Genomic DNA, 72089 nt, shown 5'->3' with positions numbered 1-72089 from the left:
TGCAGAGAGACAGAGAGAGACAGAGAAAGACAGAGAGAGAGGGAGATACAGTGAGCGATACAGAGGGAGAGTGAGACAGACAGAAAGAGACAGAGACAGAGACAGAGGAGAGAGAGAGAGACAGAGAGGGAGAGCGAGACAGAGAGGGAGAGCGAGAGAGAGAGGGAGAGCGAGGGAGAGAGAGAGAGACAGAGAGAGAGAGATGGAGAGCGAGGGAGAGAGAGACAGAGAGACAGAGAGGGAGAGCGAGAGAGAGCGAGATGTACAGAGAGACAGAGAGAGAGAGAGATGGAGGGAAGCGTCTCTTATTAATTGAGGTCTGGTTGTAAAGATAGTAATAGTTGATAGTCTGGTTGTAAAGATAGTAATTGAGGTCTGGTTGTAAAGATAGTAATTGTTGATAGTCTGGTTGTAAAGATAGTAATTGAGGTCTGGTTGTAAAGATAGTAATTGTGGTCTGGTTGTAAAGATAGTAATTGGGGTCTGGTTGTAAAGATAGTAATTGTTGGTAGTCTGGTTGTAAAGATAGTAATTGGGGCCTGGTTGTAAAGATAGTAATTGGGGTCTGGTTGTAAAGATAGTAATTGTTGATAGTCTGGTTGTAAAGATAGTAATTGGGGTCTGGTTGTAAAGATAGTAATTGTTGATAGTCTGGTTGTAAAGATAGTAATTGGGGTCTGGTTGTAAAGATAGTAATTGTTGACAGTCTGGTTGTAAAGATAGTAATTGTTGATAGTCTGGTTGTAAAGATAGTAATTGTTGATAGTCTGGTTGTAAAGATAGTAATTGTTGACAGTCTGGTTGTAAAGATAGTAATTGTTGACAGTCTGGTTGTAAAGATAGTAATTGTTGACAGTCTGGTTGTAAAAATAGTAATTGGGGTCTGGTTGTAAAGATAGTAATTGGGGTCTGGTTGTAAAGATAGTAATTGTTGATAGTCTGGTTGTAAAGATAGTAATTGGGGTCTGGTTGTAAAGATAGTAATTGTTGACAGCATGGTTGTAAAGATAGTAATTGTTGATAGTCTGGTTGTAAAGATAGTAATTGTTGATAGTCTGGTTGTAAAGATAGTAATTGTTGACAGTCTGGTTGTAAAGATAGTAATTGTTGACAGTCTGGTTGTAAAGATAGTAATTGTTGACAGTCTGGTTGTAAAAATAGTAATTGGGGTCTGGTTGTAAAGATAGTAATTGGGGTCTGGTTGTAAAGATAGTAATTGTTGATAGTCTGGTTGTAAAGATAGTAATTGGGGTCTGGTTGTAAAGATAGTAATTGTTGACAGCATGGTTGTAAAGATAGTCATTGTTGACAGTCTGATTGTAAAGATAGTAATTGTTGATAGTCTGGTAGTAAAGATAGTAATTGGGGTCTGGTTGTAAATATAGTAATTGAGGTCTGGCTGTAAAGATAGTAATTGTTGATAGTCTGGTTGTAAAGATAGTAATTGGGGTCTGGTTGTAAAGAAAGTAATTGTTGATAGTCTGGTTGTAAAGATAGTAATTGGGGTCTGGTTGTAAAGATAGTAATTGAGGTCTGGTTGTAAAGATAGTAATTGTTGAGAGTCTGGTTGTAAAGATAGTAATTGGGGTCTGGTTGTAAAGATAGTAATTGTTGATAGTCTTGTTATAAAGATAGTAATTGGGGTCTGGTTGTAAAGATAGTAATTGTTGATAGTCTGGTTGTAAAGATAGTAATTGAGGTCTGGTTGTAAAGATAGTAATTGTGGTCTGGTTGTAAAGATAGTAATTGGGGTCTGGTTGTAAAGATAGTAATTGGGGTCTGGTTGTAAAGATAGTAATTGTTGATAGTCTTGTTATAAAGATAGTAATTGGGGTCTGGTTGTAAAGATAGTAATTGTTGATAGTCTGGTTATAAAGATAGTAATTGGGGGCGTTCCTTTTGTTCTGAAAGTCAAGAAGAAGAAACACCCTGCAATCGCCTGAGGTAGAACCACACCAGCAGTTCTCTAGTGTAGTACCGCTATCCTCAGCCAGGTAGAACCACACCAGCAGATCTCTATTGTAGTACCGCTATCCTCAGCCAGGTAGAACCACACCAGTAGATCTCTAGTGTAGTACCCCTATCCTCAGCCAGGTAGAACCACACCAGCAGATCTCTTCATCTTTTCCCTCTACCGGAGGTGGCCTACATTAGATGGGTCGCAATCTTTTCCCTCTATGTGGAGGTGGCCTACATTAGATGGTTCGCTGTCTTCTTCTTTTCCCTCTACCGGAGGTGGTCTACATTAGATGGGTCTTGGTCTTTTCCCTCTACGGGAGGTGGCCTACATTAGATGGGTCTTGGTCTTTTCCCTCTACCGGAGGTGGTCTACATTAGATGGGTCTTGGTCTTTTCCCTCTACGTGGGGGTGGCCTACATTAGATGGGTCACCGTCTTTTCCCTCTACCGGAGGTGGCCTACATTAGATGGGTCTTGGTCTTTTCCCTCTACGTGGAGGTGGCCTACATTAGATGGGTCTTGGTCTTTTCCCTCTACGTGGAGGTGGCCTACATTAGATGGGTCTTGGTCTTTTCCCTCTACGCGGAGGTGGCCTACATTAGATGGGTCTTGGTCTTTTCCCTCTACCGGAGGTGGCCTACATTAGATGGGTTTTGGTCTTTTCCCTCTACGCGGAGGTGGCCGACATTAGATGGGTCTTGGTCTTTTCCCTCTACCGGAGGTGGTCTACATTAGATGGGTCTTGGTCTTTTCCCTCTACGTGGAGGTGGCCTACATTAGATGGGTCTAGGTCTTTTCCCTCTACCGGAGGTGGTCTACATTAGATGGGTCTTGGTCTCTTCCCTCTACCGGAGGTGGCCTACATTAGATGGGTCTTGGTCTTTTCCCTCTACCGGAGGTGGCCTACATTAGATGGGTCTTGGTCGTTTCCCTCTACCGGAGGTGGTCTACATTAGATGGGTCTTGGTCTTTTCCCTCTACCGGAGGTGGCCTACATTAGATGGGTCTTGGTCTTTTCCCTCTACGCGGAGAAGGCCTACATTAGATGGGTCTTGGTCTTTTCCGTCTACCGGAGGTGGCCTACATTTCAAAGAGAAATATCACTGGAACACAGATATGTAATATGGCACAGGCAGGGGAATTCAGACAGAGCAGAACAGCCATGTGTGCTTTCACATTCAGCACTTGTAGTTCTGGTATGCCAGGGAACCTGAGAGTTCGTTCTCTCTCTGTGTCTGTCTCTCTCTCGCTCCCTCCCTCAGTTCAATTTAAGGGCATTATTGGCATGGGAAAGTGCGCACATAGCCTGTGTTCTCTTGTGTTCTCAGGTTTGCCTACGGTGGCCTTCCTCAATAGCAAGGCTATGCTCACTGAGTCTGTACATAGTCAAAGATTTCCTTATGTTTGGGTCAATCACAGTGGTCAGGTATTCTGCCACTGTGTACTCTCTGTTTAGGGCCAAATAGCATTCTAGTTTGCTCTGTTTTTTAGTTGATTCTTTCCAATGTGACAAGTAATTATCTTTTTGTTTTCTCATGGTTGGGTCTAGCTTGCTTAGGGGACTCTTCTCCAGGTTCATCTCTGTGAGAAGGTTTGGGATGAGTCGGACCGCAGAGTGAAGGAAAAGCAGCCAACAAATGCTCAGCATATGAGGGAACTACTTTAAGACCGCTGGAAAAGCTTTCCAGGTGAAGCTGGTTATGAGAATGCCAAAAGTGTGCAAAACTTTCATCAAGGCAAATGGTGGCTATTCGAAGAATCTCAAAATTATTTTGATTTGTTTAACACTTTTTCGGTTACCCCCTAAAATATTAAATCTGATCCACCCCCTAAAATATTAAATCTGATCCACCCCCTAAAATATTAAATCTGATCCACCCCCTAAAATGTTAAATCTGACCTACCCCCTAAAATATATCAAATACAATTAAAAACAATTAAGCGAGAGAGTAGTGGTGTGAAAAACCAACAAGGTATCTGCTACTACAGACCTACAAGAGAACATCTCTCTCTCCACCTGCCCCACCATTCATCATAGTCTCGTTACTCGATGTGTATCACTGCTCTCCCCCTGCAGCACATTAAAAACGCCAAGGCGTGTGTTATGTGATCCGAATCACGCATTCTACACCAAACAATGAGTGCTGAACACAAACTAACAGCGTTACCTGGCTGGGATGCTTTAAGGAAAGGCTGGTGTCTGGACTGATGAATTCATCAAGGACCACAGTCAGGCAACCAGTCAGAACTGGACTGATGAAACCAGTCAGTACCGGACTGATGAATTCACCAGGACTACAGTCAGGGAACCAGTCAGTACTGGACTGATGAAACCAGTCAGTACCGGACTGATGAATTCACCAGGACTACAGTCAGGGAACCAGTCAGAATTGGACTGATGAAACCAGTCAGAAATGGACTGATGAAACCAGTCAGAACTGGACTGATGAAACCAATCAGAACCGGACTGATGACACCAGTCAGAACCGGACTGATGAGGGGCTGTGGTAGTCTGTAGAGATTACAGGTCCAGAAGGCGGGCTGGTAGAGAGAGCAAAGGTGAAAGGTCAAACTATGATCATTCAACCAACAAGCCTGTGCTACGCTCCATCATAGTGACCTGGTCTTAGGGGTTTTAGGCTGGGGCTACGCTCCATCATTGTGACCTGGTCTTAGGGGTTTTAGACTGGGGCTACGCTCCATCATTGTGACCTGGTCCTAGGGGTTTTAGACTGGGGCTACGCTCCATCATTGTGACCTGGTCTTAGGGGTTTTAGACTGGGGCTACGCTCCATCATTGTGACCTGGTCTTAGGGGTTTTAGACTGGGGCTACGCTCCATCATTGTGACCTGGTCCTAGGGGTTTTAGACTGGGGCTACGCTCCATCATTGGTCCTAGGGGTTTTAGACTGGGGCTATGCTCCATCATTGTGACCTGGTCCTAGGGGTTTTAGACTGGGGCTTCGCTCCATCATAGTGACCTGGTCCTAGGGGTTTTAGACTGGGGCTACGCTCCATCATAGTCACCTGGTCTTAGGGGTTTTAGACTGGGGCTACGCTCCATCATTGTGACCTGGTCTTAGGGGTTTTAGACTGGGGCTACGCTCCATCATTGTGACCTGGTCTTAGGGGTTTTAGACTGGGGCTACGCTCCATCATTGTGACCTGGTCCTAGGGGTTTTAGACTGGGGCTACGCTCCATCATAGTGACCTGGTCTTAGGGGTTTTAGACTGGGGCTACGCTCCATCATTGTGACCTGGTCCTAGGGGTTTTAGACTGGGGCTCCGCTCCATCATTGTGACCTGGTCCTAGGGGTTTTAGACTGGGGCTCCGCTCCATCATTGTGACCTGGTCTTAGGGGTTTTAGACTGGGTCTTCGCTCCATCATAGTGACCTGGTCCTAGGGGTTTTAGACTGGGGCTACGCTCCATCATTGTGACCTGGTCCTAGGGGTTTTAGGCTGGGGCTACGCTCCATCATTGTGACCTGGTCTTAGGGGTTTTAGACTGGGGCTACGCTCCATCATTGTGACCTGGTCCTAGGGGTTTTAGACTGGGGCTTCGCTCCATCATTGTGACCTGGTCTTAGGGGTTTTAGAGTGGGGCTTCGCTCCATCATAGTGACCTGGTCTTAGGGGTTTTAGACTGGGGCTACGCTCCATCATTGTGACCTGGTCTTAGGGGTTTTAGGCTGGGGCTACGCTCCATCATTGTGACCTGGTCCTAGGGGTTTTAGACTGGGGCTACGCTCCATCATTGGTCCTAGGGGTTTTAGACTGGGGCTACGCTCCATCATTGTGACCTGGTCTTAGGGGTTTTAGACTGGGGCTACGCTCCATCATAGTGACCTGGTCTTAGGGGTTTTAGACTGGGGCTTCGCTCCATCATTGTGACCTGGTCTTAGGGGTTTTAGACTGGGGCTACGCTCCATCATAGTGACCTGGTCTTAGGGGTTTTAGACTGGGGCTACGCTCCATCATTGTGACCTGGTCTTAGGGGTTTTAGACTGGGGCTACGCTCCATCATTGTGACTTGGTCTTAGGGGTTTTAGACTGGGGCTTCGCTCCATCATTGTGACCTGGTCCTAGGGGTTTTAGACTGGGGCTACGCTCCATCATTGTGACTTGGTCTTAGGGGTTTTAGACTGGGGCTACGCTCCATCATTGTGACCTGGTCTTAGGGGTTTTAGACTGGGGCTACGCTCCATCATTGTGACCTGGTCCTAGGGGTTTTAGGCTGGGTTTCTGTTTCAGCACTTTGTTGCTGTCAACGACAGGTGGTGAGTAGCAGCAGGGTCAAAAGAGAGATATGAAGACCAATCTGTTACCCCGTTAATACAACCCACTGTCAGACCTGATACAACCCACCGTCAGACCTGCTACAACCCACCTGACACAACCCACCGTCAGACCTGATACAACCCACCTGATACAACCCACTGTCAGATCTGATACAACCCACCGTCAGACCTGATACAACCCACCTGACACAACCCACTGTCAGATCTGATACAACCCACCGTCAGACCTGATACAACCCACCTGATACAACCCACCGTCAGACCTGCTACAACCCACCTGATACAACCCACCGTCAGACCTGATACAACCCACCGTCAGACCTGATACAACCCACCTGATACAACCCACCTGATACAACCCACCGTCAGACCTGCTTACAACCCACCTGATACAACCCACCGTCAGACCTGATACAACCCACCGTCAGACCTTATACAACCCACCGTCAGATCTGATACAACCCACCGTCAGACCCGATACAACCCACCGTCAGACCTGATACAACCCACCTGATACAACCCACCGTCAGACCTGATACAACCCACCTGATACAACCCACCGTCAGACCTGCTACAACCCACCTGATACAACCCACCGTCAGACCTGATACAACCCACCGTCAGACCTGATACAACCCACCATCAGACCTGATACAACCCACCGTCAGACCTGCTACAACCCACCGTCAGACCTGATACAACCCACCTGATACAACCCACTGTCAGATCTGATACAACCCACCGTCAGACCTGATACAACCCACCTGACACAACCCACCGTCAGACCTGCTACAACCCACCGTCAGACCTGATACAACCCACCTGATACAACCCACTGTCAGATCTGATACAACCCACCTGATACAACCCACTGTCAGATCTGATACAACCCACCTGATACAACCCACTGTCAGATCTGATACAACCCACCGTCAGACCTGATACAACCCACCTGATACAACCCACCGTCAGACCTGCTACAACCCACCTGATACAACCCACCGTCAGACCTGATACAACCCACCGTCAGACCTGATACAACCCACCTGATACAACCCACCGTCAGACCTGCTTACAACCCACCTGATACAACCCACCGTCAGACCTGATACAACCCACCGTCAGACCTTATACAACCCACCGTCAGATCTGATACAACCCACCGTCAGACCCGATACAACCCACCGTCAGACCTGATACAACCCACCTGATACAACCCACCGTCAGACCTGCTACAACCCACCTGATACAACCCACCGTCAGACCTGATACAACCCACCTGATACAACCCACCGTCAGACCTGCTACAACCCACCTGATACAACCCACCGTCAGACCTGCTACAACCCACCGTCAGACCTGATACAACCCACCTGATACAACCCACCGTCAGACCTGATACAACCCACCGTCAGACCTGCTACAACCCACCGTCAGACCTGATACAACCCACCGTCAGACCTGATACAACCCACCTGATACAACCCACCGTCAGACCTGATACAACCCACCGTCAGATCTGATACAACCCACCGTCAGACCTGATACAACCCACCTGATACAACCCACCTGATACAACCCACCGTCAGACCTGCTACAACCCACCTGACACAACCCACCGTCAGACCTGCTACAACCCACCGTCAGACCTGCTACAACCCACCTGATACAACCCACCGTCAGACCTGCTACAACCCACCTGACACAACCCACCGTCAGACCTGCTACAACCCACCGTCAGACCTGCTACAACCCACCTGCTACAACCCACCGTCAGACCTGCTACAACCCACCTGATACAACCCACCTGCTACAACCCACCGTCAGACCTGCTACAACCCACCTGACACAACCCACCGTCAGACCTGCTACAACCCACCGTCAGACCTGCTACAACCCACCGTCAGACCTGCTACAACCCACCTGACACAACCCACCGTCAGACCTGCTACAACCCACCGTCAGACCTGCTACAACCCACCTGATACAACCCACCGTCAGACCTGCTACAACCCACCTGACACAACCCACCGTCAGACCTGCTACAACCCACCGTCAGACCTGCTACAACCCACCTGCTACAACCCACCGTCAGACCTGCTACAACCCACCTGACACAACCCACCGTCAGACCTGCTACAACCCACCTGATACAACCCACCGTCAGACCTGCTACAACCCACCTGATACAACCCACCTGCTACAACACACCGTCAGACCTGCTACAACCCACCGTCAGACCTGCTACAACCCACCTGCTACAACCCACCGTCAGACCTGCTACAACCCACCTGATACAACCCACCGTCAGACCTGCTACAACCCACCTGACACAACCCACCGTCAGACCTGCTACAACCCACCTGCTACAACCCACCGTCAGACCTGCTACAACCCACCTGCTACAACCCACCTGATACAACCCACCTGATACAACCCACCTGCTACAACCCACCTGCTACAACCCACCTGATACAACCCACCTGATACAACCCACCTGATACAACCCACCGTCAGACGCGATACAACCCACCGTCAGACGCGATACAACCCACCTAATACACTGACTGACTAAGTGCCAGCTCCCATCCTCCTCAGCCCTGCAGCCCTGGTTGACGGGTTGACTGGCTGGCTGGCTAGCTGACTGGCTGGTTGACTGGCAGGCTGTCTGGCCGTCTGACTGGCTGGCTAGCTGGCTGGCTGGCTGGTTGACTGGCAGGCTGGCTAGCTGACTGGCTGGTTGACTGGCTGGCTGGCTAGCTGACTGGCTGGTTGACTGGCAGGCTGTCTGGCCGTCTGACTGGCTGGCTAGCTGGATGGCTGGCTGGTTGACTGGCAGGCTGGCTGACTCCCTGAATGCCTGGCTGTCTGGCTGCTGGAGGAGAGGAGATTGCCTGACCTTATTGTTTGCCTTCGTCTTCTCTCTGTTCTTCAGAAACGAAGGTGTTTTAATAAACTGAACGGGCCCATAGAGAGATGAAAGGGGGCAGTGAGGTGTGCTACAATGTGGCAGGAAAAGCAGCCGCTCATCAGGAAATAACAAAGGTGCTGCTTGAAGATAAGGCCGCTGCCAGAGATTAATCCAGCTGCTCTGATTGTTTTCTTTAATAACAGTCTTGCTACGGCAAGCGATAAGTTTGCTGAGTAATTTGGTTTTCTGGGGAGGGAAGGGGGTGCTCAAGAAATATTCAGGTGTTCTCCGGTAATTTATTTCCTTTCCTGCAAATAAAAGAAAAAGGAAAACAGAAAAAACGCTGAAAATCTGAAGTGTTTTGACTTGATGTTCCTCTTTCTGCCTTTACTTTCCCCTGGATTCATAAAGTAGCTTTGTTCCAGACAATAAGGACAGGAGAGGGAGGTGCTTGAGAAAGCAATTTTGTCCTCTCTGCTCACTGGCCCATTGTAGAGGACTCTAGAAACAGGCAGACAGACAGGTGTCAGGCAGACAGACAGACAGACAGACAGACAGACAGACAGGCAGCAGTCAGACAGACAAGCAGGTGTCAGGCAGACAGACAGACAGGTGTCAGGCAGACAGACAGACAGACAGGTGTCAGGCAGACAGACAGACAGGTGTCAGGCAGACAGACATGTGTCAGACAGACAGACAGACAGACAGACCGACAGACAGGTGTCAGGCAGACAGACATGTGTCAGACAGACAGACAGGCAGACAGACAGGTGTCAGGCAGACAGACAGACAGACAGACAGACAGACAGACAGACAGACAGACAGGCAGGCAGCAGTCAGTCAGACAGACAGCAGTCAGACAGACAAGCAGGTGTCAGGCAGACAGACATGCGTCAGGCAGACAGAAAGACAGACAGGCAGCAGACAGAAAGACAGACAGGCAGCAGTCAGTCAGACAGACAGGCAGCAGACAGACAACAGACAGGCAGTAGACAGACAGACCACTGTGTGACATTTTGATGAGCTTGCAAATGAATGTAAAGAACAATAGATTAAAATCTATTAGTTCACTAATGAAAAGAGGGCATGCAGTCAGACACTGTTAATTTGGTTAGGCATAAATGAAATATGTAAATTAGGTTTAGAATGGGTGAAATGTTGCTTGCGGTCTATCCCTGAAGCCTTTACAGTTTCTTCCAACAGCATCGTTCTGACTCTCCTCTTGGGGAGCTCACTAGTATAGTAGTCAGTTTCTCTAACTACTAAACATATGGGATAACGTGAAGGAGCCTTGGTCTACCATTCAGAACAGAAGGAAAGCCTTGGTCTACCATTCAGAACAGATGGAAAGCCTTGGTCTACCATTCAGAACCGAAGGAAAGCCTTGGTCTACCATTCAGAACCGAAGGAAAGCCTTGGTCTACCATTCAGAACAGAAGGAAAGCCTTGGTCTACCATTCAGAACAGATGGAAAGCCTTGGTCTACCATTCAGAACAGAAGGAAAGCCTTGGTCTACCATTCAGAACAGATGGAAAGCCTTGGTCTACCATTCAGAACAGAAGGAAAGCCTTGGTCTACCATTCAGACCAGAAGGAAAGCCTTGGTCTACCATTCAGAACAGATGGAAAGCCTTGGTCTACCATTCAGAACCGAAGGAAAGCCTTGGTCTACCATTCAGAACAGATGGAAAACCTTGGTCTACCATTCAGAACAGAAGGAAAGCCTTGGTCTACCATTCAGAACAGAAGGAAAGCCTTGGTCTACCATTCAGAACAGATGGAAAGCCTTGGTCTACCATTCAGAACCGAAGGAAAGCCTTGGTCTACCATTCAGAACAGATGGAAAGCCTTGGTCTACCATTCAGGACAGAAGGAAAGCCTTGGTCTACCATTCAGAACAGATGGAAATTATTCCTGTAAAACAATGACGTCGCAATAATGTTTATCTCCTCCATATCTAGTGGAGAGTCCTGGTTCTCTCCTCCATATCTAGTGGAGAGTCCTGGTTCTCTCCTCCATATCTAGTGGAGAGTCCTGGTTCTCTCCTCCATATCTAGTGGAGAGTCCTGGTTCTCTCCTCCATATCTAGTGGAGAGTCCTGGTTCTCTCCTCCATATCTAGTGGAGAGTCCTGGTTCTCTCCTCCATATCTAGTGGAGAGTCCTGGTTCTCTCCTCCATATCTAGTGGAGAGTCCTGGTTCTCTCCTCCATATCTAGTGGAGAGTCCTGGTTCTCTCCTCCATATCTAGTGGAGAGTCCTGGTTCTCTCCTCCATATCTAGTGGAGAGTCCTGGTTCTCTCCTCCATATCTAGTGGAGAGTCCTGGTTCTCTCCTCCATATCTAGTGGAGAGTCCTGGTTCTCTCCTCCATATCTAGTGGAGAGTCCTGGTTCTCTCCTCCATATCTAGTGGAGAGTCCTGGTTCTCTCCTCCATATCTAGTGGAGAGTCCTGGTTCTCTCCTCCATATCTAGTGGAGAGTCCTGGTTATCTCCTCCATATCTAGTGGAGAGTCCTGGTTATCTCCTCCATATCTAGTGGAGAGTCCTGGTTATCTCCTCCATATCTAGTGGAGAGTACTGGTTATCTCCTCCATATCTAGTGGAGAGTACTGTGCATATTTGGCAACGAAACAAATAGCCTACTGAACTGATACACAAACTCACTCACACTCCCAAAAGAGGAATCATGTAGGTGACAGAACAGTTCCCAGTATGAATCATGTAGGTGACAGAACAGTTCACAGTATGAATCATGTAGGTGACAGAACAGTTTCCAGTATAAATCATGTAGGTGACAGAACAGTTCACAGTATGAATCATGTAGGTGACAGAACAGTTCCCAGTATGAGGAATCATGTAGGTGACAGAACAGTTCACACTATGAATCATGTAGGTGACAGAACAGTTCACACTATGAATCATGTAGGTGACAGAACATTTCACAGTATGAGTCATGTAGGTGACAGAACAGTTCACAGTATGAGTCATGTAGGTGACAGAACAGTTCCCAGTATGAATCATGTAGGTGACAGAACAGTTCCCAGTATGAATCATGTAGGTGACAGAACAGTTCCCAGTATGAATCATGTAGGTGACAGAACAGTTCCCAGTATGAATCATGTAGGTGACAGAACCGTTCCCAGTATGAATCATGTAGGTTACAGAACAGTTCCCAGTATGAATCATGTAGGTGACAGAACAGTTCCCAGTATGAATCATGTAGGTGACAGAACAGTTCCCAGTATGAATCATGTAGGTGACAGAACAGTTCCCAGTATGAATCATGTAGGTGACAGAACAGTTCACAGTATGAGGAATCATGTAGGTGACAGAACAGTTCACAGTATGAGGAATCATGTAGGTGACAGAACAGTTCACAGTATGAGGAATCATGTAGGTGACAGAACAGGGGTTTAGATTGGGTAGAACATCCTGTGTCCTGTCTGTATTAATGGGGGTTTAGATTGGGTAGAACATGCTGTGGCCTGTCTGTATTAATGGGGTTTTAGATTGGGTAGAACATGCTGTGGCCTGTCTGTATTAATGGGGTTTTAGATTGGGTAGAACATCCTGTGTCCTGTCTGTATTAATGGGGTTTTAGATTGGGTAGAACATCCTGTGTCCTGTCTGTATTAATGGGGTTTGAGATTGGGTAGAACATCCTGTGGCCTGTCTGTATTAATGGGGTTTTAGATTGGGTAGAACATCCTGTGTCCTGTCTGTATTAATGGGGTTTGAGATTGGGTAGAACATCCTGTGTCCTGTCTGTATTAATGGGGTTTCAGACTGGGTAGAACATCCTGTGTCCTGTCTGTATTAATGGGGTTTTAGATTGGGTAGAACATGCTGTGGCCTGTCTGTATTAATGGGGTTTCAGACTGGGTAGAACATCCTGTGTCCTGTCTGTATTAATGGGGTTTTAGATTGGGTAGAACATCCTGTGTCCTGTCTGTATTAATGGGGTTTTAGATTGGGTAGAACATCCTGTGTCCTGTCTGTATTAATGGGGTTTCAGACTGGGTAGAACATCCTGTGTCCTGTCTGTATTAATGGGGTTTTAGATTGGGTAGAACATGCTGTGGCCTGTCTGTATTAATGGGGTTTCAGACTGGGTAGAACATCCTGTGTCCTGTCTGTATTAATGGGGTTTTAGATTGGGTAGAACATCCTGTGTCCTGTCTGTATTAATGGGGTTTTAGATTGGGTAGAACATGCTGTGGCTGTGGCCTGTCTGTATTAATGGGGTTTCAGACTGGGTAGAACATCCTGTGTCCTGTCTGTATTAATGGGGTTTCAGACTGGGCATCTGTATACCACAACAGGAGCAGGATGTAACACGAGACGGTCGATGAGCTGCTCGGCTCACAGCAGACAGTGTAGGGACCAATCAGAACAATCCTCCTTCACAGCTCTGCAAAAAACACTAATTGGTTTGAAGTAAATCGATATGGGCTGGCAGCTACCCACAGTCCATCAGGCTCATTCTGCCGTTAGCTCATTGATTGGTCCGTACTAATTGAAGGTAAGGTTATTACAGGGTCCAGTCAGTCTCCACGATATCAATCAGAGGGAATGTTTATGCGGAGCGATCCACGGTCTCTTCAGAGATCAACTTTCATTCATGACAAATCAGATGTAATCAGCTGGATGACAGAACATCTACCTGGATGTCCATAAGAACCCAGAGAGCACAACAGGATGTATCTGTTGATGCTTTAATGTGATCATTAACTAAGAGAAAAACAAATGGTTCATTATGATTTTGGTAATAATAGCATATAACATTTATTTCAGTGATTATTAATCCATATTCTACATTAACGGGAAAATATCAGTCTATGTATTTTCCACTAGTCTTGATTCATTCATTGGTCCTTGACAGCCAAGTTAAACACCTGGCATTGAGCCACGGAACTGTCTTAGTTCCAACTTGTGACCACAGATAAAGGAGAGGAACCAGTTACCATCTGAGAGGAACCAGTTACCATCTGACGGAGAGGAACCAGTTACCATCTAACTGAGAGGAACCAGTTAGCATCTGAGAGGAACTAGTTACCATCTGACTGAGAGGAACCAGTTACCATCTGACGGAGAGGAACCAGTTACCATCTGAGAGGAACCAGTTACCATCTGAGAGGAACCAGTTACCATCTGAGAGGAACCAGTTACCATCTGACTGAGAGGAACCAGTTACCATCTGAGAGGAACCAGTTACCATCTGACTGAGGGGAACCAGTTACCATCTAACTGAGAGGAACCAGTTACCATCTGAGAGGAACCAGTTACCATCTGACTGAGAGGAACCAGTTACCATCTGAGAGGAACCAGTTACCATCTGACTGAGGGGAACCAGTTACCATCTAACTGAGAGGAACCAGTTACCATCTGAGAGGAACCAGTTACCATCTGAGAGGAACCAGTTACCATCTGAGAGGAACCAGTTACCATCTGACTGAGAGGAACCAGTTACCATCTGAGAGGAACCAGTTACCATCTGACTGAGGGGAACCAGTTACCATCTAACTGAGAGGAACCAGTTACCATCTGAGAGGAACCAGTTACCATCTGACTGAGAGGAACCAGTTACCATCTGAGAGGAACCAGTTACCATCTGACTGAGAGGAACCAGTTACCATCTAACTGAGAGGAACCAGTTACCATCTAACTGAGAGGAACCAGTTACCATCTAACTGAGAGGAACCAGTTACCATCTAACTGAGAGGAACCAGTTACCATCTGAGAGGAACCAGTTACCATCTAACTGAGAGGAACCAGTTACCATCTAACTGAGGGGAACCAGTTACCATCTAACTGAGAGGAACCAGTTACCATCTAACTGAGGGGAACCAGTTACCATCTAACTGAGAGGAACCAGTTACCATCTGAGAGGAACCAGTTACCATCTGAGAGGAACCAGTTACCATCTAACTGAGAGGAACCAGTTACCATCTATCTGAGAGGAACCAGTTACCATCTATCTGAGAGGAACCAGTTACCATCTAACTGAGAGGAACCAGGTACCATCTAACTGAGAGGAACCAGTTACCATCTGAGAGGAACCAGTTACCATCTAACTGAGAGGAACCAGTTACCATCTAACTGAGGGGAACCAGTTACCATCTAACTGAGAGGAACCAGTTACCATCTGAGAGGAACCAGTTACCATCTGAGAGGAACCAGTTACCATCTAACTGAGAGGAACCAGTTACCATCTATCTGAGAGGAACCAGTTACCATCTAACTGAGAGGAACCAGTTACCATCTAACTGAGAGGAACCAGGTACCATCTGAGAGGAACCAGTTACCATCTGAGAGGAACCAGTTACCATCTAACTGAGAGGAACCAGTTACCATCTATCTGAGAGGAACCAGTTACCATCTATCTGAGAGGAACCAGTTACCATCTGACTGAGAGGAACCAGTTACCATCTGACTGAGAGGAACCAGTTACCATCTAACTGAGAGGAACCAGTTACCATCTGAGAGGAACCAGTTACCATCTAACTGAGAGGAACCAGGTACCATCTAACTGAGAGGAACCAGTTACCATCTGAGAGGAACCAGTTACCATCTAACTGAGAGGAACCAGTTACCATCTATCTGAGAGGAACCAGTTACCATCTGACTGAGAGGAACCAGTTACCATCTGACTGAGGGGTACCAGCTACTGGGAAGGACAGTACCAGCTACTGGGAAGGACAACACCGGCTACTGGGAAGGACAACACCGGCTACTGGGAAGGACAACACCGGCTACTGGGAAGGACAACACCGGCTACTGGGAAGGACAGTACCGGCTACTGGGAAGGACAGTACCAGCTACTGGGAAGGACAACACCGGCTACTGGGAGGGACAACACCAGCTACTGGGAAGGACAGTACCGGCTACTGGGAAGGACAGTACCGGCTACTGGGAAGGACAGTACCAGCTACTGGGAAGGACAGTACCAGCTACTGGGAAGGACAACACCGGCTACTGGGAAGGACAGTACCAGCTACTGGGAAGGACAGTACCAGCTACTGGGAAGGACAGTACCAGCTACCGGGTAGGACAACAACAGCTACCGGGAAGGACAACACCAGCTACTGGGAAGGACAGTACCAGCTACCGGGAAGGACAGTACCAGCTACCGGGTAGGACAACAACAGCTACTGGGAAAGACAGTACCAGCTACTGGGAAGGACAACACCAGCTACTGGGAAGGACAGTACCAGCTACTGGGAAGGACAGTACCAGCTACTGGGAAGGACAGTACCAGCTACTGGGAAGGACAACACCAGCTACTGGGAAGGACAACACCAGCTACTGGGAAGGACAGTACCAGCTACTGGGAAGGACAACACCAGCTACTGGGAAGTACAGTACCAGCTACTGGGAAGTACAGCACCAGCTACTGGGAAGTACAGCACCAGCTACTGGGAAGTACAGCACCAGCTACTGGGAAGGACAGTACCAGCTACTGGGAAGGACAGTACCAGCTACTGGGAAGGACAGTACCAGCTACTGGGAAGGACAGTACCAGCTACTGGGAAGTACAGCACCAGCTACTGGGAAGGACAGTACCAGCTACTGGGAAGGACAGTACCAGCTCCTGGGAAGTACAGTACCAGCTACTGGGAAGGACAACACCAGCTACTGGGAAGTACAGTACCAGCTCCTGGGAAGTCTGGGAGATCTCTCACTTATTATCTGTGGTTTGAATCCTAAAGTGCTTTTTGCAAATACCATCAACTTAGTTGTAAAGTGTTTAACTGGTGTTTTATGAATCATTTTTTTTGTCAGTTCAGTAGATGTGGATGTGAGGAGGATGAGAGGGTCGGTATTCTCTAGACAGTGATTACACTGAACAACATCACTCCTGGAGGAATGGATGGAGCCTTGAGTTCAGTCAGTTCAATCTTCACCGTCTCTGTTGGTCTTCCCTCGTCATCTAGTGGTGGAACAATGTTATTACACATCTACTGTTTATTACCTTCATGGTGGGCTTAAACTCTAGTAAATAAACCTGTTTGACTAGATAACAGGAACAAGTTCTGATCAATCAAATTGAGTTAAATTACAAATCAAACTCACTCAATTTAAAAAAGTAAATCATTTATTTCAAAAAAATATATATGTAGCTATAAATACAAAGTATGTAATAAGACAGTAGAAAGACAAAACATTGTAGTGACAGGAGGGAATCAATAGTTACATATCAGGATATTACATGTTTGGGAATAACAATAAGATCACAGTATCGAATCGCAATACATGGTATCAGCCCTTCAGTATGGTGTTATTATGGGATGGGGAGGTCCCTGGTAATTCAATAGATATGGTATCAGCCCTTCAGTATGGTGTTATTATGGGATGGGGAGGTCCCTGGTAATTCAATACATGGTAACAGCCCTTCAGTATGGTGTTATTATGGGATGGGGAGGTCCCTGGTAATTCAATAGATATGGTATCAGCCCTTCAGTATGGTGTTATTATGGGATGTGGAGGTCCCTGGTAATTCAATACATGGTATCAGCCCTTCAGTATGGTGTTATTATGGGATGGGGAGGTCCCTGGTAATTCAATACATGGTATCAGCCCTTCAGTATGGTGTTATTATGGGATGGGGAGGTCCCTGGTAATTCAATACATATGGTATCAGCCCTTCAGTATGGTGTTATTATGGGATGGGGAGGTCCCTGGTAATTCAATACATGGTATCAGCCCTTCAGTATGGTGTTATTATGGGATGGGGAGGTCCCTGGTAATTCAATACATATGGTATCAGCCCTTCAGTATGGTGTTATTATGGGATGGGGAGGTCCCTGGTAATTCAATACATGGTATCAGCCCTTCAGTATGGTGTTATTATGGGATGGGGAGGTCCCTGGTAATTCAATACATATGGTAACAGCCCTTCAGTATGGTGTTATTATGGGATGGGGAGGTCCCTGGTAATTCAATAGATATGGTATCAGCCCTTCAGTATGGTGTTATTATGGGATGGGGAGGTCCCTGGTAATTGGTACTGTGACTTAAACTTGATGTTCCTCCAACAGTGGGGGCATGTCAAAGGTCAGGGGTCAGAGTACAGAACGATACTTGCAGGCGAACATCACCCAGACGGCACAGGCAGACTCGGGGTACGCAAACACCCGGACACGCACCGCCAGCCTCACGTGGTCCCCACGGCAACACACTATCTCATCACAGAACGGAGACCTGCCCAAACAACAAGTCACACATCACTTCAGTATCCACGACAACACACACTTCTCCTGTCCTTCTTTTACCTGATCAACTTATAAAATTGTGAGGTGTCTAAACGCTGGAAATATTCAGTGTTGCTATAGTTACCGGAGGCAAGTAGCGAAGGCTCGACGTGTGTAGCGGTGCGTTGCTATAGTTACCTGGGGCAAGTAGTGAAGGCTCGACATGTGTTGTGGTTCGTTGCTATAGTTACCGGAGGTAAGTAGCGAAGGCTCGGCGTGTGTTGCAGTGCGTTGCTATAGTTACCGGAGGCAAGTAGCGAAGGCTCGACATGTGTTGAGGAGCGTTGCTATAGTTACCGGAGACAAGTAGCGAATGATCACGTGTGTTTCAGTGCGTTGCTATAGGTACCGGAGGCAAGTAGCAAAGGCTCGACGTGTGTTGCAGTGCGTTGCTATTGTTACCGGAGGCAAGTAGCAAAGGCTCGGCGTGTGTTGCAGTGCGTTGCTATAGTTACCAGAGGAAAGTAGCGAAGGCTCGGCGTGTGTTCAGTGCGTTGCTATAGGTACCGGAGGCAAGTAGCGAAGGCTCGGCGTGTGTTGCAGTGCGTTGCTATAGTTACCGGAGGCAAGTAGCGAAGGCTCGGCGTGTGTTGCAGTGCGTTGCTATAGTTACCTGAGGCAGGTAGCGAAGGCTCGCCGTGCGTTGTGGTGCAGGAAGTGGATAGGGAAACCTTTGAAGGTGTGTCCGTCCGGCACCGCCCTCCGCACAGCATCCTGGAACTCCTCGTTACCGCAGGAAGTCCCCGTGCAGCGCTCCAGCTCGTACGCCGCCAGGGCGGAGGACAGGACGTAGGACAGGTGGTCATCCCACACTGTGGCCAGGCCAAGGTCCTGGAGGGAGACACAGAGCTCTACTATAATACAGACACAGAGCTCTACTATAATACAGACACAGAGCTCTACTATAATACAGACACAGAGCTCTACTATAATACAGACACAGAGCTCTACTATAATACAGACACAGAGCTCTACTATAATACAGACACAGAGCTCTACTATAATACAGACACAGAGCTCTACTACAATACAGACACGGAGCTCTACTACAATACAGACACGGAGCTCTACTACAATACAGACACAGAGCTCTACTATAATACAGACACAGAGCTCTACTATAATACAGACACAGAGCTCTACTATAATACAGACACAGAGCTCTACTTTAATACAGACCCTGGAGGGAGACACAGAGATCTACTATAATACAAGCCCAGACCCTGGAGGGAGACACAGAGATCTACTATAATACAGGCCCAGGTCCTGGAAGGAGACACAGAGATCTACTATAATACAAGCCCAGACCCTGGAGGGAGACACAGAGATCTACTATAATACAGGCCCAGGTCCTGGAAGGAGACACAGAGATCTACTATAATACAGGCCCAGGTCCTGGAAGGAGACACAGAGATCTAGTATAATACAGGCCCAGGTCCTGGAAGGAGACACAGAGATCTACTATAATACAGGCCCAGGCCCTGGAAGGAGACACAGAGATCTACTATAATACAGGCCCAGGTCCTGGAAGGAGACACAGAGATCTACTATAATACAAGCCCAGGTCCTGGAAGGAGACACAGAGATCTACTATAATACAGGCCCAGGTCCTGGAAGGAGACACAGAGATCTACTATAATACAGGCCCAGGTCCTGGAAGGAGACACAGAGATCTACTATAATACAGGCCCAGGTCCTGGAAGGAGACACAGAGATCTACTATAATACAGGCCCAGGTCCTGGAAGGAGACACAGAGATCTACTATAATACAGGCCCAGGTCCTGGAAGGAGACACAGAGATCTACTATAATACAGGCCCAGGTCCTGGAAGGAGACACAGAGATCTACTATAATACAAGCCCAGACCCTGGAGGGAGACACAGAGATCTCCTATAATACAGGCCCAGGTCCTGGAAGGAGACACAGAGAGCTACTATAATACAGGCCCAGGTCCTGGAAGGAGACACAGAGATCTACTATAATACAGGCCCAGGTCCTGGAAGGAGACACAGAGATCTACTATAATACAGGCCCAGGTCTTGGAAGGAGACACAGAGATCTACTATAATACAGGCCCAGGTCCTGGAAGGAGACACAGAGATCTACTATAATACAAGCCCAGGTCCTGGAAGGAGACACAGAGATCTACTAAAACATTGTCTCCGCTCTCAGGACGTGGTCGGTAAAAGGTTTTCTCGCAAGGGGGGGGAGGCAAAATGTCCTTTAGGGCCCCCAAAAAGGCTAGAGCCGGCCATGTTACTATCCTGTACTGTAGACACAACATGACTAGACACACAGAGACCATGTTACTATCCTGTACTGTAGACACAACATGACTAGACACACAGAGACCATGTTACTATCCTGTACTGTAGATATACATGACTAGACACACAGAGACCATGTTAACATCCTGTAGAGACACAACATGACTAGACACACAGAGACCATGTTAACATCCTATACTGTAGAGACAACATGACTAGACACACAGAGACCATGTTAACATCCTGTACTGTAGAGACACAACATGACTAGACACACAGAGACCATGTTAATATCCTATACTGTAGATATACATGACTAGACACACAGAGACCATGTTAACATCCTGTACTGTAGAGACACAACATGACTAGACACACAGAGACCATGTTAACATCCTATACTGTAGATATACATGACTAGACACACAGAGACCATGTTAATATCCTGTACTGTAGAGACACAACATGACTAGACACACAGAGACCATGTTAACATCCTATACTGTAGATATACATGACTAGACACACAGAGACCATGTTAACATCCTGTACTGTAGAGACACAACATGACTAGACACACAGAGACCATGTTAACATCCTATACTGTAGATATACATGACTAGACACACAGAGACCATGTTAATATCCTGTACTGTAGAGACACAACATGACTAGACACACAGAGACCATGTTAACATCCTGTACTGTAGATATACATGACTAGACACACAGAGACCATGTTAACATCCTATACTGTAGACACAACATGACTAGACACACAGAGACCATGTTAACATCCTGTAGTGTAGATATACATGACTAGACACACAGAGACCATGTTAATATCCTGTACTGTAGAGACACAACATGACTAGACACACAGAGACCATGTTAACATCCTATACTGTAGAGACACAACATGACTAGACACACAGAGACCATGTTAACATCCTGTAGTGTAGATATACATGACTAGACACACAGAGACCATGTTAATATCCTGTACTGTAGATATACATGACTAGACACACAGAGACCATGTTAACATCCTGTACTGTAGAGACACAACATGACTAGACACACAGAGACCATGTTAACATCCTGTACTGTAGATATACATGACTAGACACACAGAGACCATGTTAACATCCTATACTGTAGATATACATGACTAGACACACAGAGACCATGTTAACATCCTATACTGTAGATATACAACATGACTAGACACACAGAGACCATGTTAACATCCTGTACTGTAGAGACACAACATGACTAGACACACAGAGACCATGTTAACATCCTGTACTGTAGATATACATGACTAGACACACAGAGACCATGTTAACATCCTATACTGTAGACACAACATGACTAGACACACAGAGACCATGTTAACATCCTATACTGTAGATATACAACATGACTAGACACACAGAGACCATGTTAATATCCTGTACTGTAGATATACATGACTAGACACACAGAGACCATGTTAACATCCTATACTGTAGAGACACAACATGACTAGACACACAGAGACCATGTTAATATCCTGTACTGTAGATATACATGACTAGACACACAGAGACCATGTTAACATCCTGTACTGTAGAGACACAACATGACTAGACACACAGAGACCATGTTAACATCCTATACTGTAGATATACAACATGACTAGACACACAGAGACCATGTTAATATCCTGTACTGTAGAGACACAACATGACTAGACACACAGAGACCATGTTAACATCCTATACTGTAGATATACATGACTAGACACACAGAGACCATGTTAACATCCTGTACTGTAGATATACATGACTAGACACACAGAGACCATGTTAACATCCTGTACTGTAGAGACACAACATGACTAGACACACAGAGACCATGTTAACATCCTATACTGTAGATATACATGACTAGACACACAGAGACCATGTTAACATCCTGTAGTGTAGAGACACAACATGACTAGACACACAGAGACCATGTTAATATCCTGTACTGTAGAGACACAACATGACTAGACACACAGAGACCATGTTAACATCCTGTACTGTAGATATACATGACTAGACACACAGAGACCATGTTAACATCCTGTACTGTAGAGACACAACATGACTAGACACACAGAGACCATGTTAACATCCTGTACTGTAGAGACACAACATGACTAGACACACAGAGACCATGTTAACATCCTATACTGTAGAGACACAACATGACTAGACACACAGAGACCATGTTAACATCCTATACTGTAGATATACATGACTAGACACACAGAGACCATGTTAACATCCTGTACTGTAGATATACATGACTAGACACACAGAGACCATGTTAACATCCTATACTGTAGATATACATGACTAGACACACAGAGACCATGTTAACATCCTATACTGTAGATATACATGACTAGACACACAGAGACCATGTTAACATCCTATACTGTAGATATACATGACTAGACACACAGAGACCATGTTAATATCCTGTACTGTAGATATACATGACTAGACACACAGAGACCATGTTAACATCCTGTACTGTAGAGACAACATGACTAGACACACAGAGACCATGTTAACATCCTATACTGTAGATATACATGACTAGACACACAGAGACCATGTTAACATCCTGTACTGTAGATATACATGACTAGACACACAGAGACCATGTTAACATCCTATACTGTAGATATACATGACTAGACACACAGAGACCATGTTAATATCCTGTACTGTAGAGACACAACATGACTAGACACACAGAGACCATGTTAATATCCTGTACTGTAGAGACACAACATGACTAGACACACAGAGACCATGTTAACATCCTGTACTGTAGATATACATGACTAGACACACAGAGACCATGTTAACATCCTATACTGTAGAGACACAACATGACTAGACACACAGAGACCATGTTAACATCCTATACTGTAGATATACATGACTAGACACACAGAGACCATGTTAACATCCTGTACTGTAGATATACATGACTAGACACACAGAGACCATGTTAACATCCTATACTGTAGAGACACAACATGACTAGACACACAGAGACCATGTTAACATCCTATACTGTAGAGACACAACATGACTAGACACACAGAGACCATGTTAACATCCTATACTGTAGATATACATGACTAGACACACAGAGACCATGTTAACATCCTGTACTGTAGATATACATGACTAGACACACAGAGACCATGTTAACATCCTATACTGTAGATATACATGACTAGACACACAGAGACCATGTTAACATCCTGTACTGTAGATATACATGACTAGACACACAGAGACCATGTTAACATCCTGTACTGTAGAGACACAACATGACTAGACACACAGAGACCATGTTAACATCCTATACTGTAGATATACATGACTAGACACACAGAGACCATGTTAACATCCTGTAGTGTAGAGACACAACATGACTAGACACACAGAGACCATGTTAACATCCTGTACTGTAGATATACATGACTAGACACACAGAGACCATGTTAACATCCTATACTGTAGAGACACAACATGACTAGACACACAGAGACCATGTTAACATCCTATACTGTAGATATACATGACTAGACACACAGAGACCATGTTAACATCCTGTACTGTAGAGACACAACATGACTAGACACACAGAGACCATGTTAACATCCTATACTGTAGATATACATGACTAGACACACAGAGACCATGTTAACATCCAGTACTGTAGATATACATGACTAGACACACAGAGACCATGTTAACATCCTATACTGTAGATATACATGACTAGACACACAGAGACCATGTTAACATCCTGTACTGTAGATATACATGACTAGACACACAGAGACCATGTTAACATCCTGTACTGTAGATATACATGACTAGACACACAGAGACCATGTTAACATCCTATACTGTAGACACAACATGACTAGACACACAGAGACCATGTTAACATCCTGTAGTGTAGATATACATGACTAGACACACAGAGACCATGTTAACATCCTGTACTGTAGAGACACAACATGACTAGACACACAGAGACCATGTTAACATCCTGTACTGTAGAGACACAACATGACTAGACACACAGAGACCATGTTAACATCCTGTACTGTAGATATACATGACTAGACACACAGAGACCATGTTACTATCCTATACTGTAGATATACATGACTAGACACACAGAGACCATGTTAACATCCTGTACTGTAGATATACAACATGACTAGACACACAGAGACCATGTTAACATCCTGTACTGTAGATATACATGACTAGACACACAGAGACCATGTTAACATCCTGTACTGTAGAGACACAACATGACTAGACACACAGAGACCATGTTAACATCCTGTACTGTAGAGACACAACATGACTAGACACACAGAGACCATGTTAATATCCTGTACTGTAGAGACACAACATGACTAGACACACAGAGACCATGTTAACATCCTATACTGTAGAGACACAACATGACTAGACACACAGAGACCATGTTACTATCCTGTACTGTAGAGACACAACATGACTAGACACACAGAGACCATGTTAATATCCTGTACTGTAGATATACATGACTAGACACACAGAGACCATGTTAACATCCTATACTGTAGAGACACAACATGACTAGACACACAGAGACCATGTTAACATCCTATACTGTAGAGACACAACATGACTAGACACACAGAGACCATGTTAATATCCTGTACTGTAGATATACATGACTAGACACACAGAGACCATGTTACTATCCTATACTGTAGATATACATGACTAGACACACAGAGACCATGTTCACATCCTGTACTGTAGATATACATGACTAGACACACAGAGACCATGTTAACATCCTGTACTGTAGAGACACAACATGACTAGACACACAGAGACCATGTTAACATCCTATACTGTAGAGACACAACATGACTAGACACACAGAGACCATGTTACTATCCTGTACTGTAGAGACACAACATGACTAGACACACAGAGACCATGTTAATATCCTGTACTGTAGATATACATGACTAGACACACAGAGACCATGTTAACATCCTATACTGTAGAGACACAACATGACTAGACACACAGAGACCATGTTAATATCCTGTACTGTAGATATACATGACTAGACACACAGAGACCATGTTAACATCCTATACTGTAGATATACATGACTAGACACACAGAGACCATGTTACTATCCTATACTGTAGATATACATGACTAGACACACAGAGACCATGTTCACATCCTGTACTGTAGATATACATGACTAGACACACAGAGACCATGTTAACATCCTATACTGTAGAGACACAACATGACTAGACACACAGAGACCATGTTAACATCCTATACTGTAGATATACATGACTAGACACACAGAGACCATGTTAACATCCTGTACTGTAGAGACACAACATGACTAGACACACAGAGACCATGTTAACATCCTATACTGTAGAGACACAACATGACTAGACACACAGAGACCATGTTAACATCCTATACTGTAGATATACATGACTAGACACACAGAGACCATGTTAATATCCTGTACTGTAGAGACACAACATGACTAGACACACAGAGACCATGTTAACATCCTGTACTGTAGATATACATGACTAGACACACAGAGACCATGTTAACATCCTATACTGTAGACACAACATGACTAGACACACAGAGACCATGTTAACATCCTGTAGTGTAGATATACATGACTAGACACACAGAGACCATGTTAATATCCTGTACTGTAGAGACACAACATGACTAGACACACAGAGACCATGTTAACATCCTATACTGTAGAGACACAACATGACTAGACACACAGAGACCATGTTAACATCCTGTAGTGTAGATATACATGACTAGACACACAGAGACCATGTTAATATCCTGTACTGTAGATATACATGACTAGACACACAGAGACCATGTTAACATCCTGTACTGTAGAGACACAACATGACTAGACACACAGAGACCATGTTAACATCCTGTACTGTAGATATACATGACTAGACACACAGAGACCATGTTAACATCCTATACTGTAGATATACATGACTAGACACACAGAGACCATGTTAACATCCTATACTGTAGATATACAACATGACTAGACACACAGAGACCATGTTAACATCCTGTACTGTAGAGACACAACATGACTAGACACACAGAGACCATGTTAACATCCTGTACTGTAGATATACATGACTAGACACACAGAGACCATGTTAACATCCTATACTGTAGACACAACATGACTAGACACACAGAGACCATGTTAACATCCTATACTGTAGATATACAACATGACTAGACACACAGAGACCATGTTAATATCCTGTACTGTAGATATACATGACTAGACACACAGAGACCATGTTAACATCCTATACTGTAGAGACACAACATGACTAGACACACAGAGACCATGTTAATATCCTGTACTGTAGATATACATGACTAGACACACAGAGACCATGTTAACATCCTGTACTGTAGAGACACAACATGACTAGACACACAGAGACCATGTTAACATCCTATACTGTAGATATACAACATGACTAGACACACAGAGACCATGTTAATATCCTGTACTGTAGAGACACAACATGACTAGACACACAGAGACCATGTTAACATCCTATACTGTAGATATACATGACTAGACACACAGAGACCATGTTAACATCCTGTACTGTAGATATACATGACTAGACACACAGAGACCATGTTAACATCCTGTACTGTAGAGACACAACATGACTAGACACACAGAGACCATGTTAACATCCTATACTGTAGATATACATGACTAGACACACAGAGACCATGTTAACATCCTGTAGTGTAGAGACACAACATGACTAGACACACAGAGACCATGTTAATATCCTGTACTGTAGAGACACAACATGACTAGACACACAGAGACCATGTTAACATCCTGTACTGTAGATATACATGACTAGACACACAGAGACCATGTTAACATCCTGTACTGTAGAGACACAACATGACTAGACACACAGAGACCATGTTAACATCCTGTACTGTAGAGACACAACATGACTAGACACACAGAGACCATGTTAACATCCTATACTGTAGAGACACAACATGACTAGACACACAGAGACCATGTTAACATCCTATACTGTAGATATACATGACTAGACACACAGAGACCATGTTAACATCCTGTACTGTAGATATACATGACTAGACACACAGAGACCATGTTAACATCCTATACTGTAGATATACATGACTAGACACACAGAGACCATGTTAATATCCTGTACTGTAGAGACACAACATGACTAGACACACAGAGACCATGTTAATATCCTGTACTGTAGAGACACAACATGACTAGACACACAGAGACCATGTTAACATCCTGTACTGTAGATATACATGACTAGACACACAGAGACCATGTTAACATCCTATACTGTAGAGACACAACATGACTAGACACACAGAGACCATGTTAACATCCTATACTGTAGATATACATGACTAGACACACAGAGACCATGTTAACATCCTGTACTGTAGATATACATGACTAGACACACAGAGACCATGTTAACATCCTATACTGTAGAGACACAACATGACTAGACACACAGAGACCATGTTAACATCCTATACTGTAGAGACACAACATGACTAGACACACAGAGACCATGTTAACATCCTATACTGTAGATATACATGACTAGACACACAGAGACCATGTTAACATCCTATACTGTAGATATACATGACTAGACACACAGAGACCATGTTAACATCCTGTACTGTAGATATACATGACTAGACACACAGAGACCATGTTAACATCCTATACTGTAGATATACATGACTAGACACACAGAGACCATGTTAATATCCTGTACTGTAGAGACACAACATGACTAGACACACAGAGACCATGTTAATATCCTGTACTGTAGAGACACAACATGACTAGACACACAGAGACCATGTTAACATCCTGTACTGTAGATATACATGACTAGACACACAGAGACCATGTTAACATCCTATACTGTAGAGACACAACATGACTAGACACACAGAGACCATGTTAACATCCTATACTGTAGATATACATGACTAGACACACAGAGACCATGTTAACATCCTATACTGTAGATATACATGACTAGACACACAGAGACCATGTTAACATCCTGTACTGTAGATATACATGACTAGACACACAGAGACCATGTTAACATCCTATACTGTAGATATACATGACTAGACACACAGAGACCATGTTAATATCCTGTACTGTAGAGACACAACATGACTAGACACACAGAGACCATGTTAATATCCTGTACTGTAGAGACACAACATGACTAGACACACAGAGACCATGTTAACATCCTGTACTGTAGATATACATGACTAGACACACAGAGACCATGTTAACATCCTATACTGTAGAGACACAACATGACTAGACACACAGAGACCATGTTAACATCCTATACTGTAGATATACATGACTAGACACACAGAGACCATGTTAACATCCTGTACTGTAGATATACATGACTAGACACACAGAGACCATGTTAACATCCTATACTGTAGAGACACAACATGACTAGACACACAGAGACCATGTTAACATCCTATACTGTAGAGACACAACATGACTAGACACACAGAGACCATGTTAACATCCTATACTGTAGATATACATGACTAGACACACAGAGACCATGTTAACATCCTGTACTGTAGATATACATGACTAGACACACAGAGACCATGTTAACATCCTATACTGTAGATATACATGACTAGACACACAGAGACCATGTTAACATCCTGTACTGTAGATATACATGACTAGACACACAGAGACCATGTTAACATCCTGTACTGTAGAGACACAACATGACTAGACACACAGAGACCATGTTAACATCCTATACTGTAGATATACATGACTAGACACACAGAGACCATGTTAACATCCTGTAGTGTAGAGACACAACATGACTAGACACACAGAGACCATGTTAACATCCTGTACTGTAGATATACATGACTAGACACACAGAGACCATGTTAACATCCTATACTGTAGAGACACAACATGACTAGACACACAGAGACCATGTTAACATCCTATACTGTAGATATACATGACTAGACACACAGAGACCATGTTAACATCCTGTACTGTAGAGACACAACATGACTAGACACACAGAGACCATGTTAACATCCTATACTGTAGATATACATGACTAGACACACAGAGACCATGTTAACATCCAGTACTGTAGATATACATGACTAGACACACAGAGACCATGTTAACATCCTATACTGTAGATATACATGACTAGACACACAGAGACCATGTTAACATCCTGTACTGTAGATATACATGACTAGACACACAGAGACCATGTTAACATCCTGTACTGTAGATATACATGACTAGACACACAGAGACCATGTTAACATCCTATACTGTAGACACAACATGACTAGACACACAGAGACCATGTTAACATCCTGTAGTGTAGATATACATGACTAGACACACAGAGACCATGTTAACATCCTGTACTGTAGAGACACAACATGACTAGACACACAGAGACCATGTTAACATCCTGTACTGTAGAGACACAACATGACTAGACACACAGAGACCATGTTAACATCCTGTACTGTAGATATACATGACTAGACACACAGAGACCATGTTACTATCCTATACTGTAGATATACATGACTAGACACACAGAGACCATGTTAACATCCTGTACTGTAGATATACAACATGACTAGACACACAGAGACCATGTTAACATCCTGTACTGTAGATATACATGACTAGACACACAGAGACCATGTTAACATCCTGTACTGTAGAGACACAACATGACTAGACACACAGAGACCATGTTAACATCCTGTACTGTAGAGACACAACATGACTAGACACACAGAGACCATGTTAATATCCTGTACTGTAGAGACACAACATGACTAGACACACAGAGACCATGTTAACATCCTATACTGTAGAGACACAACATGACTAGACACACAGAGACCATGTTACTATCCTGTACTGTAGAGACACAACATGACTAGACACACAGAGACCATGTTAATATCCTGTACTGTAGATATACATGACTAGACACACAGAGACCATGTTAACATCCTATACTGTAGAGACACAACATGACTAGACACACAGAGACCATGTTAACATCCTATACTGTAGAGACACAACATGACTAGACACACAGAGACCATGTTAATATCCTGTACTGTAGATATACATGACTAGACACACAGAGACCATGTTACTATCCTATACTGTAGATATACATGACTAGACACACAGAGACCATGTTCACATCCTGTACTGTAGATATACATGACTAGACACACAGAGACCATGTTAACATCCTGTACTGTAGAGACACAACATGACTAGACACACAGAGACCATGTTAACATCCTATACTGTAGAGACACAACATGACTAGACACACAGAGACCATGTTACTATCCTGTACTGTAGAGACACAACATGACTAGACACACAGAGACCATGTTAATATCCTGTACTGTAGATATACATGACTAGACACACAGAGACCATGTTAACATCCTATACTGTAGAGACACAACATGACTAGACACACAGAGACCATGTTAATATCCTGTACTGTAGATATACATGACTAGACACACAGAGACCATGTTAACATCCTATACTGTAGATATACATGACTAGACACACAGAGACCATGTTACTATCCTATACTGTAGATATACATGACTAGACACACAGAGACCATGTTCACATCCTGTACTGTAGATATACATGACTAGACACACAGAGACCATGTTAACATCCTATACTGTAGAGACACAACATGACTAGACACACAGAGACCATGTTAACATCCTATACTGTAGATATACATGACTAGACACACAGAGACCATGTTAACATCCTGTACTGTAGAGACACAACATGACTAGACACACAGAGACCATGTTAACATCCTATACTGTAGAGACACAACATGACTAGACACACAGAGACCATGTTAACATCCTATACTGTAGATATACATGACTAGACACACAGAGACCATGTTAACATCCTATACTGTAGAGACACATGACTAGACACACAGAGACCATGTTAACATCCTGTACTGTAGAGACACATGACTAGACACACAGAGACCATGTTAACATCCTGTACTGTAGAGACACATGACTAGACACACAGAGACCATGTTAACATCCAGTACTGTAGATATACATGACTAGACACACAGAGACCATGTTAACATCCTGTACTGTAGATATACATGACTAGACACACAGAGACCATGTTAACATCCTGTACTGTAGACACAACATGACTAGACACACAGAGACCATGTTAACATCCTGTACTGTAGAGACACAACGTGACTAGACACACAGAGACCATGTTAACATCCTGTAGATATACAACATGACTAGACACACAGAGACCATGTTAATATCCTGTACTGTAGATATACATGACTAGACACACAGAGACCATGTTAACATCCTATACTGTAGATATACATGACTAGACACACAGAGACCATGTTAACATCCTGTACTGTAGAGACACAACATGACTAGACACACAGAGACCATGTTAACATCCTGTAGAGACACAACATGACTAGACACACAGAGACCATGTTAACATCCTGTACTGTAGAGACACAACATGACTAGACACACAGAGACCATGTTAACATCCTATACTGTAGAGACACAACATGACTAGACACACAGAGACCATGTTAACATCCTATACTGTAGATATACATGACTAGACACACAGAGACCATGTTAACATCCTATACTGTAGAGACACATGACTAGACACACAGAGACCATGTTAACATCCTATACTGTAGAGACACAACATGACTAGACACACAGAGACCATGTTAACATCCTATACTGTAGATATACATGACTAGACACACAGAGACCATGTTAACATCCTGTACTGTAGAGACACAACATGACTAGACACACAGAGACCATGTTAACATCCTGTACTGTAGATATACATGACTAGACACACAGAGACCATGTTAACATCCTATACTGTAGATATACATGACTAGACACACAGAGACCATGTTAACATCCTGTACTGTAGAGACACAACATGACTAGACACACAGAGACCATGTTAACATCCTGTACTGTAGAGACACAACATGACTAGACACACAGAGACCATGTTAACATCCTATACTGTAGATATACAACATGACTAGACACACAGAGACCATGTTAACATCCTGTACTGTAGAGACACAACATGACTAGACACACAGAGACCATGTTAACATCCTATACTGTAGATATACATGACTAGACACACAGAGACCATGTTAATATCCTGTACTGTAGAGACACAACATGACTAGACACACAGAGACCATGTTAACATCCTATACTGTAGAGACACAACATGACTAGACACACAGAGACCATGTTAACATCCTATACTGTAGAGACACAACATGACTAGACACACAGAGACCATGTTAACATCCTGTACTGTAGATATACATGACTAGACACACAGAGACCATGTTAACATCCTGTACTGTAGATATACATGACTAGACACACAGAGACCATGTTAACATCCTATACTGTAGATATACATGACTAGACACACAGAGACCATGTTACTATCCTATACTGTAGAGACACAACATGACTAGACACACAGAGACCATGTTAATATCCTATACTGTAGATATACATGACTAGACACACAGAGACCATGTTAATATCCTATACTGTAGATATACATGACTAGACACACAGAGACCATGTTAACATCCTGTACTGTAGATATACATGACTAGACACACAGAGACCATGTTAACATCCTGTACTGTAGAGACACAACATGACTAGACACACAGAGACCATGTTACTATCCTGTACTGTAGAGACACAACATGACTGACAGGTATGGGCTCTGACCGTTGTTACAGGTTAAACTGAGCCAACCTGTACGCCGTTGTTCGTACTCTCACCTTCCTGTGTTCCACCACCAGGTACCTCAGCTCCAGTTCCAGCTGGTTGGAGGCAGCGCTAGGCTCCAGGGAGGGGCCACAGAGAGGAGGTAGAGGGGGCAGAGAGGTGGTGCTGCCCGGGGAGCAGACTGAGCCAACAGCCTCCTCACTCATAGCCTTCCACTGGGACTGGTTGTGGAAGTCGAACGAGCAGAGTTCCACAGCGTCTGACGGTTGGCAGTTGGCCAGGAAGGCCCTGTGGTTGAACACACAGCCGATGGTCCTGTAGGGATAGGAGGGGCGTGGCTGGGGGGCCAGGGGAGGGGCGTCTGGGTCAATGGCCTGGTGGAGGTACCTGAAACAAAAAATGGTTGAATAGGTAGAAATATATTGTGTAGAACAGACATGCCACTGACGTACAGACTAGAGTGAGGGATCATCGCAGATCTATTCATAACCATGCTGCACCCTGGTGAAGGGGGCTCCGTTAACCTATCAGAAACTCTGCCAGAGAGACAGAGGACATCATTCATAACCATGCTGCACCCTGGTGAAGGGGGCTCCGTTAACCTGTCAGAAACTCTGCCAGAGAGACAGAGGACATCATTCATAACCATGCTGCACCCTGGTGAAGGGGGCTCCGTTAACCTATCAGAAACTCTGCCAGAGAGACAGAGGACATCATTCATAACCATGCTGCACCCTGGTGAAGGGGGCTCCGTTAACCTGTCAGAAACTCTGCCAGAGAGACAGAGGACATCATTCATAACCATGCTGCACCCTGGTGAAAGGGGCTCCGTTAACCTATCAGAAACTCTGCCAGAGAGACAGAGGACATCATTCATAACCATGCTGCACCCTGGTGAAGGGGGCTCCGTTAACCTATCAGAAACTCTGCCAGAGAGACAGAGGACATCATTCATAACCATGCTGCACCCTGGTGAAGGGGGCTCCGTTAACCTATCAGAAACTCTGCCAGAGAGACAGAGGACATCATTCATAACCATGCTGCACCCTGGTGAAGGGGGCTCCGTTAACCTATCAGAAACTCTGCCAGAGAGACAGAGGACATCATTCATAACCATGCTGCACCCTGGTGAAGGAGGCTCCGTTAACCTATCAGAAACTCTGCCAGAGAGACAGAGGACATCATTCATAACCATGCTGCACCCTGGTGAAGGGGGCTCCGTTAACCTATCAGAAACTCTGCCAGAGAGACAGAGGACATCATTCATAACCATGCTGCACCCTGGTGAAGGGGGCTCCGTTAACCTATCAGAAACTCTGCCAGAGAGACAGAGGACATCATTCATAACCATGCTGCACCCTGGTGAAGGAGGCTCCGTTAACCTATCAGAAACTCTGCCAGAGAGACAGAGGACATCATTCATAACCATGCTGCACCCTGGTGAAGGGGGCTCCGTTAACCTATCAGAAACTCTGCCAGAGAGACAGAGGACATCATTCATAACCATGCTGCACCCTGGTGAAGGGGGCTCCGTTAACCTATCAGAAACTCTGCCAGAGAGACAGAGGACATCATTCATAACCATGCTGCACCCTGGTGAAGGGGGCTCCGTTAACCTATCAGAAACTCTGCCAGAGAGACAGAGGACATCATTCATAACCATGCTGCACCCTGGTGAAGGGGGCTCCGTTAACCTATCAGAAACTCTGCCAGAGAGACAGAGGACATCATTCATAACCATGCTGCACCCTGGTGAAGGGGGCTCCGTTAACCTATCAGAAACTCTGCCAGAGAGACAGAGGACATCATTCATAACCATGCTGCACCCTGGTGAAGGGGGCTCCGTTAACCTATCAGAAACTCTGCCAGAGAGACAGAGGACATCATTCATAACCATGCTGCACCCTGGTGAAGGGGGCTCCGTTAACCTATCAGAAACTCTGCCAGAGAGACAGAGGACATCATTCATAACCATGCTGCACCCTGGTGAAGGGGGCTCCGTTAACCTATCAGAAACTCTGCCAGAGAGACAGAGGACATCATTCATAACCATGCTGCACCCTGGTGAAGGGGGCTCCGTTAACCTATCAGAAACTCTGCCAGAGAGACAGAGGACATCATTCATAACCATGCTGCACCCTGGTGAAGGGGGCTCCGTTAACCTGTCAGAAACTCTGCCAGAGAGACAGAGGACATCATTCATAACCATGCTGCACCCTGGTGAAGGGGGCTCCGTTAACCTATCAGAAACTCTGCCAGAGAGACAGAGGACATCATTCATAACCATGCTGCACCCTGGTGAAGGGGGCTCCGTTAACCTATCAGAAACTCTGCCAGAGAGACAGAGGACATCATTCATAACCATGCTGCACCCTGGTGAAGGGGGCTCCGTTAACCTATCAGAAACTCTGCCAGAGAGACAGAGGACATCATTCATAACCATGCTGCACCCTGGTGAAGGGGGCTCCGTTAACCTATCAGAAACTCTGCCAGAGAGACAGAGGACATCATTCATAACCATGCTGCACCCTGGTGAAGGGGGCTCCGTTAACCTATCAGAAACTCTGCCAGAGAGACAGAGGACATCATTCATAACCATGCTGCACCCTGGTGAAGGGGGCTCCGTTAACCTATCAGAAACTCTGCCAGAGAGACAGAGGACATCATTCATAACCATGCTGCACCCTGGTGAAGGGGGCTCCGTTAACCTATCAGAAACTCTGCCAGAGAGACAGAGGACATCATTCATAACCATGCTGCACCCTGGTGAAGGGGGCTCCGTTAACCTATCAGAAACTCTGCCAGAGAGACAGAGGACATCATTCATAACCATGCTGCACCCTGGTGAAGGGGGCTCCGTTAACCTATCAGAAACTCTGCCAGAGAGACAGAGGACATCATTCATAACCATGCTGCACCCTGGTGAAGGGGGCTCCGTTAACCTATCAGAAACTCTGCCAGAGAGACAGAGGACATCATTCATAACCATGCTGCACCCTGGTGAAGGGGGCTCCGTTAACCTATCAGAAACTCTGCCAGAGAGACAGAGGACATCATTCATAACCATGCTGCACCCTGGTGAAGGGGGCTCCGTTAACCTGTCAGAAACTCTGCCAGAGAGACAGAGGACATCATTCATAACCATGCTGCACCCTGGTGAAGGAGGCTCCGTTAACCTATCAGAAACTCTGCCAGAGAGACAGAGGACATCATTCATAACCATGCTGCACCCTGGTGAAGGGGGCTCCGTTAACCTGTCAGAAACTCTGCCAGAGAGACAGAGGACATCATTCATAACCATGCTGCACCCTGGTGAAGGGGGCTCCGTTAACCTATCAGAAACTCTGCCAGAGAGACAGAGGACATCATTCATAACCATGCTGCACCCTGGTGAAGGGGGCTCCGTTAACCTATCAGAAACTCTGCCAGAGAGACAGAGGACATCATTCATAACCATGCTGCACCCTGGTGAAGGGGGCTCCGTTAACCTGTCAGAAACTCTGCCAGAGAGACAGAGGACATCATTCATAACCATGCTGCACCCTGGTGAAGGGGGCTCCGTTAACCTATCAGAAACTCTGCCAGAGAGACAGAGGACATCATTCATAACCATGCTGCACCCTGGTGAAGGGGGCTCCGTTAACCTATCAGAAACTCTGCCAGAGAGACAGAGGACATCATTCATAACCATGCTGCACCCTGGTGAAGGGGGCTCCGTTAACCTATCAGAAACTCTGCCAGAGAGACAGAGGACATCATTCATAACCATGCTGCACCCTGGTGAAGGGGGCTCCGTTAACCTATCAGAAACTCTGCCAGAGAGACAGAGGACATCATTCATAACCATGCTGCACCCTGGTGAAGGAGGCTCCGTTAACCTATCAGAAACTCTGCCAGAGAGACAGAGGACATCATTCATAACCATGCTGCACCCTGGTGAAGGGGGCTCCGTTAACCTATCAGAAACTCTGCCAGAGAGACAGAGGACATCATTCATAACCATGCTGCACCCTGGTGAAGGGGGCTCCGTTAACCTATCAGAAACTCTGCCAGAGAGACAGAGGACATCATTCATAACCATGCTGCACCCTGGTGAAGGGGGCTCCGTTAACCTATCAGAAACTCTGCCAGAGAGACAGAGGACATCATTCATAACCATGCTGCACCCTGGTGAAGGGGGCTCCGTTAACCTATCAGAAACTCTGCCAGAGAGACAGAGGACATCATTCATAACCATGCTGCACCCTGGTGAAGGGGGCTCCGTTAACCTATCAGAAACTCTGCCAGAGAGACAGAGGACATCATTCATAACCATGCTGCACCCTGGTGAAGGGGGCTCCGTTAACCTATCAGAAACTCTGCCAGAGAGACAGAGGACATCATTCATAACCATGCTGCACCCTGGTGAAGGAGGCTCCGTTAACCTATCAGAAACTCTGCCAGAGAGACAGAGGACATCATTCATAACCATGCTGCACCCTGGTGAAGGGGGCTCCGTTAACCTATCAGAAACTCTGCCAGAGAGACAGAGGACATCATTCATAACCATGCTGCACCCTGGTGAAGGGGGCTCCATTAACCTATCAGAAACTCTGCCAGAGAGACAGAGGACATCATTCATAACCATGCTGCACCCTGGTGAAGGAGGCTCCGTTAACCTGTCAGAAACTCTGCCAGAGAGACAGAGGACTTCATTGTTGCAGTTGTTGTTAAGCCCAGTTCACATTTAAAACACCTCTGATGTGTTTTATGCAGTTGAAGAACAACGTTTGTTTGATCTGAAACAGTGTGGTTTTATGGTTTTAGGAACATCTCATGTTGGCTCGCTGGAGTTTCCAAAATTCAACATGTCAAATCTTAGCGAAAAACTTGCGACTCGCTTTGGTGAGAACAGTGCGCTGACTGTCTGTGTTCAGCCAAGCAGCTAACTAGTTAGCCAAGCAGACAGCTAGCTGTTTTGCTGCAGTAATAGCTCGTCTAGCTTGTTGATATTTCTCTGACGAGTCGCAAAGTGTGTAACATTTCTGGTGAATGTATTTCATGAAACTTGTTTGCTACAACACCTAGCTGCTACAACACCTAGCTGCTACAACACCTAGCGGCTACAACACCTAGAGGCTACAACACCTAGCGGCTACAACACCTAGCGGCTACAACACCTAGCGGCTACAACACCTAGCTGCTACAACACCTAGCGGCTACAACAGCTAGCGGCTACAACACCTAACGGCTACAACACCTAGCGGCTACAACACCTGGCTGCTACAACACCTAGCTGCTACAACACCTAGCTGCTACAACACCTAGCTGCTACAACACCTAACGGCTACAACACCTAGCGGCTACAACACCTAGCTGCTACAACACCTAGCTGCTACAACACCTAGCTGCTACAACACCTAGCTGCTACAACACCTAGCTGCTACAACACCTAGCTGCTACAACACCTAGCTGCTACAACACCTAGCGGCTGCAACACCTTGCTACAACAAGTGGCAACTTTGTTTCAAAGAAATCATGTTATTGTAAAGAGGCAGCATTACCATGGAAACGGTCTGAACTGTGTCTGGCATTTATTTTTTCTCCCCAATTCCCATCTTGTCTCATCGACTCCCCAACGGGCTCTGGAGACAAAGGTCCAGTCGTGCGTCCTCTGAAACGTGACCCGACAAACCGCGCTTCTGAACACCTGCCGGTTTAACCAGACAAGCCAGCCGCACCGATGTGTCGGAGGAAACACCACCGGTTTAACCAGGAAGCCAGCCGCACCACCGTATCAGAGGAAACACCGCCGGTTTAACCAGGAAGCCAGCCGCACCACCGTATCAGAGGAAACACCGCCGGTTTAACCAGGAAGCCAGCCGCACCACCGTAACAGAGGAAACACCGCCGGTTTAACCAGGAAGCCAGCCGCACCGATGTGTCGGAGGAAACACTGTTCAACTGACCATCGAGGTCAGCCTGCAGGCGCCCGGCCCGCCACATGGAGTCGCGAGAGTGCGATGAGCCAATTGTGCAACTTTTTATGGGACTCCCGGTCAAGGCCGGTTGTGACACAGCCTGTGACCAAACCCGGGTCTGTAGTGACGCCTCAAGTACTGCGATACAGTGCCTCAGACCGCTGGCCACTTGGGAGACCCTGGGCTGGTCTTTTTGATCTGAACGTCTCGTCTTCAGGTCAGCTACAACATTGTGAAACAGTCTGGTTGTCTTGTCCCAGGAGGGGCCGTTGTATCTGAACCAGGCTTCAGTCTCACCTGTGTGCGGTCAGGCTCTCCCAGAAGGTGATGGTGCTGTCAGTGCCCCTGGTCATCACCCAGGTGTGTGCCAGGCTCTTGGGCTTAGTGCCAACACACACGTAGGCATCCAGGCCGAACCCCAGCAACAGACTGCACAGCAGGGTGGCATGGTCCTCACAGTCGCCCTGGAAACACACAACCAATCAGATCAGAGAGATGTCACAGCCTCCCTGGAAATACCAAAAACATCATGTCTCAGATCCTAACTCCAACCCACAGGGCTGGTCATCATGTCTCAGTTCCTAACTCTAACCCACAGGGCTGGTCATCATGTCTCAGTTCCTAACTCCAACCCACAGGGCTGGTCATCATGTCTCAGTTCCTAACTCCAACCCACAGGGCTGGTCATCATGTCTCAGTTCCTAACTCCAACCCACAGGGCTGGTCATCATGTCTCAGTTCCTAACTCCAACCCACAGGGCTGGTCATCATGTCTCAGTTCCTAACTCTAACCCACAGGGCTGGTCATCATGTCTCAGTTCCTAACTCCAACCCACAGGGCTGGTCATCATGTCTCAGTTCCTAACTCCAACCCACAGGGCTGGTCATCATGTCTCAGTTCCTAACTCTAACCCACAGGGCTGGTCATCATGTCTCAGTTCCTAACTCCAACCCACAGGGCTGGTCATCATGTCTCAGTTCCTAACTCTAACCCACAGGGCTGGTCATCATGTCTCAGTTCCTAACTCCAACCCACAGGGCTGGTCATCATGTCTCAGTTCCTAACTCCAACCCACAGGGCTGGTCATCATGTCTCAGTTCCTAACTCCAACCCACAGGGCTGGTCATCATGTCTCAGTTCCTAACTCCAACCCACAGGGCTGGTCATCATGTCTCAGTTCCTAACTCCAACCCACAGGGCTGGTCATCATGTCTCAGTTCCTAACTCCAACCCACAGGGCTGGTCATCATGTCTCAGTTCCTAACTCCAACCCACAGGGCTGGTCATCATGTCTCAGTTCCTAACTCTAACCCACAGGGCTGGTCATCATGTCTCAGTTCCTAACTCCAACCCACAGGGCTGGTCATCATGTCTCAGTTCCTAACTCCAACCCACAGGGCTGGTCATCATGTCTCAGTTCCTAACTCCAACCCACAGGGCTGGTCATCATGTTTCAGTTCCTAACTCTAACCCACAGGGCTGGTCATCATGTCTCAGTTCCTAACTCCAACCCACAGGGCTGGTCATCATGTCTCAGTTCCTAACTCCAACCCACAGGGCTGGTCATCATGTCTCAGTTCCTAACTCTAACCCACAGGGCTGGTCATCATGTCTCAGTTCCTAACTCCAACCCACAGGGCTGGTCATCATGTCTCAGTTCCTAACTCCAACCCACAGGGCTGGTCATCATGTCTCAGTTCCTAACTCTAACCCACAGGGCTGGTCATCATGTCTCAGTTCCTAACTCTAACCCACAGGGCTGGTCATCATGTCTCAGTTCCTAACTCTAACCCACAGGGCTGGTCATCATGTCTCAGTTCCTAACTCCAACCCACAGGGCTGGTCATCATGTCTCAGTTCCTAACTCCAACCCACAGGGCTGGTCATCATGTCTCAGTTCCTAACTCTAACCCACAGGGCTGGTCATCATGTCTCAGTTCCTAACTCTAACCCACAGGGCTGGTCATCATGTCTCAGTTCCTAACTCTAACCCACAGGGCTGGTCATCATGTCTCAGTTCCTAACTCTAACCCACAGGGCTGGTCATCATGTCTCAGTTCCTAACTCCAACCCACAGGGCTGGTCATCATGTCTCAGATCCTAACTCTAACCCACAGGGCTGGTCAACATGTATCAGAGGATAGAGGAGGAGGAGAGGAGAGGAGGGGAGAGGATAGAAGAGGAGGGGAGAGGATAGAAGAGGAGAGGAGGGGATAGAAGAGGGGAGAGGATAGAAGAGGAGAGGGGAGGGGATAGAAGAGGAGAGGGGAGGGGAGAGGATAGAAGAGGAGAGGGGAGGGGATAGAAGAGGAGAGGGGAGGGGATAGAAGAGGAGAGGGGAGGGGAGATGATAGAAGGGGAGAGGGGAGGGGAGAGGATAGAAGAGGAGAGGGGAGGAGAGAGGATAGAAGAGGAGAGGGGAGGAGAGGAGAGAGGATAGAAGAGGAGAGGGAAGAGGATAGAAGAGGAGAGGATAGAAGAGGAGAGGGGAGGGGAGAGGATAGAAAAGGAGAGGGGAGGGGAGAGGATAGAAGGGGAGAGGGGAGGGGAGAGGATAGAAGAGGAGAGGGAGGAGAGAGGATAGAAGAGGAGAGGGGAGGAGAGAGGATAGAAGAGGAGAGGGGAGGAGAGGAGAGAGGATAGAAGAGGAGAGGGGAGAGGATAGAAGAGGAGAGGGGAGGGGATAGAAGAGGAGAGGGGAGGGGAGAGGATAGAAGAGGAGAGGGGAGGGGAGAGGATAGAAGAGGAGAGGGGAGGGGAGAGGATAGAAGAGGAGAGGGGAGGGGAGAGGATAGAAGAGGAGAGGGGAGGGGAGAGGATAGAAGAGGAGAGGGGAGAGGATAGAAGAGGAGAGGGGAGGGGAGAGGATAGAAGAGGAGAGGGGAGGGGAGAGGATAGAAGCGGAGAGGGGAGGGGAGAGGATAGAAGAGGAGAGGGGAGGGGAGGGGAGAGGACAGAAGAGGAGAGGGGAGGGGATAGAAGAGGAGAGGGGAGGGGAGAGGATAGAAGAGGAGAGGGGAGGGGAGAGGATAGAAGAGGAGAGGGGAGGGGAGAGGATAGAAGAGGAGAGGGGAGGGGAGAGGATAGAAGAGGAGAGGAGAGAGGATAGAAGAGGAGAGGGAGGGGAGAGGATAGAAGAGGAGAGGAGAGAGGATAGAAGAGGAGAGGGGAGGGGAGAGGATAGAAGAGGAGAGGGGAGGGGAGAGGATAGAAGAGGAGAGGGGAGGGGAGAGGATAGAAGAGGAGAGGGGAGGGGAGAGGATAGAAGAGGAGAGGGGAGGGGAGAGGATAGAAGAGGAGAGGGGAGGGGAGAGGATAGAAGAGGAGAGGGGAGAGGATAGAAGAGGAGAGAGGATAGAAGAGGAGAGGGGAGGGGAGGGGAGAGGATAGAAGAGGAGAGGGGAGGGGAGGGGAGAGGATAGAAGAGGAGAGGGGAGGGGAGGGGAGAGGATAGAAGGGGAGAGGGGAGGGGATAGAAGAGGAGAGGGGAGGGGAGGGGAGAGGAGAGGGGAGAGGATAGAAGAGGAGAGGGGAGGGGAGGGGGAGAGGATAGAAGGGGAGAGGGGGAGGGGATAGAAGAGGAGAGGGGAGGGGAGGGGAGAGGAGAGGGAGAGGATAGAAGAGGAGAGGGGAGGGGAGGGGGAGAGGATAGAAGAGGAGAGGGGAGGGGAGGGGAGAGGATAGAAGAGGAGAGGGGAGGGGGGGGGAGAGGATAGAAGGGGAGAGGGGAGGGGATAGAAGAGGAGAGGGGAGGGGAGGGGAGAGGAGAGGGGAGAGGATAGAAGAGGAGAGGGGAGGGGAGAGGATAGAAGAGGAGAGGGGAGGGGAGGGGATAGAAGAGGAGAGGGGAGAGGATAGAAGAGGAGAGGAGAGGGGAGAGGATAGAAGAGGAGAGGGGAGGGGAGGGGATAGAAGAGGAGAGGGGAGGGGAGGGGGAGAGGAGAGGGGAGAGGATAGAAGAGGAGAGGGGAGGGGAGAGGATAGAAGAGGAGAGGGGAGGGGAGAGGATAGAAGAGGAGAGGGGAGGGGAGGGGATAGAAGAGGAGAGGGGAGAGGATAGAAGAGGAGAGGAGAGGGGAGAGGATAGAAGAGGAGAGGGGAGGGGAGAGGATAGAAGAGGAGAGGGGAGTGGAGAGGACAGAAGAGGAGAGGGGAGAGGAGAGGATAGAAGAGGAGAGGGGAGGGGAGAGGATAGAAGAGGAGAGGAGAGGGGAGAGGATAGAAGCGGAGAGGGGAGGGGAGATCCACTGCACTGGGGAAAGAGAGGATAGAAAAGGGGAGGCATTTATTCATTCTGCTGCACTGGGGAAATCCCAGAACCGTCCATCAGGATATAAATAAATCTTCTCATAACAGACCGTTTAACCGTTTCATAAATCAATTATTTTACAATTCCACCACTGACGATTAGAACACAGAGAGATGAGTTCAGAGGTTAAAGACGTCATAGCATTACAGCTGTCTAAATGCTTACGGCTGTGTGTGTGTGTGTGGTTCAGAACAGAGCCAGTCCTCACCTTGTTTCTACAGAGGAAGGCGAGAAGGGAGCACCACTGCTCCTGTTTGCCCCCTCCTCCTCCCCCCACCACGGGGGCTTTCTCCAGGCCCAGCAGGCTAACGAAGCGGGCCGCCTGACGGGGACTCTCCAGGAGACGACCAGCACGCAGGACACGCACGTAGGAACACACCGGCCTGTTGACGCCGTTCTCATCCTGCAAGCAACACAGCAAAGTTCAAATACAGCCCGGATAACACCCAGCACGGCTAACACCCAGCACGGCTAACACCCTGCACGGCTAACACCCAGCCCGGCTAACACCCAGCACGGCTAACACCCAGCACGGCTAACACCCAGCACGGCTAACACCCAGCACGGCTAACACCCAGCACGGCACGGCTAACACCCAGCACGGCTAACACCCTGCACGGCTAACACCCTGCACGGCTAACACCCTGCACGGCTAACACCCAGCACGGCTAACACCCAGCACGGCACGGCTAACACCCAGCACGGCTAACACCCAGCACGGCTAACACCCAGCACGGCTAACACCCTGCACGGCTAACACCCTGCACGGCTAACACCCAGCACGGCTAACACCCAGCACGGCTAACACCCAGCACGGCACGGCTAACACCCTGCACGGCTAACACCCAGCCCGGCTAACACCCAGCACGGCTAACACCCAGCACGGCTAACACCCAGCACGGCTAACACCCAGCACGGCACGGCTAACACCCAGCACGGCTAACACCCTGCACGGCTAACACCCTGCACGGCTAACACCCTGCACGGCTAACACCCAGCACGGCTAACACCCAGCACGGCACGGCTAACACCCAGCACGGCTAACACCCAGCACGGCTAACACCCAGCACGGCTAACACCCTGCACGGCTAACACCCAGCACGGCTAACACCCAGCACGGCTAACACCCAGCACGGCACGGCTAACACCCAGCCCGGCTAACACACAGCACGGCTAACACCCTGCACGGCTAACACCCAGCACGGCTAACACACTGCACGGCTAACACCCAGCACGGCACGGCTAACACCCAGCCCCGCTAACACCCAGCCCGGCTAACACCCAGCCCGGCTAACACCCAGCCCGGCTAACACCCAGCCCGGCTAACACCCTGCACGGCTAACACCCTGCACGGATAACACCCAGCACGGATAACACCCAGCACGGCACGGCTAACACCCTGCACGGCTAACACCCAGCCCGGCTAACACCCAGCACGGCACGGCTAACACCCAGCACGACTAACACCCAGCCCGGCTAACACCGAGCCCGGCTAACACCCAGCACGGCACGGCTAACACCCAGCACGACTAACACCCAGCACGGCTAACACCCAGCACGGCACGGCTAACACCCAGCCCGGCTAACACACAGCACGGCTAACACCCAGCACGGCTAACACACTGCACGGCTAACCCCCAGCACGGCACGGCTAACACCCAGCCCCGCTAACACCCAGCCCGGCTAACACACTGCACGGCTAACACCCAGCACGGCACGGCTAACACCCAGCCCGCTAACACCCAGCCCGGCTAACACCCAGCCCGGCTAACACCCAGCCCGGCTAACACCCTGCACGGCTAACACCCTGCACGGCTAACACCCTGCACGGATAACACCCAGCACGGATAACACCCAGCACGGCTAACACCCAGCACGGCTAACACCCAGCACCGCACGGCTAACACCCAGCCCGGCTAACACCCAGCCCGGCTAACACCCAGCCCGGCTAACACCCAGCACGGCTAATACCCAGCACGGCTAACACCCAGCACGGCTAACACCCAGCACGGCTAACACCCAGCACGGCTAACACCCTGCACGGCTAACACCCTGCACGGCTAACACCCAGCACGGCTAACACCCAGCACGGCTAACACCCAGCACGGCTAACACTAAGCACGGCACGGCTAACACCCAGCCCGGCTAACACACAGCACGGCTAACACCCAGCACGGCTAACACACTGCACGGCTAACACACTGCACGGCTAACACCCAGCACGGCACGGCTAACACCCAGCCCCGCTAACACCCAGCCCGGCTAACACCCAGCCCGGCTAACACCCAGCCCGGCTAACACCCAGCCCGGCTAACACCCTGCACGGCTAACACCCTGCACGGATAACACCCAGCACGGCTAACACCCAGCCCCGCTAACACCCAGCCCGGCTAACACCCAGCACGGCTAACACCCAGCACGGCTAACACCCAGCACGGCTAACACCCAGCACGGCACGGCTAACACCCAGCCCGGCTAACACCCAGCCCGGCTAACACCCTGCACGGCTAACACCCTGCACGGATAACACCCAGCACGGCTAACACCCAGCCCCGCTAACACCCAGCCCGGCTAACACCCAGCACGGCTAACACCCAGCACGGCTAACACCCAGCACGGCTAACACCCAGCACGGCACGGCTAACACCCAGCACGGCTAACACCCTGCACGGCTAACACCCTGCACGGCTAACACCCAGCACGGCTAACACCCTGCACGGCTAACACCCAGCCCGGCTAACACCCAGCACGGCTAACACCCAGCACGGCTAACACCCAGCACGGCTAACACCCAGCACGGCTAACACCCAGCACGGCACGGCTAACACCCAGCACGGCTAACACCCTGCACGGCTAACACCCTGCACGGCTAACACCCTGCACGGCTAACACCCAGCCCGGCTAACACCCAGCACGGCTAACACCCAGCACGGCTAACACCCAGCACGGCTAACACCCAGCACGGCTAACACCCAGCACGGCACGGCTAACACCCAGCACGGCTAACACCCTGCACGGCTAACACCCTGCACGGCTAACACCCTGCACGGCTAACACCCAGCACGGCTAACACCCAGCACGGCACGGCTAACACCCAGCACGGCTAACACCCAGCACGGCTAACACCCAGCACGGCTAACACCCTGCACGGCTAACACCCAGCACGGCTAACACCCAGCACGGCTAACACCCAGCACGGCACGGCTAACACCCTGCACGGCTAACACCCAGCCCGGCTAACACCCAGCACGGCTAACACCCAGCACGGCTAACACCCAGCACGGCTAACACCCAGCACGGCACGGCTAACACCCAGCACGGCTAACACCCTGCACGGCTAACACCCTGCACGGCTAACACCCTGCACGGCTAACACCCAGCACGGCTAACACCCAGCACGGCACGGCTAACACCCAGCACGGCTAACACCCAGCACGGCTAACACCCAGCACGGCTAACACCCTGCACGGCTAACACCCAGCACGGCTAACACCCAGCACGGCTAACACCCAGCACGGCACGGCTAACACCCAGCCCGGCTAACACACAGCACGGCTAACACCCTGCACGGCTAACACCCAGCACGGCTAACACACTGCACGGCTAACACCCAGCACGGCACGGCTAACACCCAGCCCCGCTAACACCCAGCCCGGCTAACACCCAGCCCGGCTAACACCCAGCCCGGCTAACACCCAGCCCGGCTAACACCCTGCACGGCTAACACCCTGCACGGATAACACCCAGCACGGATAACACCCAGCACGGCACGGCTAACACCCTGCACGGCTAACACCCAGCCCGGCTAACACCCAGCACGGCACGGCTAACACCCAGCACGACTAACACCCAGCCCGGCTAACACCGAGCCCGGCTAACACCCAGCACGGCACGGCTAACACCCAGCACGACTAACACCCAGCACGGCTAACACCCAGCACGGCACGGCTAACACCCAGCCCGGCTAACACACAGCACGGCTAACACCCAGCACGGCTAACACACTGCACGGCTAACCCCCAGCACGGCACGGCTAACACCCAGCCCCGCTAACACCCAGCCCGGCTAACACACTGCACGGCTAACACCCAGCACGGCACGGCTAACACCCAGCCCCGCTAACACCCAGCCCGGCTAACACCCAGCCCGGCTAACACCCAGCCCGGCTAACACCCTGCACGGCTAACACCCTGCACGGCTAACACCCTGCACGGATAACACCCAGCACGGATAACACCCAGCACGGCTAACACCCAGCACGGCTAACACCCAGCACCGCACGGCTAACACCCAGCCCGGCTAACACCCAGCCCGGCTAACACCCAGCCCGGCTAACACCCAGCACGGCTAACACCCAGCACGGCTAACACCCAGCACGGCTAACACCCAGCACGGCTAACACCCAGCACGGCTAACACCCTGCACGGCTAACACCCTGCACGGCTAACACCCAGCACGGCTAACACCCAGCACGGCTAACACCCAGCACGGCTAACACTAAGCACGGCACGGCTAACACCCAGCCCGGCTAACACACAGCACGGCTAACACCCAGCACGGCTAACACACTGCACGGCTAACACACTGCACGGCTAACACCCAGCACGGCACGGCTAACACCCAGCCCCGCTAACACCCAGCCCGGCTAACACCCAGCCCGGCTAACACCCAGCCCGGCTAACACCCAGCCCGGCTAACACCCTGCACGGCTAACACCCTGCACGGATAACACCCAGCACGGCTAACACCCAGCCCCGCTAACACCCAGCCCGGCTAACACCCAGCCCGGCTAACACCCAGCCCGGCTAACACCCAGCCCGGCTAACACCCAGCCCGGCTAACACCCTGCACGGCTAACACCCTGCACGGCTAACACCCTGCACGGCTAACACCCTGCACGGATAACACCCAGCACGGATAACACCCAGCACGGCACGGATAACACCCAGCACGGCTAACACCCAGCACGGCACGGCTAACACCCAGCACGGCTAACACCCAGCACGGCTAACACCCAGCCCGGCTAACACCCAGCCCGGCTAACACCCAGCACGGCTAACACCCAGCACGGCACGGCTAACACCCAGCACGGCACGGCTAACACCCAGCACGGCTAACACCCAGCACGGCTAACACCCAGCACGGCTAACACCCAGCACGGCTAACACCCAGCACGGCTAACACCCAGCACGGCACGGCTAACACCCAGCCCGGATAACACCCAGCACGACTAACACCCTGCACGGCTAACACCCAGCACGGCTAACACCCAGCACGGCTAACACCCAGCACGGCTAACACCCAGCACGGCACGGCTAACACCCAGCACGGCTAACACCCTGCACGGCTAACACCCTGCACGGCTAACACCCAGCCCGGCTAACACCCAGCACGGCTAACACCCAGCACGGCTAACACCCAGCACGGCTAACACCCAGCACGGCACGGCTAACACCCAGCACGGCTAACACCCAGCACGGCTAACACCCAGCACGGCTAACACCCAGCACGGCTAACACCCTGCACGGCTAACACCCTGCACGGCTAACACCCTGCACGGCTAACACCCAGCACGGCTAACACCCAGCACGGCTAACACCCAGCACGGCTAACACCCTGCACGGCTAACACCCAGCACGACTAACACCCAGCACGGCTAACACCCAGCACGGCACGGCTAACACCCAGCACGGCTAACACCCAGCACGGCTAACACCCAGCACGGCTAACACCCAGCACGGCTAACACCCTGCACGGCTAACACCCTGCACGGCTAACACCCAGCACGGCTAACACCCAGCACGGCTAACACCCAGCACGGCTAACACCCAGCACGGCACGGCTAACACCCAGCCCGGCTAACACACAGCACGGCTAACACCCAGCACGGCTAACACACTGCACGGCTAACACCCAGCACGGCTAACACCCAGCACGGCTAACACCCAGCACGGCTAACACCCTGCACGGCTAACACCCTGCACGGCTAACACCCAGCACGGCTAACACCCAGCACGGCTAACACCCAGCACGGCTAACACCCAGCACGGCACGGCTAACACCCAGCCCGGCTAACACACAGCACGGCTAACACCCAGCACGGCTAACACACTGCACGGCTAACACCCAGCACGGCACGGCTAACACCCAGCCCCGCTAACACCCAGCCCGGCTAACACCCAGCCCGGCTAACACCCAGCCCGGCTAACACCCAGCCCGGCTAACACCCTGCACGGCTAACACCCTGCACGGATAACACCCAGCACGGATAACACCCAGCACGGCACGGCTAACACCCTGCACGGCTAACACCCAGCACGGCACGGCTAACACCCAGCACGACTAACACCCAGCCCGGCTAACACCGAGCCCGGCTAACACCCAGCACGGCACGGCTAACACCCAGCACGACTAACACCCAGCACGGCTAACACCCAGCACGGCACGGCTAACACCCAGCCCGGCTAACACACAGCACGGCTAACACCCAGCACGGCTAACACACTGCACGGCTAACACCCAGCACGGCACGGCTAACACCCAGCCCCGCTAACACCCAGCCCGGCTAACACCCAGCCCGGCTAACACCCAGCACGGCTAACACCCTGCACGGCTAACACCCTGCACGGCTAACACCCTGCACGGCTAACACCCAGCACGGCTAACACCCAGCACGGCACGGCTAACACCCAGCAGGCTAACACCCAGCACGGCTAACACCCAGCACGGCTAACACCCTGCACGGCTAACACCCAGCACGGCTAACACCCTGCACGGCTAACACCCTGCACGGATAACACCCAGCACGGATAACACCCAGCACGGATAACACCCAGCACGGCACGGCTAACACCCTGCACGGCTAACACCCAGCCCGGCTAACACCCAGCACGGCACGGCTAACACCCAGCACGACTAACACCCAGCCCGGCTAACACCGAGCCCGGCTAACACCCAGCACGGCACGGCTAACACCCAGCACGACTAACACCCAGCACGGCTAACACCCAGCACGGCACGGCTAACACCCAGCCCGGCTAACACACAGCACGGCTAACACCCAGCACGGCTAACACACTGCACGGCTAACACCCAGCACGGCACGGCTAACACCCAGCCCCGCTAACACCCAGCCCGGCTAACACACTGCACGGCTAACACCCAGCACGGCACGGCTAACACCCAGCCCCGCTAACACCCAGCCCGGCTAACACCCAGCCCGGCTAACACCCAGCCCGGCTAACACCCTGCACGGCTAACACCCTGCACGGCTAACACCCTGCACGGATAACACCCAGCACGGATAACACCCAGCACGGCTAACACCCAGCACGGCTAACACCCAGCACGGCACGGCTAACACCCAGCCCGGCTAACACCCAGCCCGGCTAACACCCAGCACGGCTAACACCCAGCACGGCTAACACCCAGCACGGCTAACACCCAGCACGGCTAACACCCAGCACGGCTAACACCCAGCACGGCTAACACCCTGCACGGCTAACACCCTGCACGGCTAACACCCAGCACGGCTAACACCCAGCACGGCTAACACCCAGCACGGCTAACACCACGGCACGGCTAACACCCAGCCCGGCTAACACACAGCACGGCTAACACCCAGCACGGCTAACACACTGCACGGCTAACACACTGCACGGCTAACACCCAGCACGGCACGGCTAACACCCAGCCCCGCTAACACCCAGCCCGGCTAACACCCAGCCCGGCTAACACCCAGCCGGCTAACACCCTGCACGGCTAACACCCTGCTAACACCCGGATAACACCCAGCACGGCTAACACCCAGCCCCGCTAACACCCAGCCCGGCTAACACCCAGCCCGGCTAACACCCAGCCCGGCTAACACCCAGCCCGGCTAAACACCCTGCACGGCTAACACCCTGCACGGCTAACACCCTGCACGGCTAACACCCTGCACGGATAACACCCAGCACGGATAACACCCAGCACGGCACGGATAACACCCAGCACGGCTAACACCCAGCACGGCACGGCTAACACCCAGCACGGCTAACACCCAGCACGGCAACACCCAGCCCGGCTAACACCCAGCCCGGCTAACACCCAGCACGGCTAACACCCAGCACGGCACGGCTAACACCCAGCACGGCACGGCTAACACCCAGCACGGCACGGCTAACACCCAGCACGGCTAACACCCAGCACGGCTAACACCCAGCACGGCTAACACCCAGCACGGCTAACACCCAGCACGGCACGGCTAACACCCAGCCCGGATAACACCCAGCACGACTAACACCCTGCACGGCTAACACCCAGCACGGCTAACACCCAGCACGGCTAACACCCAGCACGGCTAACACCCAGCACGGCACGGCTAACACCCAGCACGGCTAACACCCTGCACGGCTAACACCCAGCACGGCTAACACCCAGCACGGCTAACACCCAGCACGGCACGGCTAACACCCAGCACGGCTAACACCCAGCACGGCTAACACCCAGCACGGCTAACACCCAGCACGGCTAACACCCTGCACGGCTAACACCCTGCACGGCTAACACCCAGCACGGCTAACACCCCGCACGGCTAACACCCAGCACGGCTAACACCCAGCACGGCTAACACCCAGCACGGCACGGCTAACACCCAGCCCGGCTAACACACAGCACGGCTAACACCCAGCACGGCTAACACACTGCACGGCTAACACCCAGCACGGCACGGCTAACACCCAGCCCCGCTAACACCCAGCCCGGCTAACACCCAGCCCGGCTAACACCCAGCCCGGCTAACACCCAGCCCGGCTAACACCCTGCACGGCTAACACCCTGCACGGATAACACCCAGCACGGCACGGCTAACACCCTGCACGGCTAACACCCAGCCCGGCTAACACCCAGCACGGCACGGCTAACACCCAGCACGACTAACACCCAGCCCGGCTAACACCGAGCCCGGCTAACACCCAGCACGGCACGGCTAACACCCAGCACGACTAACACCCAGCACGGCTAACACCCAGCACGGCATGGCTAACACCCAGCCCGGCTAACACACAGCACGGCTAACACCCAGCACGGCTAACACACTGCACGGCTAACACCCAGCACGGCACGGCTAACACCCAGCCCCGCTAACACCCAGCCCGGCTAACACCCAGCCCGGCTAACACCCAGCCCGGCTAACACCCAGCACGGCTAACACCCAGCACGGCTAACACCCAGCACGGCACGGCTAACACCCAGCCCGGCTAACACACAGCACGGCTAACACCCAGCACGGCTAACACACTGCACGGCTAACACACTGCACGGCTAACACCCAGCACGGCACGGCTAACACCCAGCCCCGCTAACACCCAGCCCGGCTAACACCCAGCCCGGCTAACACCCAGCCCGGCTAACACCCTGCACGGCTAACACCCTGCACGGCTAACACCCTGCACGGATAACACCCAGCACGGATAACACCCAGCACGGCACGGCTAACACCCTGCACGGCTAACACCCAGCCCGGCTAACACCCAGCACGGCACGGCTAACACCCAGCACGACTAACACCCAGCCCGGCTAACACCGAGCCCGGCTAACACCCAGCACGGCACGGCTAACACCCAGCACGACTAACACCCAGCACGGCTAACACCCAGCACGGCACGGCTAACACCCAGCCCGGCTAACACACAGCACGGCTAACACCCAGCACGGCTAACACACTGCACGGCTAACACACTGCACGGCTAACACCCAGCACGGCACGGCTAACACCCAGCCCCGCTAACACCCAGCCCGGCTAACACCCAGCCCGGCTAACACCCAGCCCGGCTAACACCCTGCACGGCTAACACCCTGCACGGCTAACACCCTGCACGGATAACACCCAGCACGGATAACACCCAGCACGGCACGGATAACACCCTGCACGGCTAACACCCAGCCCGGCTAACACCCAGCACGGCACGGCTAACACCCAGCACGGCACGGCTAACACCCAGCACGACTAACACCCAGCCCGGCTAACACCGAGCCCGGCTAACACCCAGCACGGCACGGATAACACCCTGCACGGCTAACACCCAGCCCGGCTAACACCCAGCACGGCACGGCTAACACCCAGCACGGCTAACACCGAGCCCGGCTAACACCCAGCACGGCACGGCTAACACCCAGCACGACTAACACCCAGCACGACTAACACCCAGCACGGCACGGCTAACACCCAGCACGACTAACACCCAGCCCGGCTAACACCCAGCACGGCTAACACCCAGCACGGCTAACACCCAGCACGGCTAACACCCAGCACGGCTAACACCCAGCACGGCACGGCTAACACCCAGCACGACTAACACCCAGCACGGCTAACACCCAGCACGGCTAACACCCAGCACGGCTAACACCCAGCACGGCTAACACCCAGCACGGCTAACACCAGGCACGGCTAACACCCAGCACGGCTAACACCCTGCACGGCTAACACCCAGCACGGCTAACACCCAGCCCGGCTAACACCCAGCCCGGCTAACACCCAGCCCGGCTAACACCCAGCCCGGCTAACACCCAGCCCGGCTAACACCCAGCACGACTAACACCCAGCACGGCACGGCTAACACCCATCACGGCTAACACCCAGCACGGCACGGCTAACACCCAGCACGGCTAACACCCTGCACGGCTAACACCCTGCACGGCTAACACCCAGCACGGCACAGCTAACACCCAGCCCCGCTAACACCCAGCCCGGCTAACACCCAGCCCGGCTAACACCCAGCCCGGCTAACACCCTGCACGGCTAACACCCTGCACGGCTAACACCCTGCACGGCTAACACCCTGCACGGCTAACACCCGGCCCGGCTAACACCCGGCACGGCTAACACCCGGCACGGCTAACACCCGGCACGGCTAACACCCAGCACGGCACGGCTAACACCCAGCACGGCTAACACCCAGCACGGCTAACACCCAGCACGGCTAACACCCAGCCCGGCTAACACCCAGCACGGCACGGCTAACACCCAGCACGGCACGGCTAACACCCAGCACGGCTAACACCCAGCACGGCTAACACCCAGCCCGGCTAACACCCAGCACGGCTAACACCCAGCACGGCTAACACCCAGCACGGCTAACACCCAGCACGGCTAACACCCAGCACGGCTAACACACTGTCCGGTTGACACCATTCTCATCCTAAAAAACATATTATTGAACATGTGAGGACCTGAGCAAAGATCTTGACCAGTTTGGATTGGTTGGCCTGTCTGATCTCTAGAAACTCTCTCCACCACTGTTTCGCATAAACCAGAAACAGCCTCTCCTTCTCCGCCGTCTTCTGCCGCTCCAGGGACTGCTGCAGACAATAAACACCAGGAACAATCACTATCAACCCCTGCCTCTTAGGGAGGAACAATCACTATCAACCCCTGCCTCTTAGGGAGGAACAATCACTATCAACCCCTGCCTCTTAGGGAGGAACAATCACTATCAACCCCTGCCTCTTAGGGGGGAACAATCACTATCAACCCCTGCCTCTTAGGGAGGAACAATCACTATCAACCCCTGCCTCTTAGGGAGGAACAATCACTATCAACCCCTGCCTCTTAGGGAGGAACAATCACTATCAACCCCTGCCTCTTAGGGAGGAACAATCACTATCAACCCCTGCCTCTTAGGGAGGAACAATCACTATCAACCCCTGCCTCTTAGGGAGGAACAATCACTATCAACCCCTGCCTCTTAGGGAGGAACAATCACTATCAACCCCTGCCTCTTAGGGAGGAACAATCACTATCAACCCCTGCCTCTTAGGGAGGAACAATCACTATCAACCCCTGCCTCTTAGGGAGGAACAATCACTATCAACCCCTGCCTCTTAGGGAGGAACAATCACTATCAACCCCTGCCTCTTAGGGAGGAACAATCACTATCAACCCCTGCCTCTTAGGGAGGAACAATATAAAGGAACAATATAAATGTCTGCCTCTTAGGGAGGAACAATCACTATCAACCCCTGCCTCTTAGGGAGGAACAATCACTATCAACCCCTGCCTCTTAGGGAGGAACAATATAAAGGAACAATATAAATGTCTGCCTCTTAGGGAGGAACCATATAAATGTCTGCCTCTTAGGGAGGAACAATATAAATGTCTGCCTCTTAGGGAGGAACAATATAAATGTCTGCCTCTTAGGGAGGAACAATCACTATCAACCCCTGCCTCTTAGGGAGGAACAATATAAATGTCTGCCTCTTAGGGAGGAACAATATAAATGTCTGCCTCTTAGGGAGGAACAATATAAATGTCTGCCTCTTAGGGAGGAACAATATAAATGTCTGCCTCTTAGGGAGGAACCATATAAATGTCTGCCTCTTAGAAAGGAACGATATAAATGTCTGCCTCTTAGAAAGGAACAATCACTATCAACCCCTGCCTCTTAGGGAGGAACAATATAAATGTCTGCCTCTTAGGGAGGAACCATATAAATGTCTGCCTCCTAGGGAGGAACAATATAAATGTCTGCCTCTTAGGGAGGAACAATATAAATGTCTGCCTCTTAGGGAGGAACCATATCAATGTCTGCCTCTTAGGGAGGAACAATATAAATGTCTGCCTCTTAGGGAGGAACAATATAAATGTCTGCCTCTTAGGGAGGAACAATATAAATGTCTGCCTCTTAGGGAGGAACATATAAATGTCTGCCTCTTAGGAAGGAACAATATAAATGTCTGCCTCTTAGGGAGGAACCATATAAATGTCTGCCTCTTAGAAAGGAACGATATAAATGTCTGCCTCTTAGAAAGGAACGATATAAATGTCTGCCTCTTAGGGAGGAACAATATAAATGTCTGCCTCTTAGGGAGGAACATATAAATGTCTGCCTCTTAGGAAGGAACAATATAAATGTCTGCCTCTTAGGGAGGAACCATATAAATGTCTGCCTCTTAGAAAGGAACGATATAAATGTCTGCCTCTTAGAAAGGAACAATCACTATCAACCCCTGCCTCTTAGGGAGGAACAATATAAATGTCTGCCTCTTAGGGAGGAACCATATAAATGTCTGCCTCCTAGGGAGGAACAATATAAATGTCTGCCTCTTAGGGAGGAACAATATAAATGTCTGCCTCTTAGGGAGGAACCATATCAATGTCTGCCTCTTAGGGAGGAACAATATAAATGTCTGCCTCTTAGGGAGGAACAATATAAATGTCTGCCTCTTAGGGAGGAACCATATAAATGTCTGCCTCTTAGAAAGGAACGATATAAATGTCTGCCTCTTAGAAAGGAACAATATAAAGGAACAATATAAATGTCTGCCTCTTAGGGAGGAACCATATAAATGTCTGCCTCTTAGGGAGGAAGATGTCAGTGAATCATTGCGTGACAACATGACAGAGCATAGCAGCATTACAACCAGTCTCTGACCTGTGTGGTGATGATGTCAGGTGACAGGACCTCTGACAGAGGAGGGTAAAGGTCAAGACTCATGTTGAGTACACCAGCCGTCACCTTACATTCACTACCTGTTAGGATACAGAGGAGACATACTGAACACCTGTTAGGATACATCACATACTGAACACCTGTTAGGATACATCACCTACTGAACACCTGTTAGGATACATCACATACTGAACACCTGTTAGGATACATCACCTACTGAACACCTGTTAGGATACATCACATACTGAACACCTGTTAGGATACATCACCTACTGAACACCTGTTAGGATACATCACCTACTGAACACCTGGTAGGACACATCACATACTGAACACCTGGTAGGATACATCACATACTGAACACCTGTTAGGACACATCACATACTGAACACCTGGTAGGATACATCACCTACTGAACACCTGTTAGGACACATCACATACTGAACACCTGTTAGGATACATCACCTACTGAACACCTGTTAGGATACATCACCTACTGAACACCTGTTAGGACACATCACATACTGAACACCTGTTAGGATACATCACATACTGAACACCTGTTAGGATACATCACATACTGAACACCTGTTAGGATACATCACATACTGAACACCTGTTAGGACACATCACATACTGAACACCTGTTAGGATACATCACATACTGAACACCTGTTAGGATACATCACATACTGAACACCTGTTAGGATACATCACATACTGAACACCTGTTAGGACACATCACATACTGAACACCTGTTAGGATACATCACATACTGAACACCTGTTAGGATACATCACATACTGAACACCTGGTAGGATACATCACATACTGAACACCTGTTAGGATACATCACATACTGAACACCTGTTAGGATACATCACATACTGAACACCTGTTAGGATACATCACATACTGAACACCTGGTAGGATACATCACATACTGAACACCTGTTAGGACACATCACATACTGAACACCTGTTAGGACACATCACATACTGAACACCTGTTAGGATACATCACATACTGAACACCTGTTAGGATACATCACATACTGAACACCTGTTAGAGGACAGAACAGAAACACCTTACACTCACTACCTGTTAGAGGACAGAACAGAAACACCTTACACTCACTACCTGTTAGAGGACAGAACAGAAACACCTTACACTCACTACCTGTTAGAGGACAGAACAGAAACACCTTACACTCACTACCTGTTAGAGGACAGAACAGAAACACCTTACACTCACTACCTGTTAGAGGACAGAACAGAAACACCTTACACTCACTACCTGTTAGAGGACAGAACAGAAACACCTTACACTCACTACCTGTTAGAGGACAGAACAGAAACACCTTACACTCACTACCTGTTAGAGGACAGAACAGAAACACCTTACAATCACTACCTGTTAGAGGACAGAACAGAAACACCTTACAATCACTACCTGTTAGAGGACAGAACAGAAACACCTTACAATCACTACCTGTTAGAGGACAGAACAGAAACACCTTACACTCACTACCTGTTAGAGGACAGAACAGAAACACCTTACACTCACTACCTGTTAGAGGACAGAACAGAAACACCTTACACTCACTACCTGTTAGAGGACAGAACAGAAACACCTTACAATCACTACCTGTTAGAGGACAGAACAGAAACACCATACAATCACTACCTGTTAGGACAGAACAGAAACACCTTACACTCACTACCTGTTAGAGGACAGAACAGAAACACCTTACACTCACTACCTGTTAGAGGACAGAACAGAAACACCTTACACTCACTACCTGTTAGAGGACAGAACAGAAACACCTTACACTCACTACCTGTTAGAGGACAGAACAGCAACACCTTACACTCACTACCTGTTAGAGGACAGAACAGAAGCACCTTACAATCACTACCTGTTAGAGGACAGAACAGAAACACCTTACACTCACTACCCGTTAGGACAGAACAGAAACACCTTACACTCACTACCTGTTAGAGGACAGAACAGAAACACCTTACACTCACTACCTGTTAGAGGACAGAACAGAAACACCTTACAATCACTACCTGTTAGAGGACAGAACAGAAACACCTTACACTCACTACCTGTTAGAGGACAGAACAGAAACACCTTACACTCACTACCTGTTAGAGGACAGAACAGAAACACCTTACAATCACTACCTGTTAGAGGACAGAACAGAAACACCATACAATCACTACCTGTTAGGACAGAACAGAAACACCTTACACTCACTACCTGTTAGAGGACAGAACAGAAACACCTTACACTCACTACCTGTTAGAGGACAGAACAGAAACACCTTACACTCACTACCTGTTAGAGGACAGAACAGAAACACCTTACACTCACTACCTGTTAGAGGACAGAACAGCAACACCTTACACTCACTACCTGTTAGAGGACAGAACAGAAGCACCTTACAATCACTACCTGTTAGAGGACAGAACAGCAACACCTTACACTCACTACCTGTTAGAGGACAGAACAGAAGCACCTTACAATCACTACCTGTTAGAGGACAGAACAGAAACACCTTACACTCACTACCTGTTAGAGGACAGAACAGCAACACCTTACACTCACTACCTGTTAGAGGACAGAACAGAAGCACCTTACACTCACTACCTGTTAGAGGACAGAACAGAAACACCTTACAATCACTACCTGTTAGAGGACAGAACAGAAACACCTTACAATCACTACCTGTTAGAGGACAGAACAGAAACACCTTACACTCACTACCGACAGTTGGAACAGAACAGAAACCCAGAACAGCAGAGAGGATGTTTTCCCTCTCTTTTGTCTTTAATTTCTATGTATTTAACTGGGTGAAAATCAGGCTAATTAATAGAAAATGCAAACCTCAAATAGTTTAACCCGAGTGTCCTTACCGACTCCAAGCAGCTCGACGGCAACGCTGGTCTTCCCAGAGGGAGAGGAGAGAACGGTCCTCCAGTCCAGGAAGTAAGAGGAGACCAGGGTGGTCTCGCTGGACGCGTCTCTCTTTATCAACACCAGGTGGACCGGGTCACAGATAGACAACATCGTGGTGGCATCTGCCATCTTACTGCCATCGCCTGTTAGACACAGAGACAAAGGAAGGTCGCGGACAATAAGCCTGTTCAGAGATGATCAATTATTACGTTGTTGTTGTTGTTGTTGTTGTTGGTATCCCCTTTTCCTCCCCAATTCCCATCTCATCGCTGCGACTCCCCTACGGGCTCTGGAGACGAAGGTCCAGTCGTGCGTCCTCTGAAACGTGACCCGACAAACCGCGCTTCTTAACACCCGCCGGTTTAACCAGGAAGCCAGCCGCACCACAGTGTCAGAGGAAACACTGTTCAACTGACCATCGAGGTCAGCCTGCAGGCGCCCGGCCCGCCACAGGGAGTCGCTAAACCAAGTAAAGACTAACTACAGTAAAACAGGTCAACTAGTAAACAGGTTTACAAGTAAACAGGACTACTAGTAAACAGGTCTACAAGTAAACAGGACTACTAGTAAACAGGTCAACTATAATAAACAGGTCAACTATAGTAAACAGGACTACTAGTAAACAGGTCAACAATAGTAAACAGGTCAACTATAGTAAACAGGTCAACTATAGTAAACAGGTCAACTATAGTAAACAGGTCAACTATAGTAAACAGGTCAACTAGTAAACAGGACTACTAGTAAACAGGACTACTAGTAAACAGGTCAACTATAGTAAAGAGGACTACTAGTAAACAGGACTACTAGTAAACAGGTCAACTATAGTAAACAGGTCAACTAGTAAACAGGACTACTAGTAAACAGGTCTACTAGTAAACAGGTCAATTATAGTAAACAGGACTACTAGTAAACAGGTCAACTATAGTAAACAGGTCAACTAGTAAACAGGACTACTAGTAAACAGGTCTACTATAGTAAACAGGTCAACTAGTAAACAGGACTACTAGTAAACAGGACTACTAGTAAACAGGTCAACTATAGTAAACAGGTCTACTAGTAAACAGGTCAACTATAGTAAACAGGTCAACTATAGTAAACAGGACTACTAGTAAACAGGTCTACTAGTAAACAGGACTACTAGTAAACAGGTCAACTATAGTAAACAGGACTACTAGTAAACAGGACTACTAGTAAACAGGTCAACTATAGTAAACAGGCCAACTAGTAAACAGGACTACTAGTAAACAGGTCAACTATAGTAAACAGGACTACTAGTAAACAGGACTACTAGTAAACAGGTCAACTATAGTAAACAGGTCTACTAGTAAACAGGACTACTAGTAAACAGGTAAACTAGTAAACAGGACTACTAGTAAACAGGACTACTAGTAAACAGGTCAACTATAGTAAACAGGTCAACTAGTAAACAGGTCTACTAGTAAACAGGTCAACTATAGTAAACAGGACTACTAGTAAACAGGACTACTAGTAAACAGGACTACTAGTAAACAGGTCAACTATAGTAAACAGGTCAACTATAGTAAACAGGACTACTAGTAAACAGGTCAACTATAGTAAACAGGACTACTAGTAAACAGGACTACTAGTAGACAGGACTACTAGTAAACAGGTCAACTATAGTAAACAGGTCAACTATAGTAAACAGGACTACTAGTAAACAGGTCAACTATAGTAAACAGGACTACTAGTAAACAGGACTACTAGTAAACAGGACTACTAGTAAACAGGTCAACTATAGTAAAGAGGACTACTAGTAAACAGGTCAACTATAGTAAACAGGACTACTAGTAAACAGGTCAACTATAGTAAACAGGACTACTAGTAAACAGGTCAACTATAGTAAACAGGACTACTAGTAAACAGGACTACTAGTAGACAGGACTACTAGTAAACAGGTCAACTATAGTAAACAGGTCAACTATAGTAAACAGGACTACGAGTAAACAGGTCAACTATAGTAAACAGGACTACTAGTAAACAGGTCAACTATAGTAAACATGACCACTAGTAAACAGGTCAACTAGTAAACAGGACTACTAGTAAACAGGTCAACTAGTAAACAGGACTACTAGTAAACAGGTCAACTATAGTAAACAGGACTACTAGTAAACAGGACTACTAGTAAACAGGACTACTAGTAAACAGGTCAACTAGTAAACAGGACTACTAGTAAACAGGTCAACTATAGTAAACAGGACTACTAGTAAACAGGACTACTAGTAAACAGGTCAACTATAGTAAACAGGACTACTAGTAAACAGGACTACTAGTAAACAGGTCAACTATAGTAAACAGGTCAACTATAGTAAACAGGACTACTAGTAAACAGGTCAACTATAGTAAACAGGACTACTAGTAAACAGGTCAACTAGTAAACAGGACTACTAGTAAACAGGTCAACTATAGTAAACAGGACTACTAGTAAACAGGACTACTAGTAAACAGGACTACTAGTAAACAGGACTACTAGTAAACAGGTCTACTAGTAAACAGGTCAACTATGTAACAGGACTACTAGTAAACAGGTCAACTATAGTAAACAGGTCAACTATGAAACAGGACTACTAGTAAACAGGTCAACTATAGTAAACAGGACTACTAGTAAACAGGTAAACTATAGTAAACAGGTCAACTATAGTAAACAGGTCAACTATAGTAAACAGGACTACTAGTAAACAGGTCAACGATAGTAAACAGGTCAACTATAGTAAACAGGACTACTAGTAAACAGGACTACTAGTAAACAGGTCAACTATAGTAAACAGGACTACTAGTAAACAGGTCAACTATAGTAAACAGGTCAACTATAGTAAACAGGTCAACTATAGTAAACAGGTCTACTAGTAAACAGGTCAACTATAGTAAACAGGACTACTAGTAAACAGGACTACTAGTAAACAGGTCAACTAGTAAACAGGACTACTAGTAAACAGGACTACTAGTAAACAGGTCTACTAGTAAACAGGTCAACTATAGTAAACAGGTCAACTATAGTAAACAGGACTACTAGTAAACAGGTCAACTATAGTAAACAGGTCAACTAGTAAACAGGTCAACTATAGTAAAGAGGACTACTAGTAAACAGGACTACTAGTAAACAGGTCAACTATAGTAAACAGGACTACTAGTAAACAGGTCAATTATAGTAAACAGGTCAACTATAGTAAACAGGACAACTATAGTAAACAGGACTACTAGTAAACAGGTCAACTATAGTAAACAGGACTACTAGTAAACAGGTCAACTAGTAAACAGGACTACTAGTAAACAGGTCAACTATAGTAAACAGGACTACTAGTAAACAGGACTACTAGTAAACAGGACTACTAGTAAACAGGTCAACTAGTAAACAGGACTACTAGTAAACAGGTCAACTATAGTAAACAGGACTACTAGTAAACAGGACTACTAGTAAACAGGTCAACTAGTAAACAGGACTACTAGTAAACAGGACTACTAGTAAACAGGTCTACTAGTAAACAGGTCAACTATAGTAAACAGGTCAACTATAGTAAACAGGACTACTAGTAAACAGGTCAACTATAGTAAACAGGTCAACTATAGTAAACAGGACTACTATAGTAAACAGGACTACTATAGTAAACAGGACTACTAGTAAACAGGTCAACTAGTAAACAGGTCAACTATAGTAAAGAGGACTACTAGTAAACAGGACTACTAGTAAACAGGTCAACTATAGTAAACAGGACTACTAGTAAACAGGTCAATTATAGTAAACAGGTCAACTATAGTAAACAGGACAACTATAGTAAACAGGACTACTAGTAAACAGGTCAACTATAGTAAACAGGACTACTAGTAAACAGGTCAACTAGTAAACAGGACTACTAGTAAACAGGTCAACTATAGTAAACAGGACTACTAGTAAACAGGACTACTAGTAAACAGGACTACTAGTAAACAGGTCAACTATAGTAAACAGGACTACTAGTAAACAGGACTACTAGTAAACAGGTCAACTATAGTAAACAGGACTACTAGTAAACAGGTCAACTATAGTAAACAGGACTACTTTACAACAGGGATTAAAGGTAAATGAAAGGAGGCACTGTTGTCTACAGTAAAGCAGTTGTGTAACATCAGGCAGTCAACCCGTCTGTACCCAGGCCCTCTCTGTGTATCTCCAGCAGGAAGCCCTCCTGCAGGTCTGGCTCACAGGCACAGGGGACAGGCTTGGAGTGGAAGCGCTGGTTCCTGAAGTGCAGGTAGAGGGTGAAGGTGGAGCAGACCTGACCAGGTAGAGGCTCTGGCTCCTGGAGGTGCTCTAGAAAGGCCTTACCCCCCAGGACCTGGAGGTACAGGTACCTCCTCGCTGGGTCCATGTTGGCTGGGAGGACAGAAATACAATCATTTGACACTGAACGGTAGTAAGGGAACGTCAGGTGCTCCAAGAGACGGCTCGCTCAATCTCCCCGGGAACAGTTTTTCTTACTTTTCTTGAGCTTCGTCGGGTCCTTGTCAATAAAGTGAGTTGCAGGCTTCGGACTGTTCTGGAGTCCTAACTCGGTGTCAGGCACTTCCTGTCAAAACACTGTCAACGTTATGAAGGTACGGAAGCCCAGAGAGGACATAAAACAAACCCCTCATTATGTTGAGATCACAACTTATGTCATGAACACTACAAACCCCCTCATTATGTTGAGATCACAACTTATGTCATGAACACTACAAACCCCCTCATTATGTTGAGATCACAACTTATGTCATGAACACTACAAACCCCCTCATTATGTTGAGATCACAACTTATTTATGTCATGAACACTACAAACCCCTCATTATGTTGAGATCACAACTTATTTATGTCATGAACACTACAAACCCCCTCATTATGTTGAGATCACAACTTATTTATGTCATGAACACTACAAACCCCTCATTATGTTGAGATCACAACTTATTTATGTCATGAACACTACAAACCCCCTCATTATGTTGAGATCACAACTTATTTATGTCATGAACACTACAATCCCCTCATTATGTTGAGATCACAACTTATTTATGTCATGAACACTACAAACCCCCTCATTATGTTGAGATCACAACTTATTTATGTCATGAACACTACTTAACAAAAGTTGTTTTGTTGAGATGACGAGATAAACTCTACAAATAGGAGTGGATCAGAGCCGGCGGTGGATCAGAGCCCCTGGTGGATCAGAGCCCCTGGTGGATCAGAGCCCCTGGTGGATCAGAGCCCCTGGTGGATCAGAGCCCGCGGTGGATCAGAGCCCCTGGTGGATCAGAGCCCGCGGTGGATCAGAGCCCCTGGTGGATCAGAGCCCGCGTTGGATCAGAGCCCGCGGTGGATCAGAGCCCGCGGTGGATCAGAGCCCCTGGTGGATCAGAGCCCGCGTTGGATCAGAGCCCCTGTTGGATCAGAGCCCGCAGTGGATCAAAGCCCCTGGTGGATCAGAGCCCCTGGTGGATCAGAGCCCCTGGTGGATCAGAGCCCGCGGTGGATCAGAGCCCCTGGTGGATCAGAGCCCGCGATGGATCAGAGCCCGCGGTGGATCAGAGCCCCTGGTGGATCAGAGCCCGCGGTGGATCAGAGCCCCTGGTGGATCAGAGCCCCTGGTGGATCAGAGCCCCTGGTGGATCAGAGCCCCTGGTGGATCAGAGCCCCTGGTGGATCAGAGCCCGCGGTGGATCAGAGCCCCTGGTGGATCAGAGCCCGCGGTGGATCAGAGCCCCTGGTGGATCAGAGCCCCTGGTGGATCAGAGCCCGCGTTGGATCAGAGCCCCTGGTGGATCAGAGCCCGCGGTGGATCAGAGCCCCTGGTGGATCAGAGCCCGCGGTGGATCAGAGCCGGCGGTGGATCAGAGCCCCTGGTGGATCAGAGCCCCTGGTGGATCAGAGCCCCTGGTGGATCAGAGCCCGCGTTGGATCAGAGCCCCTGGTGGATCAGAGCCCGCGGTGGATCAGAGCCCCTGGTGGATCAGAGCCCCTGGTGGATCAGAGCCCGCGGTGGATCAGAGCCCCTGGTGGATCAGAGCCCCTGGTGGATCAGAGCCCATGTTTTTATTGACTGCTACACTAAGGGATGGTACATTTCATGCTGACATCATGCTTTCATTTGTGTTTGGAGATCATTATCAGTTTCTACGTTTCTATCAGAGCCCGCGTTGGATCAGAGCCCCTGGTGGAACAGAGCCCGCGGTGGATCAGAGCCCCTGGTGGATCAGAGCCGGCGGTGGATCAGAGCCGGCGGTGGATCAGAGCCCCTGGTGGATCAGAGCCCCTGGTGGATCAGAGCCCCTGGTGGATCAGAGCCCCTGGTGGATCAGAGCCCCTGGTGGATCAAGCAACAACGCAGCTAACTTGGCTCGTCTTGTGAGCGAGTAAGCGAGCCAGCAAGGTAGTTTTGTCAGCTAGCGAGCTTGTTATCTGTGCTGGTTGTTAGCTTGCATACCTGATATGTGTTTATCTGTAAGGGACACTATGTTTTATGGATGCTATTTACATTTACAGAGTGGGTGAGCTTCATTCCTGACCGGCTGATCAGATCCAATAGCAGCCTCAGGATGCTGCCTCAGAGCCTCTCGGGATGCTGCCTCTGAGCCTCTCGGGATGCTGCCTCTGAGCCTCTCGGGATGCTGCCTCTGAGCCTCTCAGGATGCTGCCTCTGAGCCTCTCGGGATGCTGCCTCTGAGCCTCTCGGGATGCTGCCCCTGAGCCTCTCGGGATGCTGCCTCTGAGCCTCTCGGGATGCTGCCCCTGAGCCTCTCGGGATGCTGCCTCTGAGCCTCTCGGGATGCTGCCTCTGAGCCTCTCGGGATGCTGCCTCTGAGCCTCTCGGGATGCTGCCCCTGAGCCTCTCGGGATGCTGCCTCTGAGCCTCTCGGGATGCTGCCTCAGAGCCTCTCGGGATGCTGCCCCTGAGCCTCTCGGGATGCTGCCTCTGAGCCTCTCGGGATGCTGCCTCTGAGCCTCTCGGGATGCTGCCTTTGTAGGCTGTTTCATATGTAAGGCTCCTTGCAGACAGCATACTGACTTATCAGCCTCTGAGGCTGCTGTTGAATCTGATCTAGCTCTGAGGCTGCTATTGAATCTGATCTAGCTCTGAGGCTGCTATTGAATCTGATCTAGCTCTGAGACTGCTATAGAATCTGATCTAGCTCTGAGACTGCTATAGAATCTGATCTAGCTCTGAGGCTGCTATAGAATCTGATCTAGCTCTGAGGCTGCTATTGAATCTGATCTAGCTCTGAGGCTGCTATTGAATCTGATCTAGCTCTGAGGCTGCTATAGAATCTGATCTAGCTCTGAGGCTGCTATAGAATCTGATCTAGCTCTGAGACTGCTATAGAATCTGATCTAGCTCTGAGACTGCTATAGAATCTGATCTAGCTCTGAGGCTGCTATTGAATCTGATCTAGCTCTGAGGCTGCTATAGAATCTGATCTAGCTCTGAGGATGCTATAGAATCTGATCTAGCTCTGAGGCTGCTATAGAATCTGATCTAGCTCTGAGGATGCTATAGAATCTGATCTAGCTCTGAGGCTGAAATTGAATCTGATCTAGCTCTGAGGCTGAAATTGAATCTGATCTAGCTCTGAGGCTGAAATTGAATCTGATCTAGCTCTGAGGCTGAAATTGAATCTGATCTAGCTCTGAGGCTGCTATTGAATCTGATCCACCTGCCAGGAATAGAGCACAACTACTCTGGATTATATGCATCAATCCGCCTGCAAGGAGCTTTACCTATGAAACAGCCTCTAAAGGCAGCATCCTGATTCAGCAGCCTCTGAGGCTGAAATTGAATCTGATCAGCCTATCAGGAATGGAGTTGATCCACTGTACATTTAAATATTATCCACAAAACAAATAGTGTCCATTATAGTTATACACATATCAGTTATGCAAGCTAACAATCAGCATAGACAACATTCTAGTAAGACGATCCAGCTAACTAGCCAAGTTAGCTGCGTTGTTCCTTGCATGCGATTGGCTGTGGTCTTGGGGGCGGCACACAGCCTGGGAGACAGGGCTGCTTGTCAGGCATTGTTCGAGGCTTAAATGCCCCAGGAGTGCATTGTGACCAATACAGCCACAGGACTCCACGATGAGGTGGTTAAATCCTGCACGGTGCATCTGAACAAACGAATGGATGATGTGTGGTACTTCCGATTATCTCCTGGTCTCAATTAAACAACGTTTGTTATGTAGTGACCATGAGATAAGTTGTGGTCTCAATTAAACAACGTTTGTTATGTCGTGGCCATGAGATAAGTTGTGGTCTCGACATAACAAGGGAATTAATTTTGGTCTATATTCATGTCCTCTCCGGACTTCTGTAGAAAGCTGCTTTCAACCTCCGATAATAAAACGTGCTGAACTGAGGATTTCCCATAACTCACCTTGGAGAAATGAAGATCCTTCATGACATCGTCTACGATTCCCCTGCGTTGCAACGCCCGGAGGAAGTCCTCCTCAGACAGAGAGCTATGTCCAGGGTCCAGATCCTCTCTCACGGTCTCCGCCAACACATCCCTGATCTTCCCATGGATGTTCATCTGACAAAACACACGTTACTACGAGTCACTAAATCTTAGAACAGAATGGTTCAAGCCCCACTCCTGGCTGTTCTCCCTCAATGGCAACAGTCTCTCTTTAACTAGAAGTGTTTCCTTGTACATAGCTAGATACAGTGAATTATAAGTGAAATAATCTGTGCATGACTTGTGTCATGCACAAAGTAGACGTCCTAGCCGACTTGCCGAAACTATAGTTTGTTAACAAGACATTTGTGGAGTGGTTGAAAAACGAGTTTTAATGACTTCATAGCTATCAGATTGGTCATTTTAAATGCTTCGGTAACTAGCTACCTTGATCAGATGGTTGTGTATGATCTGCTTTAGTTCAGATGCTTTCTCCGGTGGCAGAGACATCTCGGTAGACTTACACCCGCGTTTCGCCCGTTTTACTAAATGAACACTACACTGTACGTGTGGTAAGAAGTGCTATATGTAAATGGCTTATAGTTGTCCTATGTCTTATTTGCCTGAATAACACGAAGGATCGGGAAAATCCATCTGCAAAAACGTCAATCCCAGACCTCCACAACAATAACAACTGCCAGTTTAATCTGTGTGGCGGAAAAGGAAGCGGGCATGTGTCTTCCTCATTGCCTGAAGCGGTTCGTCTATTTAAAGTCTCAACTAAGGATAAAACCATTCCATTAAATAACAATAATCACACCAAGTATTACATAAAACCATCACTTTTTGAAGACCGAGTCTTGTTTAACGTGTATTTGCTTTATTTTCATTCAATATTTTACAGTTCTATAAATCGTCAGCGATAAACTACTCGGTTATAGAAAGGACCCACAAGGACCAGTTTGTAGTTTGAGAACTGATTGTAGTTTTCTCAGAGATACCTTTCAGGAGACGTGAAACGCCCATTGTGTACGTTGTCCCTAGCGTCGTCGATGGGCCGCGCCGTGCATCGACGTAATGGCGAAAACAACCGACTGAAAACGAAAACAACCGAGTGAAAACGAAAGTTGAGGAAGGTGAATTCAGGGGAGGTGTTTCTGCAACTGATGAAAGTCGGACACTAATATGGTTTTTCGACAGCAAGGCTCAGATCAACATGGCGCTGTTGCCATTGTTTTGAAGTAAAACATAGCTCCAACCCCCATATCACACACTCACAAGCTGAAATATTTAGGGTACATTATACAATCAATTATTGAGAGAGCCTCTAAAATCACATTTATTTGTATTACTTCACTGTACATGAATCGTGGCAAAGTTGGTCCCTTACGAAAATGTACCATGGTAGTAAAATAAAAAATAAATACCATGGTAACGTTACTATTATGGTTTTTGGGGCACTACCATGGCAGGAAAATACATTGATATTGGTGCAAATTGCCATGGAATTTTCCTGCCATGGTAGTGACCAAAAAAACATGATTGTACCATGGTAGTTTTTTCATTGTACTACTACAGCAGGAAAATACCATGGTGTTTTACTGCCATGGTAGTGACCCCAAAAACATGTTTTACATGGTATTAGCTACCATGGTAAAATGAACCATGGTACTGCGATGATAAAACACCATGGTTTTGTACTAGCAGCATGTGGTGAAACATGAAAGCATGGTAGTTGTATACAATGTATTGTGGTGGTCTGTGTCCCACCATTTTTTGGGTAAAGTGATCAAAAAACCTAGTAATTTATGGTACTCACATAATGCAACATTGACAACTAGCTCTGCAATGGCAAAGCATAGTACCCTCTTAAACCCTGTTAACTCAGTGAAAAACCACAACACACATGGTCTAGTAGTGTACCCTATTAAACCCTGTTAACTCAGTGAAAAACCACAACACACATGGTCTAGTAGTGTACCCTATTAAAACTTCGGACCTGGACAGGGTATGGTGAGAAGAATGAATGGAGTCTGAAACATTGAAGATTTAAAATAATTTATCAGGGGCTTCTCTCTTCAATACAGTTTTCAGTTGTCTCTCTCTTATTCAGCTGACTTGGATACTCATATACAATTCTAAATAGCCAATATACTAAAAACTATTTGTAAAAAGGTATACATCCTCATCTTATCTCATAGATACATTTTCATCATATTGTCAACCTTTCCCTAAAAACAGGAAGTTATGTGTTCCTGTTTCCACTGTGTGAACGGCCGCTCGTTGGTCCTGTTGCCATGACACCCCCCAGGCTAGCTTGACTGGAGCTAACGTTAGCTTCTATGCTAACGGATCAATTAATTAAACTATCAAAACGTCAACAACAACAAAAGTACATTTACACCCCCGCTTCTTGGTGTTTCATACCATATGCTTTATAACTCGGATAACGTTTAAAATATATTCCGTTTATCTGGTGTGTGTGTCATTCGGCTGCCTCGGAAGGATAGTGAGAGAGCCGCTTTGGAGAGAGAGAGAACGGGAAGAGACCGCTACAGCGACCGGCTCCATCTGCGGCCCGAAACAAGCGCTACACCCCTGGACGATAAATAGTGTAAATGGTTAAAACATGCCAAATGTTAGGCGACCATATCTCTCACGTTTCAGATTGGCAACACAGGGAACCCAAACATGAGAAGCAACAACAAAAAACAGTCCTATCAATACATAAGTATGATCACTTTTTCTTTGACATTACAGACAAACTAGGGTCAACAACAGCAGCCTGCCTCTGACTCCATCAGAAACGTACCTATACTAGTATATACATTTTTGAAAACGTTTACTTACCTACATTCCTAAAGAAAATCATGTACTTTTTACTCCATACATTTTCCCTTGTTAGGAAAACGGTCCAATTCACACAGGTATCAGGAGAACACCTGGTCATCCCTGCTGCCTCTGATCTAGCAGACTCACTGAACACAAATGCATCTTTTGTCAATTATGTTGGAGTGTAAGAGCGTCTGCTAAATGACTTAAATGTAAATGTAAATGTAAATGTGTGCCCCTGGCTATCCGCAATTGTTAAAAACAAGAACATTTTACCGTCTGCTCTGCTTAATATAAGGA

At 48.4% G+C, this 72089-nt stretch overlaps 1 protein-coding gene across 3 annotated transcripts; it reads right to left on the bottom strand.

Moving 5' to 3' along the window:
• Nucleotides 1-17248: 17248 nt before the first annotated feature.
• cep76 (centrosomal protein 76) lies at nt 17249-69683 on the bottom strand. 3 transcript variants are annotated; one of them, XM_064946991.1, is made up of 12 exons: nt 69405-69683; nt 68937-69092; nt 65006-65093; nt 64676-64900; nt 60489-60674; nt 57548-57645; nt 55347-55475; nt 44344-44538; nt 40123-40289; nt 33919-34252; nt 19036-19253; nt 17249-18372 (listed from the first exon to the last, which is right to left on the bottom strand). In XM_064946991.1, exons 1-12 carry the CDS (start codon nt 69465-69467, stop codon nt 18234-18236), a joined length of 1998 nt encoding a protein of 665 aa, XP_064803063.1. In that variant the 5' UTR covers nt 69468-69683; the 3' UTR covers nt 17249-18233. The 3 variants fall into 3 exon arrangements, with proteins under 3 accessions (XP_064803063.1, XP_064803064.1, XP_064803065.1); XM_064946992.1 differs by having other exon boundaries at nt 55347-55472; XM_064946993.1 differs by lacking the exon at nt 55347-55475.
• Between the last annotated feature and the right edge of the window lie 2406 nt (nt 69684-72089).

Source organism: Oncorhynchus masou, chromosome 29 (genome assembly GCF_036934945.1).
Source record: "Oncorhynchus masou masou isolate Uvic2021 chromosome 29, UVic_Omas_1.1, whole genome shotgun sequence".
NCBI lineage: Eukaryota > Metazoa > Chordata > Actinopteri > Salmoniformes > Salmonidae > Oncorhynchus > Oncorhynchus masou.
The sequence above is the reverse complement of the archived record's forward strand: the minus strand, read 5'-3'. Positions and strand labels throughout refer to the sequence as shown.

Bases quoted from the DNA above. Each gene is read 5' to 3' on its own strand.
- cep76 (XM_064946991.1), bottom strand. From the start codon at position 69,467: ATGTCTCTGCCACCGGAGAAAGCATCTGAACTAAAGCAGATCATACAC. The intron at 60,675-64,675 runs GTACAGACGGGT...TGTGTCTAACAG, and splicing joins GATACACAGAGAGGGCCTGG to GCGATGGCAGTAAGATGGCA. The intron at 44,539-55,346 runs GTCCTCACATGT...TGTTGCTTGCAG, and splicing joins TGGTCAAGATCTTTGCTCAG to GATGAGAACGGCGTCAACAG.